The 59210-nt window shown below is 47.3% G+C and overlaps 2 protein-coding genes across 18 annotated transcripts; both read right to left on the bottom strand.

Annotated features, from left to right (window-relative positions):
• Positions 1-797: 797 nt before the first annotated feature.
• AMHR2 (anti-Mullerian hormone receptor type 2) lies at positions 798-9447 on the bottom strand. Of its 12 annotated transcripts, none has more exons than XM_065524272.2 (11): positions 9319-9447; positions 8831-9013; positions 8402-8593; positions 8061-8138; positions 7615-7848; positions 7384-7484; positions 3949-4063; positions 3006-3178; positions 2655-2802; positions 2350-2486; positions 798-1152 (listed from the first exon to the last, which is right to left on the bottom strand). In XM_065524272.2, exons 1-11 carry the CDS (start codon positions 9365-9367, stop codon positions 859-861), a joined length of 1704 nt encoding a protein of 567 aa, XP_065380344.1. In that variant the 5' UTR covers positions 9368-9447; the 3' UTR covers positions 798-858. The 12 variants fall into 12 exon arrangements, with proteins under 12 accessions (XP_065380344.1, XP_005571070.1, XP_005571073.1 ...); XM_005571013.5 differs by having other exon boundaries at positions 7384-7614; positions 7730-7848; XM_005571016.5 differs by having other exon boundaries at positions 2350-2482; positions 7384-7614; positions 7730-7848.
• A 9006-nt stretch (positions 9448-18453) lies between these two features.
• SP1 (Sp1 transcription factor) lies at positions 18454-54868 on the bottom strand. 6 transcript variants are annotated; one of them, XM_005571005.5, is made up of 6 exons: positions 54760-54868; positions 53263-53420; positions 51455-52967; positions 26825-26993; positions 24992-25191; positions 18454-23936 (listed from the first exon to the last, which is right to left on the bottom strand). In XM_005571005.5, exons 1-6 carry the CDS (start codon positions 54764-54766, stop codon positions 23623-23625), a joined length of 2361 nt encoding a protein of 786 aa, XP_005571062.1. In that variant the 5' UTR covers positions 54767-54868; the 3' UTR covers positions 18454-23622. The 6 variants fall into 6 exon arrangements, with proteins under 6 accessions (XP_005571062.1, XP_005571066.1, XP_065380342.1 ...); XM_005571009.5 differs by having other exon boundaries at positions 51455-52823; XM_065524270.2 differs by lacking the exon at positions 54760-54868 and adding an exon at positions 54390-54508.
• Between the last annotated feature and the right edge of the window lie 4342 nt (positions 54869-59210).

Here is a 59210-nt window from a genome sequence, read left to right as displayed (position 1 = left end):
GAGGTGGGCGAATCACGAGGTCGGGAGATCAAGACCATCCTGGCTAACACAGTGAAAACCCGTCTCTAGGCCAGGCGCGGTGGCTCAAGCCTGTAATCCCAGCACTTTGGGAGGCCGAGACGGGCGGATCACGAGGTCAGGAGATGGAGACCATCCTGGCTAACACAGTGAAAACCCGTCTCTACTAAAAAAAAAAATACAGAAAACAAACAAACAAACAAAACAAAAACCCGTCTCTACTAAAAATACAAAAAATTAGCCAGGCATGGTGGCGGGTGCCTGTAGTCCCAGCTACTCGGGAGGCTGAGGCAGGAGAATGGCATGAACCCGGGAGGCAGAGCTTGCAGTGAGCAGAGACTGTGCCACTGCACTCCGGCCTGGGTGACAGAGCGAGACTCTGTCTCAAAAAAGAAAAAATAGCTGGGTATGGTGGTCCATGCCTGTGGTCCCACCTATTCGGGAGGCTGGGGTAGGAGGATCACAAGAGCCCAGGGAGGACAAGGCTGCAGTGAGCCATGATCGTGTCATTGCACTCATGCCTGGACAGAGACTCTGTCTCCAAAAAAAGAAATCAGATAAATAAATAAAAATAAATGTTAGTGGAAGAGAAGAGAGACAAGAGGGTTCCTGGATTACAGGAATAGAGGAAGGCCCAAGGATATGCGTCAGGAAAGCTGACTTTATTCTGTTTCCTGCACACCTACACCGAGTCACTGGTCAGAACTGCTGTGGACTGGATGCCCGCAGAAGAATCCAAGGATTCGGCAGGTGGGAAAGGCAGTGATGAGGCAGACAAGACAGCTATGCAATCGCCATGTTTAGGTTGGCATGTACATTGATTACACATAAACTGCATATTTACATAGGAGAAAGGGTACAGGCAGGCTGAGGATTCCTGGAACAAGGGCCTTGCTGAACATTGAAGTGGCAGGCACTCCGCTGAGGCCTACAGGGCAGGATGGTAGGGGCAGGAGTTGAAGTACAGTCTTCTGGGCAGAGAGGTGTGCAGCCACGTGGACAGCTCTCCGGAAAGGGGCTCTCCTGAGGATGGGCCAGGGCAGCCAGGCGCTGCTGTACACACTCAGCCGTCAGCCGTGCTTCTGGGTCTGCATCCCAACAGTCTTCTAGGAGCTCCCTCAGCCCATCAGGATCCTGGGAGGAATGACAGGGAGGGAGGGTTGACTCTAGGATCTTGAGTGGGCCCCAGGGTTAAAAGGCATCTTCAGTGTCCATCACTCTGCTTTCAATACCCACTTCTGATCTTTCCTGGAGCCTCCCTCCTTTCCCTCTTGCTGAATTCCAGCCTTCTGAATCTTGTTCCCTATGAAACAGGCTCTGCGGGGGCCTTCTGTACAGCCCACTGTTTCCTCTGAGGAGCTAATATAGGTTGAAAGCTTAATATGCTAATGGGAAATTACTCTCTTTCCTCTCAGAGAGCCAGAGTCTTCTGCAAGTAATGCCCAGTTTCCGTTAGCTAACTTAACACTTGTGCCGTGGAAATTTCAGATCAGGTAGCAGAAGGCACATTCTGTTAAAAAAGTATTTGTGGCCAGGCGCGATGGCTCACGCCTGTAATCCCAGCACTTTGGGAGGCCGAGACGGGCGGATCACGAGGTCAGGAGATCGAGACCATCCTGGCTAACATGGTGACACCCCGTCTCTACTAAAAATACAAAAAATTAGCTGGGCACGTTGGCGGGCACCTGTAGTCCCAGCTACTCGGGAGGCTGAGGTAGGAGAATGGCGTGAACCCAGGAGGCAGAGCTTGCAGTGAGCCGAGATCGCACCACTGCACTCCAACCTGGGTGACAGAGCGAAACTCTGTCTCAAAAAAAAAAAAAACAGTATTTGTGCAAAGCCCTGAACTTTCACTGTGAGGCCACTGCTTTCACCCTTTATACCCAGAACTGCCTTTTATTGGGTCACAGCAGAAACATCATCAATGTATGACAGAATGGGGACTTACTGAACTGATTTTTGGGCTTTACTGTATTAGGAGAGCAGATGGGGCAGAGCTCAGGACAAGAGCAAAGCCAAGGAGGGCATCCTGGAGAAGGGGACTGAGGAACAGGGCTAACTGATGGTAGAGAGGAGAGACAGGCTGGGCAAGGCTGAGCAGGAGGAAGGTGTGTGTCTCAGGTAGATGGAATGGACTGTGTGAGACTTAGGGTGGAAGAGGATGAACTGAGGGGGAGAGCAGGCTTGCCCAGTTCCAGCTGAGCATGAACCAAGGAGTGATGGGAGATGAGAGGAGATAGGAGTAGACAGATGCCCTGGCAGAGATGTCCTTGAAGCCCATGCCCAGCCCCCACTCTCCAGGTTCCCAGCCCAACAGCCTAGGCCTCTTACTGTAGCAAAGCAGCGCCAGGTGGATGGGATGTAGGGACGCCTCCTCTCTTGCACTGCCAAGGCCCATAGCTCATCAGAGGTAGGGGTATTGCCCAGTTCTGCCTCATAGGCCAGTTGGAAGGGTGGTGGACTGCTGTCTGGAGGGAGGTAGAGGGGCTGGGTGTCAGTTAGTCCTAGGGGTGCCTACCATATAGAAAAGGCAAGACAGGGAAAAGCAGAGCTTTCTCAGGACCAGGTCAGGTTGGGGTGAACCTAGAATGGGTGAGGGGGAGCCCAGGGGAAGGGACTGTACCACTTATCCTTACCAGGCCTCAAATCTGGGCAGCGGCTCAGTATCTCCCACAGGAGCAGAGCCAAAGAGTAAATATCAGCTCGTCGGAGGGCCATGCCCCAATCTTGTAGGTCCAGAGTCTTGTCCAAGAGCTCTGGTGCCATGTACCTCTGGGTGCCAGCCTGGAGAGCAAGGCACGAAGGGCCAAGAATCATCTCTGTGGCAACCCTCATTGCAGCAATGGTCCATGCAATATCCCCAAACACAGACTCAGCAATGTCCCAAATGCTATAGGTATTGCTACAACTGTTGACACACAATGGCTGCATTGCCATCAGCAGCACCACCATCATCCTGGGCCTCACCAGTTAGCCAGAGAACTCACTTCCATGATGGCAGCTGGGCCTTGTGGTTGAGTAGGGGTCCAGGCAGGGGGCTGAGTGAGGCCAGGGAGCACCAAGGCAAGGCCCAGGTCTCCAATGGCACACGATCCATCTTCCCGAATGAGCACATTCTGGCTGCTCAGATCTCGGTGGGCAATACCTGGTTTATATTGGCCTGTGGGGGAATCAAGGTCGAAGGAACATGGATGTTCTTCCTCCCTCTTTTTTTTTTTTTTTTTTTTGAGACAGAGTCTTGCTCAGTCGCCCGGGCTGGAGGGCTGGAGTGCAGTGGCCGGATCTCAGCTCACTGCAAGCTCCGCCTCCCGGGTTTACGCCATTCTCCTGCCTCAGCCTCCCGAGTAGCTGGGACTACAGGCGCCCGCCGCCTCGCCTGGCTAGTTTTTTTTGGATTTTTTGTAGAGACGGGGTTTCACCGGGTTAGGCAGGATGGTCTCGATCTCCTGACCTCGTGATCCGCCCGTCTCGGCCTCCCAAAGTGCTGGGATTACAGGCTTGAGCCACCGCGCCCAGCCTTTTTTTTTTTTTTTTTTTTTTTTTTTTTTGAGTCGGCATCTCGCTCTGTTGCTCAGGCTGGAGTGCAGTGTCGCAATCTCCGCTCACTGCAACCTCCACCTCCCGGGTTCAAGCGATTCTCCTGCCTCTCAGCCTCCCGAGTAGCTGGGACTACAGGCACGTGTCACCACGCCTGGCTAATATTTTGTATTTTTAACAGAGACGGGGTTTCACCGTGTTAGCCGGGATGGCCTCGATCTCCTGACCTCATGATCCGCCTGCCTCGGTCTCCCAAAGTGTTGGATTAAAGGTGTGAGCCACCGCGCCCGGCTCTTCCTCCCCCTTTTGACCCAATCCTTCCCCTCCAAACTAAGGGAGAATCAGAAACTTAGCAGTGTGGCTGCCTTGACTTCCTATGCCCAGCTCACCCACCATTCTGCCAGCGCTCCTCATGGAGAAATGCCAGGCCCTGGGCCAGGGACAGTGCCATCCGCAGGGAACTTCCCCAGTCACTGGTGTGCTGGGTCAAGTAGTGGTACAGGGAGCCCTGGGAAAAAAACAGAGAGAAAAGGACAGTACACAAAGCTGGAGGTGGCTGATCCATCCCAGAGAGCAGAGATCAATTGACAGTCTTCTCCCTGCATCTCCCCAGCAGATAGACACACCGACGGATGCTGGCCAAGACAATAGGTAGAAGGAGTAAGACTGTGCATCAATTGACATGAAAAATAGTAACTCGAGATCAAGGTTACTAGGCACTTACTGTGGTCCAGGCCCAGTGGATGTGGCCTCCTGTAATCCTTGTAACAACCCTAGGAGGTAGGTCTTCCTGTCACACCCCCATTTAACAGATGAAGAGCTTTTCCTCAGAGAACTAAGGAAACTCGCTTGAAGTCAGTCGGTGAGGCAGGAGTGGAGCTTGAGTCCAAGCAGTCTGACTCAAGATCACTTACTAATAACCACCAGCTTATACTGACTCAGAAAATGTGGGGCAAAGACAGTAACAGAGGAGGCAGGGTAAGCTAGTCAGGGGCATCCCTCATGAGCCACCTTGTCTGAGGTGTCAGGCATGTGTACACATAGACAGGCAGAGCCAGTAGATAACAGAGTAGCAGGTGGAGGGCAAGTGGGAATTGGAGGGAAGGGAGCAATAGAACCCCTCATTCGACAAGTGTCATCGAGCACCTTCAGTGGCCATGAGTTGTGTGCAGGCACCAAGATGGCTCAGATGAGAAGGTAAGAGATAAAGAATGCAGTAAACCCCAAGATGGGAAAATTAACCGAGTGCCAAGGGGCATAAAGCAAGAATGACTAACACTGCCTGGAGAAGTCAGAGAAATTTAAACAAACAAACAAACAAAAAAACAGTGATTTTTGAGCTGGGCCAGGAGGTATGTGGTCAAAGAGGGGATTTTCCATCATTCAAGATTTCGGAGGTGCAGAAGCTATAGGGGCTGAAAAAGTCCAGGGAAGAGCCACTGCATTTGGGCACTGAAACAGGTGGTGGAGGTTGAACTACTTACAATAGGGCAAAGTGAGTTGTGGGGAGCTCTTCTACGTGGACAGAGACACACACAGTCCTGGTGGAGGGGTAAACAGGAGGCAACAGACATGATGATGAGGAGCCAGCTCTAGAGTCACATAGATTCTGGGCAAATGACTTTCCTTTTCTGAGCCCCATGTGGATAATCATTCCTACCTCATAATGTGTTTGCAAAGGGTGTGTTTGGAAATGTTTAAAGTGTGTAGCATGGCTGGGCGGGGTGGCTCACACCTGTAATCCCAGCACTTTGGGAGGCCGAGGCAGGCGGATCACTTGAGGTCAGGAGTTTGAGACCAGCCTGGCCAACATGGTGAAATCCCATATCTACTAAAAATACAAAAATTAGCCAGGAGTAAGTAGTGGCGGCACGCCTGTAATCCCAGCTACTCGGGTGGCTGAGGCAGAATTGCTTGAACCCAGGAGGCAGAGGCTGCAGTGAGCTGAGATCATGCCACTGCATTCTAGCCTGGGCAACTGAATGAGACTCTGTCAAAAAAAAAAAAAAAAAAAAAAAAGTGGGTAGTGTAATGCCTAGCAGGAAGCAGATGGGAAATGGTATGAAAGCTTTAAAAGTCCCAAATCTTTAGCAGGCCCATAGGGCCTGGTGTGGCTGGCCTCTGCCTACCTTTTCTTCTTCTTTTTGCTCATTGCTCTCCCCTTCAAGTCACATCTTATTATTCTTATAATTCAGTGGCCCTCTCTTCTAGCACTTAGCACACTTGACATTTGACACTTGTGTTTACTTGATCCATTTCTGTCTCCCCTGCTAGTCTATAAAATCTGTAAAGGCAGGGATTGTGTTTTTTCTGGCCTCTAGCAGAGTGTCTGACATATAGTTTATAATTATTTGTTGAATGAATATATGAATAAGTTTGGAGGGTTGTGCCTGAAGGTATTTCTTTAACATTGTTTTTTTTTTTTGAGATGGAGTCTTGCTTTGTCACCCAGGCTGGAGTGCAGTGGCGCGATCTCCACTCACTGCAAGCTCTGCTTCACGGGTTCACACCATTCTCCTGCCTCAGCCTCCCGTGTAGCTGAGACTACAGGCGCCCGCCACCACGCCCGGCTAATTTTCTTAAATGTATTTTTAGTAGAGATGGGGTTTCACCGTGTTAGCCAGGATGGTCTCGATCTCCTGACCTCGTGATCTGCCTGTCTCGGCCTCCCAAAGTGCTGGGATTACAAGCGTGAGCCACCGTGCCCGGCCAACATTGTTTTTTTTTTTTTTTTTGGCTGGGCACAGTGGCTCATGCCTGTAATCCCAGCACTTCGTGGGGCTGAGATGGGTGGATCACTTGAGTTCAGGAGTTCGAAACCAGCCTGGCCAACATGGTGAAACTCCGTCTCTACTAAAAATGCAAAAATTAGCCAGGCGTGGTGGCAGGCACCTGTAATCCCAGCTACTGGTGAGGCTTAGGGAGGAGAATTGCTTGAACCCAGGAGGCAGAGGTTGCAGTGAGCCAAGCTATGCCACTGCACTCCAGTCTGGGCAACAGAGCAAGGCTCTGCCCCCCTCACAAAATAAAATAAAATAAAATAAAATAAAATAAAATAAAATAAATATATAAACATGTATTGTTTATGTAATAAAAAATAAAAATAAATAAAAATTATTATTATTTTGAGACAGGGGCTTACTCTGTCACCTAGGCTGGAGTGCAGTGGCACAATCTTGGCCCACTGCCAGTCTTGACCTTCCCAGGCTCAGGTACTCCTTCCACCTCAGCCTCCCAAGTAGATGGGACCGCAGGCACATGCCATCACACCCAGCCAATTTTTTCTTTTTTGTAGAGGTGGGGTTTCACAGTGTTGCCCAGACTGTTCTTGAATCCCTGAATTCCTGGGTTCAAGCAATCCTCCCAAGTTGGCCTCCCAAAGTGCTGGGATTACAGGCGTGTGCCACCGTGCCCAGCTTGTTACTATTTTTTGAGATGGTCTCACTCTGTCTCCCAGGCTGGAGTGCAGTGGGATGCTCACGGCTCACTGCAGCCTCAACCTCCTATGCTCAAGCGATCTTTCCACCTCAGCCCCCTGAGTAGCTGGGACTATAGGTGTGCACTGCCATGCTGAGCTAATTTTGCAGTGATAGGGTTTCCTCATGTTGCCTAGGCTAGTCTTGAGCTCCTGGGCTTAGGCGATCCACCCACCTTGGCCTCTCAAAGTCCTGGGATAACAGGCGTGGGCCACCTCACCTGGCCATTTTTAATGTCTTAGAAAAGAGAAAATCGAAAGCAGAAGCATCAACAAGGCCCAGCTACCATGTAGCCCCCACCTCCATACATACACACAGGCACACACACACATATATACTCCTTGGTGCTCACCTTGGGATGCAGTTCCAGTACCAGCAGGGGCCCAGAGAGCATGGGGCCAGGGCCCCCCCAGCTGGCGGTGATAAATCGGACAATGTGGTCGTGCTGTAGGCCTGGAAGTTCGTACAATGCTCTCTCAGCTTGGAACTGAGCCACAGACCTCGGTGGAAAGGCCTTGATGGCAACCAGTTTGCCTTGCAGCTGCCCGGCCCAAACCACTGCATGACCTCCTTCCCGGATTACCTGGTAGGGACACTGTGCTGAGTGTGGGCCTCTGAGCTATAATAGGGCCAGGCTTCCTCCCCAGCACAACCTCCAGGAGTGCCCAGAGGATCCCTTCTCTCCCTCCCTGGGGCACCTGGGAGAAGCACAGCTCGGGCAGCTCCTGCAGCTCCACACTCCAGTCCCTGCCCAAGTCTGGCCCTGGCTTTGGCACTGGTTCACTTCGCACTCTGTAGTTCTTTCGCTGTAGCAGGGCTGGAACAGAGAAGAGCCTTAGGTTCAGGGTGCACATGCATGGGGACAGGAAAAGGGACTCTATGGAAAGGGAGCTTTGTGAGAGGTCATGGGAGTCTGGGAATCAGGCTATGGAGATCCCAAGACCATGGGGTCAGGGGTGCCTGGAGAGGGATCAGAGCTCTGGGGACAATGTCTTGGGGTCACAAGGGAGGGATGGGGTGGATTAGTACCCAAGATGATGCTGCCCAGCAGCAGCAGGAGGAGGAGGAACAGCCCCAGCAGCACCAGTGCCATCCAGATGGACTCACCTGGACATCAAGGCAAGAATGCAGGCTGGCAAGCACTGACCCAAACCTGCTCTCCGCTGTTCCCCTCCTGAGAGCTTGCTTCTCAACCCACCCCCACCCTGGTCACAAGACCCCTTATCTCCCAGTCACCAGGGCAACCAACTTCCCAAGGCCAGGAGGAGGAAAGTGTGGGGTGGGAGTAGGGTGAGAACTGGCCCTGGTTCCATCTCTCATCCTAACCTGGGCCCAGCCCCCACCAGCCTTCAGTACCCTTGGGTGGCTACCTGGGGCAGCCTGGGGACCCTGGGAGCCAGGAGTCCCAGGGCTCCCTGGAGGAGGCAGATGGCTGTAATTGGCATTGCAGAAGTCAGTGCCACAGGAGCAGGTGAAGAGAGTGGAGCCAGGGCTGGGGTGGGCTCGGGGACTTGGGTCACAGTGGAGGGACTCACAGCCTGGCTCATCACTGTCTCGGCATCCTGATGGGGTGGGATTAGGGGAAGAGGAGAGAAAGGGGGAAAAGGGAGAAAGCACAATGGCATGTGGAAACAGAGGATAAATCCCTTCTCTATCAGAGGCATCCCTTCCATCTCTCATGGGCTTTTCTTTCCCACCACATGTTCTATTTCTCCCCTTCCCCCTTGGTTGCCACCCACACCCCAGGATGTGTCTGTCTCCCACCCTAGCTATCACCTGCCATATACTTTGCCATTCACCTTGCATTTCCACCTGTGCCCGGTCTTGGGTCAGGTTCCAGATCCCAAAGCAGCAGCGGCTGTAGAGGCAGCGGATAGCTCTAGGGAGCTCTGGGCCTGTATCTAGCAGCTCTCCCAGTGTCTTTGTGCTTCCCTGCACTCCAGGGGCCTCAAAGAACACACAAGTTCGCCTGTTTGGGGGTGCTGAGGCCCAGGGTGGGGAAAGGAAAGGATTCGAGATAGGAGTGAATGCAGAGGCAAAAAAGTGGCCAAAAGAACAGACAAAAACATGTTCCACATCCCAGCGTCAGTATGGTAAAGCCACAGGAGGAAGCAGGGTCAGCAGAGGGCTGGAACCTGAGCCCCGCCATGGGGACACATGGCTCTGTCCTTCACCCTCACTCACCCAGCCCACTCACCACTCTTCCAAAGGGGTGGCTCTTGCTTCAAGCGCCCCTTTCCCTCACGGGATGGATGGAAAGACCCTTCCCCTCCCTGTAGACGCTTACCTTCCACAGCTGTGGGAAGTAATGCCCAAAGCCCCAGAGACCCTAGCATCTTGCTGGAGGATGGCAGCAGCAGAAGGAGGAGAGCATGAGCCAGCACAGCTGCCCCTGGCCAAAGCTTTCTTCAGATACAGGGCATCCTGGGGCTTCTGATCCCTCAGTCCCCAACTCCGCCCCCCTCATTCTATCCCAGCCTCTGTGGGGGAGAAGGCTGCTGTGGGGGAGAGGGTGGGTGTGGGGAAAGCAGGGAAAGAAAGGGAGGAGCAGAGAACCAATCTCATATCCTCTTCTCTTCTGCAACCTCCTCTTTGCTCTGCATAGTGGGAGGAGGGGACCTTGCAGGCCCAGCTGAGAACCCAGTGATGCCTAATTTCAAATCTTTGCCCTTTTCTGACCTTGGAAGAAGATGCTGGACTCTGTTGACTCTTCTCAGGAGGAAACTAAGGTGAGGTCAAATGCTTAGAGCCATTCAGCTCTGCCCAAGATCCCTTCTAGCCTAAGATCCCTTTATATTCAGGGTTCATATCTGCAGCTGCTTGGGCAGAGGAAGGCCTCACAGCCCATATTAGAGGTTACCTTGTTTTCCAACTTAAGAATCAGAAAGTACATAAAACTGACCTGAATTAAAAAAAAAAAACACATTGAAAACAGTAACAATGGTAAATTTTGCTGTGTGGATTTCACTTAAAAAAAAATCACATTGGTTCACAGGCTGAACAAATAACCATTATTAAGGAGGTGACAAAGTTCTTATCAAGCACCTACTATATTCTGGGTCACAGCTAGGGCTATGCATTTTACAATCGTCTCATCTAATTCTCCCCTGAAATATTTATTATTATTATTATTATTTTATTTATTTTTTGAGACTGAGTCTTGCTCTGTCACCAGGCAGGAGTGCAGTGGTGCCATCTTGGCTCACTGAAACCTCCCACTCCCTGGTTCAAGCGATTCTCCTGCCTGGGCCTCCCCAGTAGCTGGGACTACAGGCACACGCCACCATGCCCAGCTAATGTTTGTATTTTTAGTAGAGACAGGGTTTCACCATGTTGGCCAGGATAGTCTCAATCTTGTGACCTCGTGATCTGCCCGCCTCGGCCTCCCAAAGTGCTGGGATTACAGGTGTGAGCCACTGTGCCTGGCCTATTATTTTTATTATTTCCACTTTATAGGTAAGAAAATTGAGCTTAGGTAAGTCGCCCGAAGTCATTCAGCTAGGAAATAGCAGAGCTGGAATTTGAACTTAGGCAGGTCTGACTCCAAAGTCCAGGTTCTATTTTTTTTTTTTTTTTTTTTTTGAGACGGAGTCTCGCTGTCACCCAGGCTGGAGTGCAGTGGCCGGATCTCAGCTCACTGCAAGCTCCGCCTCCCAGGTTCACGCCATTCTCCTGCCTCAGCCTCCCGAGTAGCTGGGACTACAGGCGTCCGCCACCTCGCCCGGCTAGTTTTTTGTATTTTTTTTTTAGTAGAGACGGGGTTTCACCATGTTAACCAGGATGGTCTCGATCTCCTGACCTCGTGATCCGCCCGTCTCGGCCTTCCAAAGTGCTGGGATTACAGGCTTGAGCCACCGCGCCCGGCCTTTTTTTTTTTTTTTTTTGAGACGGAGTCTTGCTCTGTCACCCAGGCTGGGGTGCAGTGGCAGGATCTCTGCTCACTGCAAGCTCCGCCTCCCAGGTTCATGCCATTCTCCTGCCTCAGCCTCCTGAGTAGCTGGGACTACAGGCGCCCGCCACCTCGCCCGGCTAGTTTTTTTGTATTTTTTTAGTAGAGACGGGGTTTCACCGCGTTAGCCAGGATGGTCTCGATCTCCTGACCTCGTGATCCGCCCGTCTCGGCCTCCCAAAGTGCGGGGATTACAGGCTTGAGCCACCGCGCCTGGCCTATTCTTTTTTTAAAATTATTATTTTTGTACTTTTAGCAGAGACAGGGTTTCACCATGTCACCATGTTGGCCAGGATAGGGTCCATGTTGGCCAGAATGGGGTCGATCTTTTTTTTTTTTTTTTTTTTTTTTTTTTTTTTAGACGGAGTCTCGTTCTGTCGCCCAGGCTGGAGTGCAGTGGCGCGATCTCGGCTTACTGTAAGCTCCACCTCCGAGGTTCACGCCATTCTCCTGCCTCAGCCTCCCGAGTAGCTGTGACTACAGGTGCCCACCACCACACCAGGCTAATTTTTTGTATTTTTGGTAGAGACGGGGTTTCTCCGTGTTAGCCAGGATGATGTCAATCTCCTGACCTCGTGATCCACCCGCCTGGGCACCAAAGTTCTGGGATTACAGGCGTGAGCCACCGCTCCCAGCCTATGGGGTCGATCTCAACCTCGTGATCCCTCCGGCTTGGCCTCCCAAAGTGCTGGGATTGCAGGCGTTAGCCACCCCACCAGGCCGGCTGTATTCTTTGTATTACACCATACTGCCTGAAAGACGTACAAAATTCAACAATGAAAAAAAATAATGACTTAGTACTATACTTGGACATTTGAATTTAAATTGAGAAAATATGCATCATTACCTGCCAACATGCTACCAACTAAAAAGGGAGAATACAGTTCAAACTATCACCACCAGAGGTCAGCAGAGGAGAAATTCCCTGCTGCGGTGAGAGGGCAGAAAGTACCTCCTCTGATGACTAATACATATAGTACACCTCCTACATTTACTAAGCTGCAGGAACTATAAAATGTAAAGGGCGGGCACAGGATGTGAAGAATTTCAGCATGGAGGTGGGAGAGGGCTATGGCTTGTTCTGCAATAGAGGCAGAGGAGTCCAACTCCACCAGACTCTTTCCCAGAGTAATAACAGAAATAGGTAATCACTTCCACCCTTGTGAGCCACTGGCTCATTGAGAATTAGAGTCAGAGGGGACTTGTTCTCTGTTTCCCTAGCTTTCTGTCGCCCTAGTGGCTGCCTGGAAACCCTTTCTTGGAATGATGGGGCTTAGACCAAGGATGATAGTCCCGAGTACTGACTTTTTTTTTTTTTGAGACGAAGCTTCACTCTGTCACCCAGGCTGGAGTGCAGTGGTGCGATCTCGGCTCACTGCAACCTCTGCCTCCCGGGTTCAAGCGATTCTCCTGCCTCAGCCTCCTGAGTGCTGGGACTACAGGCGCCCACCACCACGCCCGGCTAATTTTTGTATTTTTAGTAGGGACGGGGTTTTACCATGTTGGCCAGGCTGGTCTCAAACTCCTGACCTCAGGTAATCCACCTGCCTGGGCCTCCCAAAGTGCTGGGATTACAGGCAGGAGCCACTGCGCCCAGCTTGAGTACTGACTTTTTGATTCTGGGGTCTTTCTTCTGGGGAACCTGCATGAAAGGAAGAGATAGTAAAAGTTCCAGTAGTCGTGTAACAGCAGCGGGAGGAATGACCAGGGATAGAGATAGCTGCCCATCCTTCCTTGGGCCCTTCCAGGAGTCTGCAGGACCTTGCCAGTGAGGTGGAATGTTGTGCTTCCAGCTACTTTTCTTCACTGGCTCCCAGATCAGATAAGTCTGGGGTGGTGCGTGTGGTGGGGGGTGAGGGGAGATTTGAAGGTGAAATAGCTTCCTGTGTCTGGAATGTCTCAGGAGACTATCTCCTCCAGAGTGGGAGCAGGGTAAGGATCAGGCAGAAAGGCAGTCTCCTCACCCAAAGCTTTGGATAACTAATTCTTTCCAAGACAGAAACATTCCAGTCAGGTTTATGGGAACTATACCTGCTCTGGGTTGTTAGGTTTTAGAGTTAAGATGGTGATAGAGGCTGGGCGCTGTGGTTCATGTCTGTAATCCCAGTACTTTGGGAGGACAGAAGTTTGAAACTAGCCTGGGCAACATGGTGAGGCCCCCATCTATATTATTAAAGAAAAAAAAAAAAAGCATTTCCTTTTTTTTGAGATGGAGCCTCACTCTGTCACTCAGGCTGGAGTAGTGGTGCAATCTCCGCTTACTGCAACCTCCGCCTCCTGGGTTCAAGCAATTCTCCTGCCTCAGCCTCCCAAGTAGCTAGGATTACAGATGCCTTCCACCACGTCTGGCTAATTTTTTTTTTTTTTTGAGACGGAGTCTCGCTCTGTAGCCCAGGCTGGAGTGCAGTGGCCGGATCTCAGCTCACTGCAAGCTCCGCCTCCCGGGTTCACGCCATTCTCTGGCCTCAGCCTCCCCAGTAGCTGGGACTACAGGCACCCACCACCTCGCCCGGCTAGTTTTTTGTATTTCTTAGTAGAGACGGGTTTTCACCGTGTTAGCCAGGATGGTCTCGATCTCCTGACCTCGTGATCCACCCGTCTCGGCCTCCCAAAGTGCTGGGATTACAGGCTTGAGCCACCGCGCCCGGCCCTATTTTTTATATTTTTAGTAGAGATGGGGTTTCACCATGTTAGCCAGGCTGGTTTCAAACTCCCGATCTCAGGTCATCCACCGCCTAGGCCTTCCAGAGTGCTGGGATTACAGGCGTGAGCCACTCCACCAGGCCAAAAAAAACGTATTTCATTAAGTGCTGGGCCTACAAAGATAGAGATGTGATTACTGCCCTCTGGGAACTCATAGTGTAGAAATGCAGGCAGATATATGGACAAGCAACCAGAAAACTGTGTTTCCTACTAGGGGCATGAGCAAAGAGCTATACAAATAGATCAAGTAAGCTAATTCTGCCTAGGGCATAGAAGAAAGGTGCCCAGAGAGTTTCACAGGAGAAGGGGATATTTAAATAGTCCCAAAGGTAAACACAATGGTAAGAGAACAGTTGTTCTAAGCAAAGGGAATGGCAAGAGTAAAGGCACAGAGAAGTAAACACAAAGCCTTGTGTGTTAGAGGTGGAAGGAGTGAGGAGGAAGCAATATGAGATATGAGACAGAAAATCACCTCAGAGAGAGATGGACCAAATTGGAAAGGTTTTCAATTCTGTATCAAGGAGCTTAGACTTTCCCAAAAAGCAAAATATTTTAGGCAGGGGCCTGGTGGCAATTGGAAGATGGATGACTACTGGGGTTTGGAGAGATCAGTTGCAAGACCTAAGCAGTAAACAAAGTGAGTACTGAGACAGTGGAAATGAAAATAAAAGAGGAGGCCGGGTGCGGTGGCTCACACCTGTAATCCCAGCACTTTGGGAGGTCAAGACGGGCAGATCTCAAGGTCAAGAGATCAAGCCCATCCTGGCCAACATGCTGAAACCCCGTCTCTACTAAAAATACAAAAATTAACCGGGCGTGGTGGCACGTGCCTGTAATCCCAGCCACTCAGGAGGCTGAGGCAGGACAATCGCTTGAATCCAGGAGGCAGAGGTTGCAGTGAGCCAAGATCACGCCACTGCACTTCAGCCTGGAGACAGAGCGAGACTCCATCTCAAAAAAAAAAAAGAGGAAAAATTTGATATATATTGTATAGGTAATGTTGACGGGATTGGTAATCAAATGAATATTAGTAGGTGAAAGGGAGAACTAAAAGATGATTCTGAGGTTTCAAGTGTGAGTGATCAAGGAGCGGTGAAAGACAAAGAATTATTTCCCCTTCTACCATGTTGAATTTATCTGGAGGACATCCAGATGAAAATGTCTAGCAAGCAGACTTCCAGGTCAAGAGAAAAGTTAGGGCTTATGATTTGGGAGTCATCAACGTGGACATAATCTAATGTTAGAGTGGATGGGACTTGTTTAAGGGGGAAAAAGGTAGAGAAAGGAAAGGACACAAGACAGGGAACACAAATACTAAAGAGACACAGGAAGAAGTGGCTATGAGGGAGACTAAAAAATACAGAAATGTGCCGCGCACGGCGGCTCACACCTGTAATCCCAGCACTTTGGGATGCTGAGGCAGGCAGATCACCTGAGGTCAGGAGTTTGAGACCAGCCTGGCCAACACGATGAAACCTTGTCTCTACTAAAAATACAAAAATTAGCTGGGCATGGCGGCGGGTGCCTGTAATCCCAGCTACTCAGGAGGCTGAGTTCAAGCAAGTTCATCCTTGCTTGAACCCAGGAGACAGAGGTTGCAGTGAGCCAAGATCATGCCACTGCACTCCAGCCTGGGTGACAGAGTGAGACTCTGGCTCAAAAAAAAAAAAAAAAAAAAAGTTGAAGGAGAACCAAGAGTGTATCAGTGTCACATTCTATGGGAAGAAAGCTCCAAGATATAGTAGTCAAAAGTAGCACATTGAAGCAGTGAGGTCTAAGAAGTTAATGACTGAAAGATCACCAGAGCTGGCATCCAGATGGTTGACGCTACTGGGAAATTTTCTGGTAAATGATGGATGTTGAACAAAGTAGCCTGGGCCAGGTACAGTGGTTCATGCCTGTAATCCTAGCACTTTGGAAGGCCGAGGCAGATGTGAATCACTTGAGCTCATGAGTTCCAGACCAGCCTGGGCAACATGGCGAAACTCTGTCTCTACAAAAAATACAAAAATTAGTCGGGTGTAGGCCGGGCGCGGTGGCTCACGCCTGTAATCCCAGCACTTTGGCAGGCCGAGGCGGGCGGATCACGAGGTCAGGAGATCGAGACCATCCTGGCTAACATGGTGAAACCCCGTCTCTACTAAAAATACAAAAAATTAGCCGGGCATGGTGGTGGGCGCCTGTAGTCCCAGCTACTCGGGTGGCTGAGGCAGGAGAATGGCATGAACCCGGGAGGCGGAGCTTGCAGTGAGCCGAGATCCCGCCACTGCACTCCAGCCTGGGCGACAGAGTGAGGTTCCATCTCAAAAAAAAAGAGAGGCCGGGCGCGGTGGCTCAAGCCTGTAATCCCAGCACTTTGGGAGGCCGAGACGGGCGGATCACGAGGTCAGGAGATTGAGACCATCCTGGCTAACACGGTGAAACCCCGTCTCTAATAAAAAATACAAAAAAAAAAAACAACTAGCCGGGCGAGGTGGCGGGTGCCTGTAGTCCCAGCTACTCGGGAGGCTGAGGCAGGAGAATGGCGTGAACCCGGGAGGCGGAGCTTGCAGTGAGCCGAGATCTGGCCATTGCACTCCAGCCTGGGTGACACAGCAAGACTCCGTCTCAAAAAAAAAAAAAAAAAGAGAAAAAAATTAGTCGGGTGTGATGGTGCGCACCTGTAGTCCCAAGTACTTGGGAGGCTGAGGTGGGAGGATAGCTTGAGCTTAGGGGATGGAGGTTGCAGTGAGGCAAGATGAGTGATGCCACTGCACTCCAGCCTGGGTGATAGAACTAGACCTTGTCTCGGAAAAAAAAAAAAAAAAAAAGAACAAACAAACAAATAAAACAGGCCAGGCACAGTGGCTAACGCCTGTAATCCCTGCACTTTGGGAGGCCGAGGCAGGCAGATCACCTGAGGTCAGGAGTTCAAGACCAGCCTGGCCAACATTGTGAAACCCCATTTCTATTAAAAATACAAAAATTAGCCAGGCATGGTGGCGTGTGCCTGTAATTCCAGCTACTCGGAAGGCGGAAACAGGAGAATTGCTTGAACCCGGGAGGTGGAGGTTGCAGTGAGCTGAGATCGTGCCACTGCACTCCAGCCTGAGTGACAGAGCAAGACTCCATCCCAAAAAACAAAAACAAAAAAACAAAAGCAAACCCACAAAGTAGCCTGAGGATTGAATAAAGGAAGAGAAAAATGAGTGTAAACTACTTTCACTAACTTTGGAAATGGAAAAAACTAATCAGTAGCTTGAAGAGGAAGCTGAAGTTTTTCAAAATGGGGGAAGGGGGAATACTTGAACATGTTTTTTTTTTTTTTTGAGACAGCTCTGTTGCCCAGGCAATGTGTAATGGCGCGATCTCGGCTCACTGCAACCTTGATCTCCCGGTTCAAGCAATTCTTCTCCCTCAGCCTCCAAGTAGCTGTGATTACAGGTGCCAGCTCCCACGCCCTGCTACGTTTTTGTATTTTTAATAGAGACAGTGTTTCGCCATGTTGGCCAGCCTAGTCTCAAACTCCTGACATCAGGTAATCCACCCAGCTCAGCCTCCCAAAGTGCTGGGATCACAGGGGTGAGCCACCGCGCCCGGCCAGAACATGCTAATAGGCTGACAAAAGGTAACAATGGCTGTAGCTGGGAAAATTTGAGCAACAAAATAGTATTGGATTATAATCTATGTATAAAATACACATTAACACATACTAATATAAATTGACTAAACGAGGGAGAAGAGACAAACCTCCCTTTCTTATAGAATTCCACCATAAGCTTGGGAAGCTGGGAGGAAAAAAAATCCAGATAATAGATGTAGATATCACCCTCTAGGAGGTAAGGTCGTGTTAACAATGGGGAAAACACCAGACAAACCCAGATTGGGGGATATTCTACAGGATATCTGGCCAATACTCCCGAAGACTGTCAAGGTCATGAAAAAAAGGGAAAGACTGAGAAACTCTGAGCCGACTGGGGAGACATGACGAGTAAATGCTATGTGGTACCCTGGGATGGAGCCTGGAACAGAAAGAACACATCAATGGAAAAACTAATGAAACCCATAGTCTGGAGTTTAGCTAATGTAATGTACCAATGTCAGTTTCTCTTTTTTTTTTGAGACGGAGTCTTGCTCTGTCGCCCAGGCTGGAGTGCAGTGGCTGGATCTCAGCTCACTGCAAGCTCTGCCTCCTGGGTTCACACCATTCTCCTGCCTCTGCCTCCCGAGTAGCTGCAACTACAGACGCCCGCCACCGCGCCCGGCTAATTTTTTGTATTTTTAGTAGAGACGGGGTTTCACCATGTTAGCCAGGATGGTCTCCATCTCTTGAGCTTGTGATCTGCCCACCTCGGCCTCCCAAAGTGCAGGGATTACAGGCGTGAGCCACAGCGCCAGCCCCAATGTCGGTTTGTTTCTTAATTTTGACAATGTACCACGGTAATATGTTAACAATGAGGGAAACAGGGTAAGGATTATACGGAAACTGTGTTCTAGCTTTGCAACTTTTCTGTAAATCTAAAATTATTCCAAAATAAAAAAGCATATGGGAAAAAAAATAAAGTTAGTGCTGCCTGTTTGTCTTGGTCCTCCACATTTCCATGCAGTTGTGGCACACTGATCTGATCATGAAAACATTTACCCAGGAGTTAAGTGTAGGGCAACTGCACTGATTAACATGTATGGAGCACAACACAGTATAGCTGTAAACCTTTGTTAGATTCAGAGTATGAAGTTATAAACATACACTCTCCCCATTCCCAACCCTCCTCAATACACCAGAGACATGGCTTTTTATTAAAAAACTTTTTAATTGGTTTACAAAGGAGGCTACAGACTACATTGAAACTAACCTTTGTACAAAAGGCCAAAAAAAAAAAAAAAAAAAAAAAGTCCCAAAACACCAAGAGACAAAAGGTAGGAGGAAAAACAAGAAAGATACAAAAGGAGCAGGAAGAAACTTACTTAGGGACAAGATTAGCATCATACACACCTAAGAGTAGGGGGTGAGGGGGAAGAGCAAGATGAGAGAGCATTTAAAAGCATTTACCCACACAGCCCTGGTGATAATTGGATTGGAATCAACAACAAACACAGCATGAGATTATTAAGAGGTTTTAAAAGGCAACAGTGGTGTGGACTGGTTATTGCCAGTGTTGAGAAATAAACTTGGGTTTTTAGGCACCAGAGACTGGAGCACCACCCCTCCCTTCCAGAGGATGACAGACTTAGGAAGAGGAAGCAGGCCCTGGGGCAGCTGCCACTGGTGTGTGTAGATGTCTCCCCAGGTCAATCTCAGCGTATCTTCCCCAAAGTCTTTGTGCCCTAGACTCTAGGTAAGGGCTATGGGATTTCACTGGGAGTAAGGGATGATCAGAAATATGAAGACCTGCCCTTGTCCACAATGGTCAAGAGCAGTTACCGGGAAACTGGAGCACTGAGTAGACAGAGCCCATATCCCTGGGGAAAAGGCACAGTGTAATTCCTGAAGGCAAGATATGGGAAAGCACACATCCCAGTAGAGGTATCAACAAACTCCTCACTACTTGCAGCCCTAGTCTAATCCCATTTGTTAGGTTTTTTTGTTTTTTTTTTTTTTCCCTGATAATTTAGCTAGGACTTAAGGCAGTTGAGGCGCAGATCATCATACCTCTACTCTCTTAGCAGAAACAAGGAAGACTGGGGCTGTTTGATAATAAGGAAAGGGAAAATGGGACAAAATACTCCCCTTTTCAAATGAACACTGTGGAGAAAATCTTTCTGGGTTTGGGGAAGTCAGAGTGAAGACTTAGGGGAGTAATAAAGCCAGGGATCCCCCTTCTTTTCCTTTCCCTGCCTTGGATCTAAGGCAAGTGAGCCAAATTTGGAAGAGGGAGTAGGAATTTAAGCTTAAGACTGCTTAATGTCTTCCTGGGGGCTGGTGTTTTGGGAAGGCAGACAAAGAGAAACAGGTCAACCTCAAAGCTGGTCTGCTCATCCTCCTAGAAGAGGTCTGGTATCTATGGAGTAGAGCCAAGAGAGGCACCACAGAGAGCACAGTCTCCCAAACAGAAGTAATAACCGGCTCATATTTTATCAGCAGTTTTCAAAAGCAATGTTTTCCGGGGTTGGAGAAGTGCCATATCTTCCTCCCTTTCCCCAAAGCTACTGCTGTGACCTTTCATCCTTTTACGTAAGTTACTGGCTCTCTTCTAAGGGAGATAAATTCCAAGATTTCACATTTTCCCTCTCAACCCCAAGAGGCTACCCAGCTTCAGTGAGGGGGAAGGAGAGCTATGCAAAGGGCCCCTCATTTGAGGCAGCTAGACTGTCCCTATTTCCTTGGTACTTGATCTCCGAAATTCTTGATCTGATCCCAAGGTCCAAAAGGCATCAGGGTACTTACAACTGAAAACTTCAAGCAAGTAGCACCAGGGCTCCCCCTAAGCATAATAGGGGCCTGATTAGCACCCCCAGAAGAACCCCTCAAAAAGTATATAAATTTATTGCGTCCTAGCAAAGATCTGCAGCTTCCAGTATTCACAAAACGTGAAGATATCAACAATACAAAATATACTTTGAAAGTCAAACACCTGCAGTTCATAGTGCTTTTTTAGATTTGTTAAAAAAAAATACAATGCTTAGTTTCCTATAAAGGATACACAAAAGCAAAAAATATATATGTATATAGCAGAAATAAATCAGCCATAGTAATTTACAGCTTTTGTCTCCAAACCTCCCCTAATCATAATCTATCCCACACTTCAATATATACTTTCTGGAATCAAAGGTTCAATTTATTCTGAACCAGGCTGAGAAATATCCATTAAATTGCATTCTGTGTAGCACCCACAGAGTGCCAGTTGGGAAGTTCCTGAAGGAAGATGGTGTGGGTTGTTACTGTTCTGGGTAAAAAGTGAGACAGTCAAATGATATGCAAATGAATATAAATGGGCAACCTGAAAACCTGAAAGGATGAGGGAATAAGTGTTGTACTATCTCACCACTCTTCTGGGCATCCCCTGCCCTGCAAGATTGGTCATCTAAAAAATTAATTTAAAAAACTCATTCAAAAAAAATGAAAAAAAACTTACGAAAAAATTTCAGAATCAATATGCATGTCAGTTACATTAATTTTTGTTAGCCAAAAGTTCAGGGAAACGGGGTTTTTCTGTAATGAGCTCCTGACTCAAGGAATGTAGGCTCCTAACTTCCTGTGGAAAAGACTGAGTGGCTCACTACTGCTGGGAGACAAAAGAAGCTGCTTCTGTTTTGAGGCCAAACAAGATAGTGGATCTGGAGCTTCCTTGGTGAGGGCAAGTGGAAATAATTAGATATAAATTCACTCATGGTAATGCTAATGAAGAGGGTTGAGGGTAAACCAGCAGCTTTCTATTCAAGAGAGAAATACCATCAAATTACCTTCTAAAAGCTTATATCCTCACTCTCATTACACTAGTTTATATCTAGTAATTTCATACTGGAGAAGATTCCATTCCTTGAAATGCACTAGCAAAATACTGTGCACTTCAGTGAGTTATCCTGCCCCTTTCCTCCAAAAGATGCCAAAGTACATGATTACAGACATAAAATAACAGGTTCTGAGTTCTGCCTTTCAGTGAGAATAAAGGGTATGATAGTGGCTGTGCATGGATGACTTGTATCTCAGCATTAATAGAATTTGATCTGGGGAAAGTTTCTTGTCATAGTTCCTGAGTTGAAAACAGAATTACATCTGTGGAGAAAGGACCAAATGGAATGAACTATTGTTTAGAGTATTAAGTTATTATATTTCAGGTTAAACAACACACTTACCCAAAACTTAATTTGGATGGATTTTATATAAAATATATAATAGAATCATACCATCATCTATTTGTAGCCAAAGTAAAAAGATTTATGAAAAGAATAAGGACTCTGCTATAGATCTGCATGTTGGTTTCACTTTCAAACACAAAAATAATTTCTTTTTAAAAAAGTACAGTAGAATATCCTCCATTCATAATTGTAATTAATTTAGCATAAGCAAAGAAATGACCTTAGGAACATACCCAGGTTTTAAGATAGATTTCTAGGTAAGGGGCCTGAAAGATATTTTGATCTGAATTTATTTTCCAACAATTTCAAATATAATTTGTCATCTGTGTGTAGACACATACAGGCATGAACACACATTCACCACACATACAAAAACACTTGCTTTCTATCAGATCAGGGTAATTTTTTATTGCAGGTCTCTTTTAATATTGGCTAGCAGAAAACCTATCCCCAACCTAACAGATTACACACACACACACACACACACACAGCCATTTTTCCACACTTCCTCACAGTGAAAAGCTCTCTAACAAGATACCAGAAGGTCGAGAGAGGCAATGCTTTTATGGCTGGGCCTTGAGGACAATTCTGGTTGCATTTACATCTCAGTGCCAAATGCACTAGGTTCCCTGCCGTTATAATTTTTGGATCAGTCTCTTCTGAAATCAGGTCACAGAGAAAACAGGATTTCTCCCAATCTCTCCTATAAACCACCGTGGTAAGACAAGATTTCTTTTTGTTCTGGGCTAGCATTCCCATGATCATGTGCTTCCTTTTCCCTTAGGAACCACCCAAGAACATTCAAGGAAAAGTTAAGGGAAAAGATCCTAAGAACCACTGTCTTGCCACTAGTACATGTTCTAGAGGAGTTCTGCAGAATGGAAACCTGAAACAGATTCATTGGCTGATGCTCCTTATTGACAATGGAAAAGAACCTAGTGGGGATGTTCAAAAGTATATTTACTTTCAGAATGTAAACTCAGAAGCCCACACATCAAAACTTAGAGCTACCCTGGAAGACAGTGGTACCAAAGTCCAAATACTCTAACTTCTGAACCTGACTACAAGTCATCTCCTCTCTGAGCACATGATTTTCCTAGTGAAAGCCCCCTACCTATTATTTGAAAATTTGACAGTTTATACAAACTGAGTCAAGATTATAATCTTCAAAGGGACTCTTGTACAATTCCACCCAAAGACTTCTAATTTTCGATGCTTAGAGCAGCTAATGAAGGGAGATGACTTTGACTCTCCAGCGCCAAGAAGGTGCCTGCGTCAGCAGTATTTTGAACACTCCCTCCACAGCTACTTCAAGCATCAGCCTGGGCTTCAAAGATTTTTCCATTCTGCTGCTGGAACTAAGGTCTTGAAAAAATTGACAGAAGTGCCTCATCCAGGCAGTAACAAAAACAAAACATGAGAGAAGGTGAGACGGCAACAGTTGAGTTAGGAAAGGAGTGCAAGAAGCTGATCCCAAATAAAAAGACAAAATTAAGAAAGGAAAAACATTATGGATGTATATATGAACTAAAAGCAGAGCGTATGAATGCTTAATCTGGTGGGAAGCCAAGACAACATCTATAGAAAAGCTTGATGTGTCACAACAAGGCTCAGCCATAGGGAAATAAGGCAATATAAAAAAAAAATGACCAAGGTATTTTGGTCACAGAATGGTCTTCTTCCTCCTCCCAGCCAACCCCTGTGAATGCATCTCTATATATCTTTATATATATATATATATATAAAATAATATAGAATCTGTTTCTTGTTAAAAAGTATTTCAATGATCATATATATTTATCAAGGCATGATGGCTTTAGGAAAGGGGGGGGAATCCATCATGGAAGAGCTGAGAAGAGAAATGCAGGAAGGGTAGGCTGGGGTAAGAAGTGTAAGAAGAAACTGGGGTCAAACAAATGCTCATCAAAGGGTGGCACCAACAGAATTTTCACTAATGTTTCCCACCTTCTAAGAGGCACTGATGATACAGATGGGTGCCAGGACCCCATCTCTTCTCTTGTATCCCTCTCCTGATTCTTCTCACCACCATGCATTTTAATGCTTCATGGCTCTCTCTTCCCACATGTCTCTTGGACCCATGCTACCTTGCATCCCGGGGTTGATGGGTATGGCCCATATGTCTCTGGCCCCGGGTGCCTGATCTCAGAAGCCATTGCCACTGATATTAATGGACTGCAGATCCGCCACCTGCATGACGTTGATGCCACTGTTGGCAAGACGGGCAATGCCCTCTGGACAGATGGCCTCCATGGCTACCATATTGGTGGTAATAAGGGCTGAAGGAGTGGCAGTGCCGCTGCCTTCTGAACCTGCCCCACTGTCCAGGGGCAAAGTGCCCACACTCAGAGCTACACCTGGGCCTCCCTTCTTATTCTGGTGGGTCTTGATATGTTTTGACAGGTGGTCACTCCTCATGAAGCGCTTAGGACACTCAGGGCAGGCAAATTTCTTCTCACCTAGGTAAAGGAAGGAAAGATAAGAAGCTGACATGTTAGGAAGTGAGGTTATCTTACCCAGTTCAGTAATTACTCTACTAAGCTGAGTAAGACCAGTATGAGAAGATGATTAAAAACAAGAAAAATCTTCAAGTATCTTTTCCTTTGGTGGGGGCGTGGGGAAGAAAAGTAGATAAAGGTTGGGGAGTACTCAGTAAGGAGGGTAGAACTTAGCAGAAAAGTAAGGCAGGGCAGAGACTAAGAGTAATGGTTTCAACGCTTTGCCTTCAAAACATCCCACTCAAAATCTAGTTCCTTCCTTTTTTTTTTTTTTGAGACAGTCTTGCTCTGTCGCCTAGGCTGGAGTGCAGTGGCACAATCTCAGCTCACTGTAACCTCCACCTCCTGGGTTCAAGCAATTCTCCTCCCTCAGCCTCCCGAGTAGCTGTGATTACGGGTGTGCGCCAGCACGCTTGACTTTTGTAATTTTAGTAGAGACAAGGTTTCCCCATATTGGTCAGGCTGGTCTCAAACTCCTGACCTCAAGAAATCCAACCACCTCGGCCTCCCAAAGTGCTGGGATTACAGGCGTGAGCCACCGCACCCAACTCCTTCCTTTTTTTTTTTTTTTGAGACGGAGTCTCACTCTGTCGCCCAGGCTGGAGTGCAGTGGCACAATCTTGGCTCACTGCAAGCTCCGCCTCCCAGGTTCCTGCCATTCTCCTGCCTCAGCCTCCCGAGTAGCTGGGACTACAGGAGCCTGCCACCATGCCCGGCTAATTTTTTTGTATTTTTAGAGATGGGGTTTCACCGTGTTAGCCAGGATGGTCTTGATCTCCTGACCTCATGATCCGCCCACCTTGGGCTCCCAAAGTGCTGGGATTACAGGTGTGAGCCACTGTGCGCAGCTCCTCCTTCCTTCTTAAAAGGTTTCCAGATTAACTCCAATTCCATTTGTGACCCATATATTTAGTTTCAAATTAAGTTGTTCAGAAATTTTAGTTATTTTGTAGGTATATTTTGTGTTTTTCATTCTAGGCTATTACTCTATTTTTCTCCCATAGGCTCTTGCTCACCTGTGTGTGTACGTTTGTGCCTCTGTAGCTCATCTGAACGTGTGAAGCGTTTCCCACAGTATGACCAGGTACACATAAATGGCCTCTCGCCTGTATGCCAGCGCAAGTGTGCCCGCAGGTGTGAAGTCTTGCCATACACTTTCCCACAGCCTTGGATGTGGCAAATATGTTGTTTCTTTTTGCCAGGATCCCCCGAGCCCCTGAAAGTGAGGATACAACTATTTATCATTCATTCTAGAGACAGAAACTAAAGAACCACAAAGTATCAACAACAGTCACCCAACCTACACCAAACTAACCCAAACTTTTATTTTTTGAAAAAGCCTTCTTTTTTGTTTTGTTTTTTTGAGACAGAGTCTCACTCTGTCGTCCAGGCTGGAGTACAACGGCATGATCACGGCTCACACCTCCTAGGTTCAAATGATTCTCCTGCCTCAGCCTCCCGAGTAGCTAGGATGCACGCCACTATGTCCAGTGCACCAACAGGTGCACGCCACCATGTCCAGTTGAATTGTGTATTTTTAGTACAGATGAGGTTTCGCCATGTTGGCCAGGCTGGTCTCGAATCCCTAACCTCAGGTGATGGATCTGCCTGCCTCCACCTCCCAAAGTGCTGGGATTACAGGCGTGAGCCACCGCGATGGACCAAGGCTTCCTTTTAAAAAGCCTTCTAGGGGCTGGGCGCGGTGGCTCACGCCTGTAATCCCAGCACTTTGGGAGGCGGAGGCAGGCGGATCACAGGGTCAGGAGATTGAAACCATCCTGGCTAACACGGTGAAACCCTGTCTCTACTAAAAATACAAAAAAAATTAGCCAGGCGTGGTGGCGGGCACCTGTAGTCCCTGCTACTCGGGAGGCTGAGACAGGAGAATGGCGTGAACCTGGGAGGCAGAGCTTGCAGTGAGCCGAGACTGCGCCACTGCATTCCAGCCTGGGCGACAGAGCGAGACTCAGTCTCAAAAAAAATTAAATTAAATTAAATTTTTAAAAAGGCTTCTAGGCTGGGTGCAGTGGCTAACGCCTGTAATCCCAACAATTTGTGGGGCTAAGGCAGGAGGACTGCTTAAGCCCAGGAGTTTGAGACCAGCCTGGGCAACACAGGGAAATCCCATCTCTATAAAAAATTTAAAAGTTAAGCTGGGCACAGTGGCTCACAACTGTAATCTCAGCACTTTGGGAGGCCAAGGAGGGTGCATCACAAGGTCAAGAGATTGAGACCACCCTGGCCAACGTGGTGAAACCCCATTTCTACTAAAAACACAAAAATTAGCTGGACATGGTGGTGCATGCCTGTAGTCCTAGCTACTCAGGAGGCTGAGGCAGAAGAATCACTTGAACCCGGGAGGCAGAGGTTGCAGTGAACCAAGATCGCACACCACTGCACTCCAGCCTGGCCACAGAGCAAGACTCTGTCTCAAAAAAAAAAAAACAAAAAAACAAAAAACAAACAAACAAAAAAACCCAAGGCCAGGCACGGTGGGTCATGCTTGTAATCCCAGCACTTTGGGAGCCCAAGGTGGGCAGATCACCTGAGGTCAGGAGTTCACTGACCAACCTGGTGAAACCCCATCTCTACTAAAAATACAAAATTAGCCAGGTGTGGATTACATGCTTGTAATCCCAGTGACTTGGGAGGCTAAAGCAGGGGGAATTGCTTAAACCCGGGAGGCAGAGGTTGCAGTAAGCCGAGATGGCGCCACTGCACTCCAGCCTGGGAGACAGAGTAAGACTCGGTCTCAAAAAAAAAAAAAAAAAAATTAACCTTCTTCCTCTTTCCTCCAAATCCTATTATTTTTTCTTCATATTTGTAAGAAACTTGCTGGGTCAACTCACCTTCCTTCACTGTCTTTACAGTAGGGGCAGGTGCATGCTTCCCGCCGGGTCCTCCGACCGGCTTGGGGTTGGGCATCTGGGCTGTTTTCTCCTTCCTCTCCACCTGCTGTGTCATCATGTATTCCATCACCACCAGCCCCATGGAGACCAAGCTGAGCTCCATGATCACCTATAATTAAGAGAGAAAAGAGTCAACATGTGACACGGGCAGGTTATCACTGGCATCTCAGTGATACCCTACAGTCACGGCATCATTTCTTTTGAACTGACATCCTACGTTCACAGTATCACAAGTTTTGAAGCCTTTTTAAAATGTTCAGCCATTCCATTCACTGACACCTGAAGACTCACTGAAATCTCAAGAATCATCATTGAAAATACAAAGAGTGGGCCGGGCGCGGTGGCTCAAGCCTGTAATCCCAGCACTTTGGGAGGCCGAGACGGGCGGACCACGAGGTCAGGAGATCGAGACCATCCTGGCTGACACGGTGAAACCCCGTCTCTACTAAAAAATACAAAAAACTAGCCGGGCGCAGTGGCGGGTGCCTGTAGTCCCAGCTACTCGGGAGGCTGAGGCAGGAGAATGGTGTAAACCCGGGAGGCGGAGCTTGCAGTGAGCTGAGATCCGGCCACTGCACTCCAGCCTGGGTGACAGAGCGAGACTCCGTCTCAAAAAAAAAAAAAAAAAAAAAAAGATAATACAAAGAGTGACTGGGCACAGTGGCTCACACCTGTAATTCCATCACTTTGGGAGGCCGAGGTGGGCAGATCACCTAAGGTCGGGAGTTCAGGACCAGCCTGACCAACATGGAGAAATCCCGTCTCTACTAAAAATACAAAATTAGCTGGGCGTGGTACGAATGCCTGTAATCCCAGCTCCTCAGGAGGCTGAGGCAGGAGAATTGCTTGAACCCGGGAGGTGGAGGTTGCAGTGAGCTGAGACTGCGCCACTGTACTCCAGTCTGGGTGACAGAGCAAGACTCTGTCAAAAAAAAAAAAAGGAAGATAAGAAGAAGAGTAGAAGGAAAGAAGGAAAGAAAGGAAAGAAAGAGAGAAAGAAAATACCAAGAGCCAATAAATACGTAAAAATCTGATCAAATTTCAGTCATAGTTTTTAAAATGCAACTCCACTTATAACGCATTTGTAATTTTTCACCTATCAGATTACCAAAAGTTGAAACTCTAATAATATACAGCATTGGTAAGGGTACAGGGAAACAGACCCTCCCTCTCTCTCTTCCTTCCCTCCCTCCCTCCTTCCCTCTCTCTTCTTTCTTTTCTTTTTTTGAGACAGAGTCTCCCTGGCTCTGGAGTGCAGTGGCACAATCTGGGCTCACCGCAACCTCCATCTCCTGGGTTCAAGTGATTCTCCTGCCTCAGCCTCTCAAGCAGCTGGGACTATAGGCATATGCCACCAAGACTGACTAATATTTTTGTATTTTTAGTAGAGACGGGGTTTCACCATGTTGGTCAGGCTGTTCTCAAACTCCTGACCTTAGGTGATCCACCTGCCTTGGCCTCCCAAAGTGCTGGGATTACAGGCATGAGCCACCACGCCCGGCAGGAAACAGACATTTTCATACACAGATAGTGATAAATTGGTACAACCTTTCTGAAGGCTAGTTTGAAAACATTTAAATGTACATCTACTTTGGTTTTTTTTTTTGTTGTTGTTGTTGTTTTTTTTGAGACGGAGTCTCGCTCTGTCACCCAGGCTGGAGTGCAGTGGCCGGATCTCAGCTCGCTGCAAGCTCCGCCTCCCGGGTTTACGCCATTCTCCTGCCTCAGCCTCCCGAGTAGCTGGGACTACAGGCGCCCGCCACCTCGCCCGGCTAGTTTTTTTTTTTTATTTCTTTTAGTAGAGACGGGGTTTCACCGTGTTAGCCAGGATGGTCTCGATCTCCTGACCTCGTGATCCGCCCATCTCGGCCTCCCAAAGTGCTGGGATTACAGGCTTGAGCCACCGCGCCCGGCCTGTACATCTACTTTGAACCAGCAAAGTCTACACACTTACACACTTACATGTGGTTCTGCCTGTAACCTCAGCACTTTGGGAGGCTGAGGCAGGAGAATTGTTTGAGATTAGGAATTCCAGACCAGCCTGGACAACATAGAGACACTCTGTCAAAATAAATAATAGACTGGGCACGGTAGCTCACGCCTGTAATCCCAGCACTTTGGGAGGCCAAGGTGGTTGGATCGCTTGAGGTCAGGAGTTCCATACCAGCCTGGCCAACATGGTAAAACCCCCACCTCTACTAAAAATACAAAAACAAAACAAAACAAAACATCAGCGGGGTATGGTGGAGCACACCTGTAATCCTAGCTACTCGGGAGGCTGAGACAGGAGAACTGCTTGAACCCGGGAGGCAGAGGTTGCAGTGAGCCAAGACTGCCACTGCACTCCAGCCTGGTCGATAGAGCAAGACTTCGTCGCCAAATAATAATAATTAGCTGGGCATGGTGGCATGCGCCTATGGTCCCAGCTACTCAGGAGGCTAAGGTGGGAGGAGGATTGCTTGAGCCAAGGTGTTCAAGGCTGCAGTGAGCTATGGTCACATCACTGTACTCCAGCCTGGTCAATAGAACAAGATTCCAACTCAAAATAAATAAATAAATAAATAAATAAACAGGCCTGGCGCAGTGGCTCATGCCTGTAATCCCAGCACTTTGGGAGGCCGAGGCGGGCAGATCATGAGGTTGGGAGATTGAGACCATCCTGGCTAACACAGTGAAACCCCGTTTCTACTAAAAATACAAAAAATTAGCCGGGCGTGGTGGCGGGCGCCTGTAGTCCCAGCTACTTGGGAGGCTGAGGCAGGAGAATAGCGTGAACCTGGGAGGCGGAGTTTGCAGTGAGCCGAGATCGCGCCACTGCACTCCAGCCTGGGCGACAGAGCGAGACTCCGTCTCAAAAAAAAATAAAAATAAAAAAGAAATAAACACTGTATGCTAAAATGTTTTAGACTCTCATCATGACTTGGTCACATCTGACATTTTCACCATGTTAGCCAGGATGGTCTCGACCTCCTGGCCTCGTGATCCGCCTGCCTCGGCCTCCCAAAGTGCTGGGATTACAGGCGTGAGCAACCACGCCCGGCCATTTCTTCCCTTTTTTTTTTTTTTTTTTTTTTTTTTTTGAGACAGAGTCTCGCTTTGTCGCCCAGGCTGGAATGCAGTGGTGCGATCTCGGCTCACTGCAAGCTCCGCCTCCCGAGTTCACGCCATTCTCCTGCCTCAGCCTCCTGAGTAGCTGGGACTACAGGCGCCCACCACCTCATCCAGCTAATTTTTTGTATTTTTAGTAGAGACGGGGTTTCACCACGTTAGCCAGGATGGTCTCGATCTCCCGACCTCGTGATCCACCCGCCTCGGCCTCCCAAAGTGCTGGGATTACAGGCGTGAGCCACCGCGCCCGGCCCATTTCTTCCCTTTTTTAAGGAGACTGGGTCTTGCCATGTTGTCAGGCTGATCTCGAGCTCCTGGGCTCAAGTGATCCTCCCACCTCAGCCCCCCAAAATGTTCTGTTGTGATTACAGGCGTTAGCCACTGCTGCCTAGCCTTTTTCAAATTTTCAAAGCATTTACTATAAATAAGTATTAGTCTATAATGGCACCTTGTAAATAAGTTAGCAAGTCTATCCATATATTTAAGGTGTCTGGGCAGGCACGGTGGCTCACTCCTGTAATTCCAGCACCTTGGGAGGCCAAGGCAGGAGGACTGCTTGAGCCCAGGAGTTTGAGATTGGTCTGGGCAACATAGTAAGACCTCATCTCTACAAAAAAAAAAAAAAAGAAAAAGAAATTAGCTGGGCATGGTGGCGTGTTCCTGGAGTCCCAACTACTTGGGAGGATGAAGCAGGATAATCAGTTGAGCCTGAGGGGTGGAGGCAGCAGTGAGCCGTGATTGTACAACTGCATTCCAGCCTGGGTGACAGACTAAGAGCCCATCTCAAAAAAACAAAAAACCAAAAAAGATTTCTATAAACACAAGGTGTTAACTTTGCCTGCTTTGTTTTATCTATTTTATAAGGAAAGAAAGTAACTAAATGAGGTAGGACAGACTTAACATCTAGAAATCCAGGTTCTTGATTTTACTTCTGTACGTAATCTCTAATCTTTTCAGCTCTTCGACATAATTTTGAGTTACTATGCCTAATAAACCTCTCCTTGTGCTTTCCTTCTCACTCTTTTTTTCTTTCTTAAGACGGGGTGGGAGTGCAGTAGCAGAATCTTGGCTCACTGCAACCTCCGCCTCCCGGGTAGCTGTGATTACAGGTAGAGGCTACTGCCACCATGCCTGGCTAATTTCTGTGTGTTTCTTTTTTTTTTTTTTTTTTTTTTTGAGACGGAGTCTCTCTCTGTCCCCCAGGCTGGAGTGCAGTGGCGCAATCTCGACTCACTGCAACCTCTGCCTCCCGGGTTCCAGCAACTCTCCTGCCACAGCTTTCTAAGTAACTGGGACTACAGGCTACAGGCGTGCACCACCATGCTCGGTTAATTTTTCACTCTTTATTAGTAGAGACGAGGTTTCACCAGTTTGGCCAGGCTGGTCTCAAACTCCTGACCTTAGGTGATCTGCCCTCCTTGGCCTCCCAAAGTGCTGGGATTACCAGCATGAGCCACCTTGCCCTGCCTCCTTCTCATTCAATCACTTTTAAGGTGCAGCCTATAGCACTAAAATAACTTTAATCAGAATGTCTGAGATTTTCATGATATTGGCAGAGCTAAAACTAGGAAGATGTACTGGAGTACAAGGTTAAGAACAGGTTTTTGGAGTAAGAGAAAATTACATGAGAGTCCTTTCACAACCATTTAATTAAGTTTCTGACAATGAGCAAAAACTTTTCTGGTTGTCAGTTTCTCCATCAGTAAAACTGTGATGAATTATCAACTTCATAAAATTACTGTGAAAAACTAATGAAGCAGGCTCATACCTATAATCCCAACACTTTGCAAGGCCGAGGTAGGCAGGAGTTCCAGACCAGCCTGGCCAATATGATGAAACGCCATCTTTGCTAAAAATACAAAAATTAGCTGGGTGTGGTGGTGGGCGCCTGTAATCCTAGCTACTTGGGAGGCTGAGGCAGGAGAATCGCTTGAACCCGGGAGATGGAGGTTGCAGGGACCCAAGATCGCACATTGTAGCTAACAATATTAGGAAAATATCTTAAGGAGTGGCAAAACCATAGTAAGTAATCATGAAATAAGATATATACAATATTTTATTTAATCAACACTGAGCACGGCCCAAAATCATGTTTTCTTAAAATAAGTAATGATTATGATGAACATATCAAAATTTTCTTGACTGGGCAAAATTTTCTTGACATCTCAATATGCCTTGCCAGTATCATTATTTGTTGTGTGCATGAAATAGATAAGAGCATTCAGTGCTTTTATTTATTTATTTTTATGAGATGGAGTCTTGCTCTTGTCGCCTAGGCTGGAATGCAATGGCACAATCTTGGCTCAATGCAACCTCCACCTCCTGGGTTCAAGTGATTCTCCTGCCTCAGTCTCCTGAATAGCTGGGATTACAGGCGCCTGCCACCATGCCTGGCTAATTTTTATACTTTTAGTAGAGACAGGGTTTCGCCATGTTGGTCGGGCTGGTCTCGAACTCCTGACCACAGGTGATCTGCCCACCTCGGCCTCCCAAGGTGCTGGGATTACAGGTGCGTGCCACCACGCCAGGCCAGAAAAACTTAGTATTTCTAGGACATAAGTAAAATAGTAAGACTGCCAAGGATAGTAACAAAATCTAGCAACCAATATGTTTAAGATCAAGATATAGACTCACCCAGGCAAGGTGGCTCATGCCTGTAACCCCAGCACTTTGGGAGCCTGAGGCAGACGGATCACCTGCGGTCAGGGGCTCAAGACCAGCCTGGCCAACATGGCGAAACCCTGTCTCTACTAAAAATACAAAAATTAGCCAGGCATGGTGGCAGGCACCTGTAGTACCAGCTACTCAGGAGGCTGAGGCAGGAGAATGGCGTGAACCTGGGAGGTGAAGCTTGTGAACTGAGATCGCGCCACTGCACTCCAGCCTGGGTGACAGAGCGAGACTCCGTCTCAACAAAAAAAAAAAAGAAAAAAAAAGAAAAACATCCGGGCGCAGTGGCTCATGCCTGTAATCCCAGCACTTTGGGAGGCCGAGGCGAGTGGATCACGAGGTCAGGAGATCGAGACCATCCTGGCTAACACAGTGAAACCGCATCTCTACTAAAGATACAAAAAAAATTAGCCAGGTGTGGTGGCAGGCACCTGTAGTACCAGCTACTTGGGAGGCTGAGGCAGGAGAATGGCAAGAACCCGGGAGGCAGAGCTTGCAATGAGCTGAGATCATGTCACTGCACTCCAGCCTGGGCGACAGAGGGAGACTCCATCTCAAAAAAAAAAAAAAAAAATTAGCCCAGTGTGGTGGTGCACACCTATAATCCCAGCTACTCCGGAGGCTGAGACAGGAATTACTTGAACCTGGGAGGTGGAGGTTGCAATGAGCCTAGAGCATACCACTCCAGCCTGAGTGATGGAGCAAGGCTGTCTCAAACAAACCCAAAAAACAAAAGAAACAAAACAAAGGTACACACTCGAACTCATCACAACTGAATCTAACCCAGTAACTCCACTCCTAAGTATATTACCAAGAGAAATTAAAACATATGTTCACATAAAAACTTATACACAAATATTCATAGCAGCATTATGCATGATAGCTAAAACACAGAAATAACCCAAATGTCCACCAACTGATGAATGAATAAACAAAATGTGGTATATATACACAAAATGAAATATTTAGCAATAAAAAAAATAGAGTACTAATACATGCTACAACATGGATGAACCTTGAAAACATTATGCTAAGTGAAAGAAGCCAAGGCCGGGCGCGGTGGCTCAAGCCTGTAATCCCAGCACTTTGGGAGGCCGAGGCGGGCGGATCACGAGGCCAGGAGATCGAGACCATCCTGGCTAACACGGTGAAACCCCGTCTCTACTAAAAATACAAAAAGAAATTAGCCGGGCGTGGTGGCGGGCGCCTGTAGTCCCAGCTACTCCGGAGGCTGAGGCAGGAGAATGGCGTGAACCCGGGAGGCGGAGCTTGCAGTGAGCCGAGATCGCGCCACTGCACTCCAGTCTGGGCGACAGAGCGAGACTCCGTCTCAAAAAAAAAAAAAAAAAAAAAAAGAAAAGAAGCCAGTCATAAAAGAGCACATACTCTACGATTCTATTTATGTGAAATATCTAGAATAGTCAATTCTATAGAGGTGAAAAGTACATACGTTACTTGGGGCTGGAAGTGAACGTGAGAATGGGGCATGGCTGCCAATGGGCAAGAGGTGTTTCTTTGTTGGGTGATGAAAATGTTCGTAGGTTGTGGTGATGGTTGCACAATCCTGTGAATATACTAAAAATGAGCCAGGACCGGTGACTCACGCCTGTAATCCCAGCACTTTGGGAGGCCCAGGCAGGCGGATCACGAGGTCAGGAGATCGAAACCATCCTGGCCAACATGACGAAATCCCATCTCTAATAAAAATACAAAAATTAGCCGGGCGTGGTAGTGCACACCTGTAGTCCCAGCTACTCAGGAGGCTAAGGCTCAAAAAAACAAAAAACAGACCAGGCACGGTGGCTCATGCCTGTAATCGCAGCACTTTGGGAGGCCGAGGCGGGCGGATCACAAGGTCAAGAGATCGAGACCATTCTGGCAAACATGGTGAAACCCCGTTTCTACTAAAAATACAAAAAATTAGCTGAGCATGGTGGCAGGCGCCTGTAGTCCCAGCTACTCGAGAGGCTGAGGCAGGAGAATGGTGTGAACCCTGGAGGCGGAGGTTGCAGTGAGCCGAGATCGTGCCACTGCACTCCAGCCTGGGCAACAGAGCCAGACTTTGTCTCAAAAAAAAAAAAAAGAAAAATCAAATATTGGATAAGGATGTTCATCACAGTATTGCTTATAACACTGAAATTTTGGAAACAAATGTACATCAATAAGGTTAAATAAATTCTAGTAATTCTACTACAAATACCCTACGGAATCACCATAAAATCATTTTAAATGATGAAGACTTTACATTTACTTACATATAAAAGATGTTCATAACACACTGGTCAGTGAAAATAGGTTACAAAGCACTGTGGATAGTATGATCATAATTAAGTGCCTATTGACAAAACTACACATAGATAATTGTACAGAAATGTACAAAAAGATGGCTGGAAGGATATTCACCAAATTGTCAACAGTGAATCCATTTGGACAAATTTCAGTAAATTTTACTTTCTCTTATTAATTTTGCATTGTTTGACTATTTTTAATCAATTTTATATAGATAATTGTTACTTATTTTTCCCATCCTCAAAAAAAGTTTGCAAATTTAAGTTCTACAGATCTTTATCAAGTAAATGCTTTGAATTTTCCCATTACCCACACTGAAACTGTAATTTACATCAGCAGTCCTTTGTGCACAACCACTGTTCTCCTTCATGTCGTATTTATTCCGTACCCAAATGTTTATGGCAGCAAACACATTTTGTATTATTAAAAAATAAAAATAGGCCGGGCGCGGTGGCTCAAGCCTGTAATCCCAGCACTTTGGGAGGCCGAGACGGGCAGATCACGAGGTCAGGAGATCGAGACCATCCTGGCTAACACGGTGAAACCCTGTCTCTACTAAAAATACAAAAAAACGGCCGGGCACGGTGGCTCAAGCCTGTAATCCCAGCACTTTGGGAGGCCGAGATGGGTGGATCGCGACGTCAGGAGATCGAGACCATCCTGGCTAACACGGTGAAACCCCGTCTCTACTAAAAAATACAGAAAACTAGCCGGGCGCAGTGGCGGGCGCCTGTAGTCCCAACTACTCGGGAGGCTGAGGCAGGAGAATGGCGTGAACCCGGGAGGCGGAGCTTGCAGTGAGCTGAGATCTGGCCACTGCACTCCAGCCTGGGCGACAGAGCGAGACTCCGTCTCAAAAAAAAAAAAAAAAAAAAAAACTAGCCGGGCAAGGTGGCGGGCGCCTGTAGTCCCAGCTACTCGAGAGGCTGAGGCAGGAGAATGGCGTAAACCCAGGAGGTGGAGCTTGCAGTGAGCTGAGATCCGGCCACTGCACTCCAGCCTGGGCGACAGAGCGAGACTCCGTCTCAAACAAACAAACAAACAAAATAAATAAATAAATAAATAAAAATTTTAAAAATAAAAAGGCCAGGTTTGGTGGCTCATGTCTAATCCCAGTACTTTGGGAGGCCAAGGAGGGTGAATCACTTGAGGTCAAAAGTTTGAGACAAGCCTGGCCAACATGGTGAAATCCTGTCTCTACTGAAAATACAAAAATTAACTGGGCGTGGTGGTGCACATCTGTAATCCCAGCTACTCAGGAGGCTGAGGCAGGAGAATCGCTTGAACTCTGGAGGCAGAGGTTGCAATGAGCCAAGATCATGCCACTGCACTCTAGCCTGGGAGATAGAGGAAGACTCTGTCTCAAACCAAAAAACAAAAACAAAAACAGAGGTGGTTCCTGCCCTATAGGCAGTTAAGATCTAAAACACTGACATATCTGAAGTGGTTCAAGAGGTACAAAGAATAGTTAATACACATGAACTTAATTTGTTCATATGTATTTGTATATCTATAAATCTACATCACAATAAATTCAGTAGTTATAATCATCCTACTTCTAAAAGCAGAAGTCAAGAAATTCCACTAAATTAACAGTCAGTTCAGACCAAGATAGTTTAATTTTCTACTTTCATTTTAAACTAGAAGATTAAAGTAAGGAAGTTCATCTACACACACAACCATATCATTGATAAAACCAAAGGTTCAGTAGCAATGTTAAAAAGTGTTAACAAAGGGTGCTTTTATGGGCTTTACCAGTATTTGTAACGTATTGCTTCATGAACTTGGATACAGGTAAAAGATCATCTATGGTCGGGTGCAGTGGCTCACGCCTGTAATCCCAGCACTTTGGGAGGCCGAGGCGGACGATCACCTGAGGTCAGGGGTTTGAGACCAGCCGGGCCAACATGGTGAAACCCTGTCTCTACTGAAAATATAAAAATTACCTGCGCATGTTGGCAGGCGCCTGTAATCCCAGCTATTCAGGAGGCAGAGGTTGCAGTGAGCCGAGATCACGCCGCCACATGCCACTGCACTCCAGCCTGGGAGAAGAGCAAGACTCCATCTCAAAAAAAAAAAAAGAAGAGTCGCTTGAACCCAGGAGGTGGAGGTTGCAGTGAGCCAAGATTGCACCACTGCATTCCAGCCTGGGTAAGAGAGCGGGACTCCATCTCAAAAAAAGAAAAAAAAAAAAAAAGATTACTATATTATCGTATATATTGCTTAGATGTCTTGAATTACCTCATAAACATTTTTGAAGTGTTGGGGTTTTTGAGGGGAGGATGAGATGGGTGACAGGAATTAGCTGACAGTAAGAAAAGTAAAACAGTGCTTTTAATAAAACCAGAGTCTAAGGCCAGGCACAGTGGCTCACATTTGTAATCTCAGCATTCTGGGAGGCTGAGGCGAGTGGATCACTTGAGGTCAGGAGTTTGAGATCTTCCTGGCCAAAAAAGTGAAATCCCGTCTCTACTAAAATACAAAAATTAGCTGGGCGTGGTGGCAGGCGCCTGTACTCTCAGTTACTTGGGAAGCTGAGGCAGGAGAATTGCTTGAACTCAGGAAGTGGAGGTCGCAGTGAGCCGAGATTGCACCACTGCACTCTAACTTGGGCGACAGAGCAAGACTCCCTCTCAAAACAAAAAACAAAACGGGGTCTAGAAAGGTAGGGAAAAAAAATGTTTTTTTTAATTTATAGAAAACAGAACAACTCTCAAGAAAATAGGAGAGGCCGGGTGTGGTGGCTCACAACTGTAATCCCAACACTTTGAGAGACTAAAGTTGGAGGATCACTTGAGCCCAGGAGTTTGAGGCTGCAGTGAGCCATGTACACACTCTTAAAAAAAAAATGTATTTTAATAAATAATCTAATAACATCTAACACAGTACCCACAAGACTATAATATAAATCAAAATATTTATGGCCCTATTACTTCATACATTTGTCTGCAACTCTCAGGAATAGGTGAGTGAAAACTGGTCTCCTCTGAAGTGCACTAAGTAAAGCTATAGCATAAAAGCAACTGGAGCAGAGGAGCACACTAAGAAGGCAGCAATTGGCCGGGCGCGGTGGCTCAAGCCTGTAATCCCAGCACTTTGGGAGGCCGAGGCGGGCGGATCATGAGGTCACGAGATCGAGACCATCCTGGCTAACATGGTGAAACCCCGTCTCTACTAAAAAAAAAAAATACAAAAAAACTAGCCGGGCGTGGTAGCGGGCGCCTGTAGTCCCAGCTACTCGGGAGGCTGAGGCAGGAGAATGGCGTGAACCCAGAAGGCTGAGAGCCGGCCACTGCACTCCAGCCTGGGTGACAAAGTGAGACTCCGTCTCAAAAAAAAAAAAAAAAAAAGAAGGCAGCAATCTTATCTGTTTTTGTTTTTGTTTTTTTGAGACAGAGTCTCGCTCTGTCACCCAAGCTGGAGTACAGTGGCGTGATCTCGGCTCACTGCCAGTTCCGTCTCCCAGGTTCAAGCGTTTCTCTTTCCTCAGTCTCCTGAGTAGCTGGGATTACAGGCGCACACCACCATGCCTGGCTAATTTTTGTATTTTTAGTAGAGATGGGGTTTCACCATGTTGGCCAGGATGGTCTCGATCTCCTGACCTGTGATCCACCCATCTCGGCCTCCCCAAGTGCTGGGATTACAGACGTGAGCCACAGTACACGGCTCTTTTTTTTTTTTTTTTTTTTTGAGACAAAGTCTGTCACCCAGGCTGGAGTGCAGTGGCGCAATCTTGGCTCACTGCAAGCCCTGCCTCCCAGGTTCACGTCATTCTCCTGCCTCAGCCTCCCGAGTAGCTGGGACTACAGGCACCCACCACCACACTGGGCTAATTTTTTGTATTTTTAGTAGAGACGGGGTTTCACCATGTTAGCCAGATGGTCTCGATCTCCTGATCTTGTGTTCCACCTGCCTCGGCCTCCCAAAGTACTGGATTACAGGTGTGAGTCACCACGCCCAGCTTTTTTTTTTTTTTTGAGACAGAGTCTTACTGTGTTGCCCAGGCTGGAGTGCAGTGGCGCGATCTGGGCTCACTGCAACCTCCACTTCCCAGGTTCAGGTGATTCTCCCGCCTCAGCCTCCGGAGTAGCAGGGACTACAGCCGTGAGCCAGCACACCCAGCTAATATTTGTATTTTTAGTAGAGACAGGGTTTCACTATGTTAGCCAGGCTGGTCTCGAACTCCTGACCTTGTGATCCGCCACCCTCGGTCTCCCAAAGTGCAGGGATTATAGATGTGAGCCACCGCGCCCAGCTACACCTGGCTTTTTTTTTTTTTTTTTTTTTTTTGTAGTTTTAGTAGAGATGGGGTTTCACCGTGTTAGCTAGGATGGTCTTGATCTCCTGACCTTGTGATCTGCCCGCCTCGGCCTCCCAGAGTGCTGGGATTACAGGCGTGAGCCACTGCACCCAGCCTAGCAGCAGCCTTACCTGTTTCAAAGGCTCCAAGAAGCTAGGGCATTGGCACATAATAAATGTTCAATAAATTTTGCTAAATCTGTCTAAGAATGAAGTACCAAAAATTGGAACTCATTTTTACTTTTACACTTTTCTCATTCTTGAGCCTGCTGGGAGTAATTATATTACTAAGTATACTGGTGTTCAGCAAATGCCTATGTAAATTAACTGAACCATAATGTAACTGAATTTCTTAAAGAGCACTTAAGAAAGCTAGATAAGAAGCCTTAAAATGTGATAACACCAGATACTCTTTTATGTTTTTTAATATGACAAGACAGAAGATACAAATATTCTTTTGTTTTCTGAGATGGAGTTTTGGTCTATCGCCTAGGCTGGAGTACAGTGGTGTTGTCTCAACTCACTGCAAATTCCACCTCGCAGGTTCAAGCGATTCTCCTGTCTCAGCCTTGGGAGTAGCTGGGATTAAAGGTGCGCACCACCAAGTCCATCTACTTTTGTATTTTCAGTTGAGACGTGGTTTCATCATGTTGGCCAGGCTGGTCTCGAACTCCTGGTCTCAAGTGATTTACCCACCTCAGCCTCCCAAAGCGCTGGGATTACAGGCATGAACCACTGCGCCTGGCCAGAAAATACAGATATTCTTTCAAAGGGACACCACACCAAAGAACCTTGTGCCCATAATCCCAGTTACTGGGGAGGCTGAGTTGGAGGATTGCTTGAGCCCAGGAGTTCAAGACTACTCTAAGCCACATAGAAAGACCTTATCTCCTGCCAGGCGCAGTGGCTCATGCCTGGCTCGACCTTCTTGCTTTCAAAGGCTAATTAAAGGCTGGGCGCGGTGGCTCACACCTGTAAATCCCAGCACTGAGAGACCAAGGCGGGAGGATCACTTGAGGTCAGGAGTTTGAGACTAGCCTGGCCAACATGATGAAACCCCGTCTCTACTAAAAATACAAAAATTAGCTGGGCGTGGTAGCCCACACCTGTAATCCCAGCTATTTGGGAAGCTGAGGCAAGCTAATCGCTTGAACCTGGAAGGTGGATGTTGCAGTGAACCAAGATCGCACCACTGTACTCCAGTCTGGGCAACAAGAGGAAAACTCTGTCTCAAAATTGAAAAAAAAAAAAAGGAAATGCAGTCCGGGTGCGGTGGCTCACTCCTTTAATCCCACCACTTTGGGAGGCTAAGGCTAATAGATCACCTGAGGTCAGGAGTTCGAGACCAGCCTGAAAAACAGGAGACACTCCGTCCTACTAAAAATATAAAATTATCCAGGTGTGCTGGCACACGCCTATAATCCCAGCTACTCGGGAGGCTGAGACAGGAGAATGGCGTAAACCCGGGAGGCAGAGCTTGCAGTGAGCTGAGATCCGGCCACTGCACTCCAGCCTGGGCAACAGAGCGAGACTCCGTCTCAACAACAACAACAACAAAAAGCAAGACTCCATCTCAAAAAAGAGAAAAAATAAGAAAGAAAAGAAAAAAGAAAATTTAAATAGAGATGGGGGTTTCACTACGTTGCCAAGGTTGGTTTTGAACTTCTGGGCTAAACCAGTCTTTATACCTCGACCTCTGAAAGTGTTGGGATTACAGACTTGAGCCACTACCTGTCTAAGTCTTTGTCTTGATCTAGGTATTTTATATTTTAAAACTCCTTCTAAGCCAGGCGCGGTGGCTCACGCCTGTAATCCCAGCACTTTGGGAGGTTGAGACGGGCGGATCACGAGGTCAGGAGTTCAAGACCTGCCTGATCAACATGGTGAAACCCCGTCTCTACTAAAAATACAAAAATTAGCCGGGCATGATGGCAGGCAATTGTAATCCTGACTACTCAGGAGGCTGAGGCAGGAGAATCACTTGAACCCAGGAGGCAGAGGTTGCAGTGAGCTGAGATGGTGCCACTGCATTCTAGCCTGGGCGACAGAGAGGCTTTGTCTCAAAAACAAACAAAAAAACCTCCTTCTAGCCCAGGCATGGTGGCTCACGCCTGTAAATCCCAGCACTTTGAGAGGCTGAGGTGGGCAGATCACCTTAGGTCAGGAGTTCGAGACCAGCCTGGCCAGCGTGGTGAAACCCCATCTCTACTAAAAATACAAAAAAATTAGCCAGGCGTGGTTGTGGGCACCTGTAATCCCAGCTACTTAGGACGGTGAGGCAGGAGAATTGCTTGAACTCGGGAGGCAGAGGTTGCAGTGAGCTGAGATCGTGCCACTGCACTCCAGCCTCTGTGACAAGAGCATGGCTCCATCTCAAAAAAACAAACAAAAAACTCCTTCTTCCAAGTGGTTAAATTATTATTTATTTTGTATATAGGTGAGAAGGAGAATTCATAGAAAATTAGATATGCACATCCAAACTTGTCAAACAAGTCATACTGCCCAATTTTCACAAGCCAGAGTCCCAAAAACACTAGAACAAAAGGACAAATCCAAATTACAGCATAGATTTGCAACCAACTCAAAGATACACTTAGAAAGTTTCTACAGAAACGTTTTTCAGGATAGCCATAAAAAAGAATGAAATCATATATTTTGCATCCATGTCTGGATGCAGCTGGAAGCCATTATCGTAAGTGAATAAATGGAGGAACAGAAAACAAAATACCGCATGTTCTCACTTGTAAGTGGGAGCTAAACACTGAGTATTCATGGACATAAAGATGGCAACAACAGACACTGGGGACTACTAGATAGGGGAGGGTTGAGGGTAAGGTTGGAAAAACTAACTGTTGGGTGCTATGCTCACGACCGGATCCGGGGAACAAGATCATCTGTATCCCAAACCTCAGGATCATGTAACAAACAAAATAAAAGTTGAAATTACTTTTAAAAAGGCCAGGCACAGTGGTTCACGTCTGTAATTCCAGCACTTTGGGAGTCTGAGGCTGGTGGATCATGAGGTTAAGAGATTGAGACCATCCTGGCCAACATGGTGAAACCCTGTTCTGCTAAAAATACAAAAATTAGCTGGGCCTGGTGGCGCCTGCGCCTGTAGTCCCAGCTACTCAGGAGGCTGAGGGAGAATCACTTAAACCCAGGAGGTGGAGACTACACTACAGCCTGGCAACAGAGCGAGACTCCATCTCAAAGAAAAAAAAAAGAAAGAAATTACTTTTAAAAAGTTTCTCAGTCTTCTAAGGGAAATAATTCTTACTTAAAGTCTAGCACAGTATTGACAATACAGTCATATCATGGTGTGGGCAAATACATTTTAAAGTAATCCTTTAGCATACCAGGCCCTGTATATTGCTAAATGTTAAAGAAAATGACAATACTGGCCGGGCGCGGTGGCTCAAGCCTGTAATCCCAGCACTTTGGGAGGCCGAGACGGGCGGATCATGAGGTCAGGAGATCGAGACCATCCTGGCTAACAAGGTGAAACCCCATCTCTACTAAAAATACAAAAAATTAGCCGGGTGTGGTGGCAGGCGCCTGTAGTCCCAGCTACTCAGGAGGCTGAGGCAGGAGAATGGCGTGAACCCGGGAGCTGGAGCTTGCAGTGAGCTGAGATCGCACCACTGCACTCCAGCCTGGGCCACAGAGCCAGACTCCGTCTCAAAAAAAAAAAAAAAAAGAAAATGACAATACTATTGTAACACTTTCTGTAGGAAATATGAAAAATAATGTGCTTGTTTTTCAATTAAATAGTAAAACAAAAAAACTCAACTATTATCCACTAATGTTGACAGACACCCAATAAGTAATTTAAAAAGCATTACATAATAAAGTTTTTCTACAGATGTTCATCTTACATTTTAAAACATTTTCAAAGCAAGTAATGAGCAGAACTAAATTATTAGCTGCACGTTTACTTTACAAAATGAAACAAAGGGAAAGGGAGATACAACAGATACTAAACTTTTCTGAAACAGAAGGCACTCTTGTTATTTAATTAAGAACTAAAATGGCCCCATTACACAAGGCAACGTGATTTAACAATGACGTCATTCATAAAGAGAAAGCCACTGGAATGAATAAATAGGAGCCATGGAAAAGGTCTGAAGACTGTCTTCTCATATTCCACTGATTTTCAAATCAATCAAAGCACTTAGTTTTGTTTTTTTTTTTTTTTTGAGACGGAATTTAGCTTTATTGCCCAGGCTGGAGTGCAGTGGTGCGATCTCAGCTCACGGCAACCTCCGCCTCCCAGGTTCAAGAAATTCTCCTGCCTCAGCCTCCCGACTAGCTGGGACTACAGGCGCATACTGACATGCCCGGCTAATTTTTTGTATTTTAGTAGAGATGGGGTTTCACCGTGTTGCCCAAGCTGGTCACGAACTCCTGAGCTCAGACAATTCGCCTGCCTTGGACTCCAAAATTGCTGGGATTATAAGCGTGAGCCACCTCGCCCGGCCCCCTCAAAGCACTTAGATTTTAAATGAGATCTTTCCTACTTAAACTGAAATAACCATTTAAAAAGCACCAAACGGGCCGGGCGCGGTGGCTCAAGCCTGTAATCCCAGCACTTTGGGAGGCCGAGACGGGTGGATCACGAGGTCAGGAGATCGAGACCATCCTGGCTAACACGGTAAACCCCGTCTCTACTAAGAAATACAAAAAACTAGCCGGGCGAGGTGGCGGGCGCCTGTAGTCCCAGCTACTGGGGAGGATGAGGCCGGAGAATGGCGTGAACCCGGGAGGCGGAGCTTGCAGTGAGCTGAGATCCGGCCACTGCACTCCAGCCTGGGCTACAGAGCGAGACTCCGTCTCAAAAAAAAAAAAAGCACCAAACACCCTAAGAACCAAGTATATCTTTCTGTGCTGATATCTGTAGAAAATAAAATTTTTGGCCGTGCGCGGTGGCTCACGCCTGTAATCCCAGCACATTGGGAGGCCGAGGCGGGCAGATCACAAGGTCAGGAAATCGAGACCATCCTGGCGAACACGGTGAAACCCCGTCTCTACTAAAAATACAAAAAATTAGTCGGGCGTGGTGGAGGGCGCCTGTAGTCCCAGCTGCTCGGGAGGCGGAGGCAGGAGAATGGCGTGAGCCCGGAAGGCGGAGGTTGCAGTGAGCCAAGATCGCGCCACTGCACTCCAGCCTGGGCGACAGAGCGAGACTCCGTCTCAAAGAAAAACAAAAAAAAAAAAAAAGAAAGAAAGAAAGAAAATAAAAATTTTAAATTAAAAAGAGAAACAAGTATAATACTAGGTAAAGACAAAAATACAGAAACATTCAATATTATATTTGATAAAATATCTTAAAATAGAAAATTATCTCATATGACCTTTTGCACAAAAATGATAACTGGTAAGACATTTAAATCATCTAAACCTACTTTTCATTAATGTCCAAATTTACTGGTCTAAAACACAACTTTTTAACAAATGAGATCTCAGCAATCTGACCCCAAGTTTAGTAACACCCTTGGCAAACCAACCCTGGTATCACATTCAACTTAACTTCTAAGAGAAGACATTTTCCTGACCCCAATAAAACCCAGCAGATGTGAAATCGTTATTTTCAGTACCTGAAATTTGGTTCGTGAGTGAATTATACCCATCAAGGAAATATGTTCTATTCTCCTGCCAAAGCCCAGTCCTGCACACTTTATTAGACACAACTCACAAGTAGTCATCCAAACTTAATCTTTAAAAGTCAACTCCCCCTCAACCTGTGGCAAGAGTTTCAGGATTCAGCAGTGGCTAAGAAAAACATCTGAGGCTTTAAATAAAAAATAAAATAAAATAGGCCGGGCATGGTGGCTCACGCCTGTAATCTCAGCACTTTGGGAGGTTGAGGTGGGTGGATCACTTGAGGTCAGGAGTTCAAGACCAGCCTAACCAATGTGGTGAAACCCTGTCTCTACTAAAAATACAAAAATTAGCCAGGCGTGGTGGCGCATGTCTGTAATCCCAGCTACTCGGGAGGCTGAGGCAGGAGAACTGCATGAACCCAGGAGATGGAGGCTGCAGTGAGCCAAGACCGCACCACTGCACTCCAACCTGGGTGACAAAGCAAGACTCCATCTTAAAATAAATAAATAAATAAAATAAAATAAAACAAAGCTCTGGGAGAATATGACTACAAAATGAAAGGAAAAGCTGCTGATAAAGAAAGAGGGGTGTCAAGAAAAAAAAAAAGCTCGGCCGGGCGCGGTGGCTCAAGCCTGTAATCCCAGCACTTTGGGAGGCCGAGATGGGTGGATCATGAGGTCAGGAGATCGAGACCATCCTGGCTAACACGGTGAAACCCCGTCTCTACTAAAAAAATACAAAAAAATAGCCGGGCGAGGTGGTGGGCGCCTGTAGTCCCAGCTACTCGGGAGGCTGAGGCAGGAGAATGGCGTGAACCCGGGAGGCGGAGCTTGCAGTGAGCTGAGATCCAGCCACTGCACTCCAGCCTGGGCGACAGAGCGAGACTCCGTCTCAAAAAAAAAAAAAAAAAAAAAAACCTCATACCTGTAATCCCAGCATTTTGGGAGGCCAGGAGATCAAGACCATCCTGGCCAACATGGTGAAACCCAGTCTCTACTAAAAATACAAAAATCAGCAGCTGGGCACAGAGGCTCACGCCTATAATCCCAGCACTTTGGGAGGCCGAGGCAGGCAGATCACCTGAGGTCAGGAGTTCAAGACCAGCCTGGCCAACATGGTACAACTCTACTAAAAATACAAAAATTAGCCAGGTGTGGTGGTGAGCGTTACTCGGGAGGCTGAGGCAGGAGAATCGCTTGAACCCAGGAGGCAGAGGTTGCAGTGAGCTGAGACCACGCCATGGGACTCCACCCTGGGCAATAAGAACAAAACTCCATCTCCAAAAAAAAAAAAGAAAAAAATCATTAAAAAAATAATAATAAATATAAACAGACTAAGTAAACACCATGGAAGCTGCAATCTCCCACAGTCATGTAATATATCTCATTTTGTACAGTGATATATACACATATCATATAACATTTCACATCCAATGTTCTTTCTACATCATACCATTAAGAAGTTGAACATATTGCAAAAAGGTTAAATTTTACAGTAAAATAACTATCAGAGAAGGGGGTAAAATGAGACACTTTTTTTTTTTTTTTTTTTTGCCAGGGACTCACCCTACCGCCCAAGCTGGAGTGCTGTGGCGTGATCATGGCTCACTGTGTCCACAATGTCCCAGGCTCAGGCGATCCTCCTACCTCAGCCTCCCAAGTAGCTGGGACTATAGGTGTGTGCTACCATGCTCAGGTAATTTTCGTATCTTTTGTAGAGATGGGGGAATCCCTATGTTGCCCAGGCTGGTCTTGAACTCCTGGGCTCAAAAGATCTGCCCGCCTTGGCCTTCCAAAATGCTGGGATTACAGGCATGAGCCACCATGCCTGGCCAAAACAAGATACTTTATAGCAGGAAGGCAAAAGCTGAAAAAGCAGTGAGCTTCTGGGAAGTAATTTTTTTATCTTTCATGAAGGATAAAGTCGTATAAACTAAAGGGGAAATACTACACAATTATTATTAGCCAGAAAGGAGGAAATTTGGATCTTCAAAAACCCCTATTAATGAAGCGAACAATCTCAGCTCTCACAAAACAGCCTGTCAATGCCTCATTATCTCATTAGTGAATGTCAAGCTCCTGTTACCTTACAGAAACACATGCATTTTCTTCAGCTCAAAGACCATCAGTAACTAGGTAGCACTAGCCTATGACATATTAAATGGTAGACTTCCCCAGAGCATGATTTATCTATGAGAACGCAACACATCTTTTCTCTAAAGCCTAAGTTATAAGCCTTTAAGAATTGCAAGGATCCAAATTATTAACAGGAATAATCCATTTTGCTTTGAAGAAAAGCAAAAGTGGGTACTTCAATCTAAGAGCAAATAGAAAACAAACATGAGGCCCGGCGCAGTGGCTCACGCCTGTAATCCCAGCACTTTGGGAGGCCGAGGTGGGCAGATCATGAGGTCAGGAGATCGAGACCATCCTGGCGAACACAGTGAAATCCCGTGTCTACTAAAAATACAAAAAATTAGCCGGGCATGGTGGTGCGCACCTGTAGTCCCAGCTACTTGGAGGCTGAGGCAGGAGAATGGCGTGAACCCAGGAGGCGGAGCTTGCAGTGAGCCGAGATTGCACCACTGCACTCCAGCCTGGGCAACAAAGCCAGACTCCGTCTCAAAAAAAAAAAAAAAAAAAAAAAAAAAAAAAGAAAACAAACATGATGGTGTAGGTTGCCCAGAAGTGTCTAATTTTCTATGCTGTAGAGCTCAGTTTTTATAAAACTTTTCCCATTTCTACTCCCATAAATGTTTAGTTTATAAAACACCTGTCAGTTCTAGAGCATTAAATCGTAAAGCAAAAACATCTTTTCGAACACATTTTTAACAATCTAAAGAATTTTTCAAGTCCCTAGTTAAAACAGGTTACACCCTAGACTAGTAGAACTAGCCCCAGCTCTGTCTGTTATCTCATTAAGTGATTCTCTGTACCTCAATTTCCTCGTCTAGAAAATAAGGCAGTTGTACTGGATAAATTCAGTCCCTTCCAGCTCTAACTTTCAATTCTAAGATTTCAATTAACTAAGAAAATTACTGTCTTGTTAAAGCTCAACACGTAGTATTTCTTTTTTTTTTTTATTTTTTTATTTTTTTATTTTTTGAGACGGAGTCTCGCTCTGTCGCCCAGGCTGGAGTGCAGTGGCCGGATCTCAGCTCACTGCAAGCTCCACCTCCCGGGTTTACGCCATTCTCCTCCCTCAGTCTCCCGAGTAGCTGGGACTACAGGTGCCCGCCACCTCGCCTGGCTAGTTTTTGTATTTTTTAGTAGAGACGGGGTTTCACCGTGTTAGCCAGGATGGTCTCGATCTTTTGACCTCGTGATCCGCCCGTCTCAGCCTCCCAAAGTGCTGGGATTACAGGCTTGAGCCACCGCGCCCGGCCAACACGTAGTATTTCTAAACTCACCACAGAAATGTAAGAAAATCAGGGAACTCAAGCAGACTTTCCCCCCAGATTTACCAAAACTGCAAGAGGCAGGAAATATGGTTGCCTATTTGTTACCCTCACTTATGTAAGAATCAGTCTAAATGGAATGAGAACTTGGTAACAAAAGTAAACAATTTATAAACCCACATATATATGCCAAAAGAACCAGAAGTGGCCAGGTGCGGTGGCTCACGCCTGTAATCCCAGCACTTTGGGAAGCCAAGGCAGGTGGATCACGAAGTCAGGAGTTCGGGACCAGCCTGGCCAACATGATGAAACCCCACCTCTACTAAAAAAAATACAAAAAATTAGTAGGCATGGTGGCGTGCGCCTGTAACCCCAGCTACTCGGGAGGCTGAGGCAGGAGAATTGCTTGAACCCGGGAGGCAGAGGTTGCAGTGAGCCAAGATCATACCACTGCACTCCAGCCTGGGAGACAGGCAAGACTCAATCCCAAAAAAGAAAACGAAAAAAAAAAAAAAAGAACTAGAAGTTGCGTGATATTATTTGGTGACATTGAACTATTTTCCATATTTGTATAACTGTGCCAGAATATAAAAATGTGTGTATATCCTTTTACTGTGCTTTATTAAAGATCAGCTCCATACAACGGAATTTAAAATGTTACAGTCAGGCAGGTCGTGGTGGCTCACACCTATAATCCCAGCACTTTGGGAGGCCGAGGCGGGCAGATCACTTGAGGTCAGGAGTTCAAGACCAGACTGGCCAACACAGTGAAACCCCGTCTCTACTAAACATACAAAAATTAGGCAGGCATGGTGGCTCGCGCCTGTAATCCCAGCTACTTGGGAGGCTGAGGCAGCAGAATCACTGGAACCCACGACGCGGAGGTTGCAGTGAGCAGAGATTGCACCACTCCACTACAGCCTGGGCAACAGAGCAAGACTCAGTCTCAAAAACGAAAAAAAAAAAAAGACACGGTCTACATAGACTTACACCTGCTTACTGTTTTAATTTCAAATTAATAGTGAAACATTTAGTTCAAAATGAAAGACCCTGAACACCATGGTCAACCGATTCAATATTCTTCCCAGATTATTTTTCCCTTCAATGCTCTCCTCATTCCTAACTCTTCTCAATCCCACATCCCCCACTCCATTCCAGACCCCAACTTACCCCACTCCCTTTCTCTCTCCTCCCTTCCTAACCATACACAGTACTTTCAAAGCAGACTAGGAAGTTAGACTGCTACCTAGGAAATACCAGAATCACCTAGGACACTCATATGTTAGTGTGAAGGGAAGCTATGGGATTTTGTTTTTAAGATAACTAGGAGTTAAAAAAAATTCAACCCTGATTAACCAGCATGCTCAGTGTGGGATATTCTGGTTAATACTAACCAGGGAACTTATTTTGTTGAAAAGCAACCCATTAGATCATTTTTCCTTCAATTAGGAGTTACAGTTCACAAGAAATATCTGATGATAATCTGTGTTCTACAAACGGGCAAAATTCATAATCAATTTTTTTTTTTTTTTTTGGAGATGGAGTCTTGCTCTGTCGCTCAGGCTGGAGTGCAGTGGCACGATCTTGGCTTACTGCAACCTCTGCCTCCCAGGTTGGAGAGATTCTCCTGCCTCAGCCTCCCGAGTAGCTGGGACTACAGGTTTGTGCCACCACGTCTGGCTAATTTTTGTATTTTTAGTAGAGACGGGGTTCACCATATTGGTCAGGCTGGTCTTGAACTCCTGACTTCATGATCCGTCCACCTCGGCCTCCCAAAGTGCTGGGACTATAGGTATGAGCCACCGCACCCAGCTCATAATCAAATTTTTTTTTTTTATTTTCTGAGACAGGGTCTTGCTCTGTCAACCAGGCTGGAGTGCAATGATGTGATTTCAGCTCACTGTAGCCTCTGCCTCCCAGGTTCAAGTAATTCTTGGCCTCAGCTTCCTGAGTGACCGGGACTACAGGTGCGCATCACCATGCCCGGCTAATTGTTTGTATTTTTAGTAGAGAAGGGGTTTTGCCATGTTGGCCATGCTGGTCATGAACTCCTGACCTCAGGTGATCGACCCATCTCGGCCTCTCAAAGTGCTGGGATTACAGGCATGAGCCACCATGCTCAGCCGCCCGACTACATTTTGGTTTTTTTTTTTTCAGAGTCTTACTCGGTAGCCCAGGCTGGAGTGCAGTGGTGCAATTTTGGCTCACTGCAACCTCTGCCTCCCGGATTCAAGCGATTCTCATGCCTTAGCCTCCCGAGTAGCTGGGACCATAGGCATGTACCACCATGCCTGGCCAATTTTTGTATTTTTTGTTGGACAGGGTTTCGCCATGTTGCCCAGTCTGGTCTTGAACTCCTGAACTCTACCCATCCACCTGCCTCGTCTTCCCAAAGTGCCTGAATTACAGGAGTGAGCCACCGTGCCCGGCCCATAATCAATTTTTATCCTATGGAGGAGTTGGCCTACAGGCCAAAGAAGGCCTTAGAGCTAAAAATGGTTTTACATTTTTAAAAGGGTGCGGAAAAAAACATACAAAAAAGAAAATGTGGCTAGGCGCAGGGGCTCGTACCTGTAATCCCAGCACTTTGGGAGGCTGAGGCAGGTGGATCACCTGAGGTCAGGAGTTTGAGACCAGCCTGGCCAACACAGCAAAACCTCGTCTCTACTACAAATACAAAAATTAGCTGGGCATGGTGGCGTTTGTCTGCAATCCCAGCTACTCAAGAAGCTGAGGCAGGAGAATCGCTTGAACCCGAGAGGCAGAGGTTGCAGTGAGCCGAGACTGCATCACTGCACTCCAGCCTGGGTAACAGAGCAAGCCTCTATCTCAAAAAAAAAAAAAAAGAAAACAGAAAAGAAAACGTGACCACATGAGGCCCACAAAGCCTAAAATATTTACTATCTGGCCCTTTACAGAAAAAGTTTGTCAACCCTTATTCTGCAGCACCAAAAACACTGAGTAGTACACAGACTCCAAAATATTGCCCAGAAGTGCTCCTTTCTCATCAAACTAACTGGAGAAGTTTCCTTTACTTCAGTTCCAAATTACTTAAACAGAATCTCTATTTCTCAAATTTATTTGCCTATATGACTAGCCCTCAAGAAAGTGTTATCTCAAAAAGCTCTATTCCCTTATTTAGACTCAAGTTTCAGCTAAGATGCTAGGGTTGGTTCCCAATAAATGCAAAAGATCGGAAAGCTTACCTGGAGCATTTGCTATAGCCAACGGCAGGCCTTGAATTGGGTGCACCTGGATTCCTGAAGTACCCAATGCACTGAGGTTAATGGTCTGGAGGCCTGGCATGGAGGAGAGTTGAGCAGCATTCACAGTGACTGTGCCAGCAGGAATGGAAGCAGCTGAGGCAATGGGTGTAAGAGTGGTGCTGCTGCTGCTGGTCTGTCCCAAAGAAACACCCTGCATTGGGGCTAAGGTGATTGTCTGGGCTTGTGGGTTCTGAACTTGGAGGTTCTGCAGCTGTAGAGTCTGCCAACTGACCTGTCCGTTGGGCCCCACTGTTGGTGTCCGGATGATGATGGGACCAGAGTTTGGAACAGCCTGAAGCTGGAGGTTCTGGAGGGTTTCTTGGGAGATAGCTTGAGTTGTAAAGGTCTGCCCTGACAATGGTGCTGCTTGGAGGGCCTGGAGGGCCTGTCCCCCTTGAACTAGCTGAGGCTGGATAAGAATTTGTTGCTGCTGTGTCTGCTGGTTTTGCTCTCCTTCTTTTTGCTGACCTGCTTGCAGTGAGCCTCCAGATGTCTGGTTTTGCTGGATGTTCAGAGCATCAGACCCCTGTAGCCCACTGACCCTCTGGGGTGTCTGGCCTTGAGAGTTGGTCCCTGATGATCCACTGGTAGTAAAGTTCATAATTCCCATGTTGCTGGTGGTAGTAGTAGTTGAGTAGCTATTGGCATTGGTAAAAAAGGAGCTGGAACTGGCTTGTGATGACACCAAGCTGGCAGAACTGATGGTAGTCCCTGAGGTGACAGGCTGTGAGCCACTCTCCTGGGACCCAGAGCTGCTGATGGTGACTGCCTGAGAGCTGGGAGTCAAGGTAGCTGCAGAAACGCTGTTGACAGGTAGCAAGGTGATGTTCCCATTCAGGGCCACTGGTACATTGGTCACATACTGAGTCTGTCCTGAGAGTACATTATTAGCCAGGCCTTGGAGGGGGACAGCCTGCTGGAGTAGATTTGGCATAGCAGCAATGATGTTGCCTCCACTTCCTCGATTTGTGATAATCTGTTGGTTTGCACCTGGTATGATCTGTATTTGACCAGAACCATCCTGCTGCACTTGGGCCCCAGTGGCAGCAAACTGCAGCTGTTGCCCATCAACGGTCTGGAACTGTGGGATTACTTGATACTGAATATTAGGCATCACTCCAGGTAGTCCTGTCAGAACTTGCTGGTTCTGTAAGTTGGGAGTGGCAGCCACAACATACTGCCCACCAGAGACTGTGCGATTCTTGGAAGACTCACTGCCATTGCTGCCATTGGTACTGCTGCCACTCTGTTCCTTTGAGGTAGGGGTAGCCCCAGAGGAGGAAGAGATGATCTGCCAGCCATTGGCACCCTGTGAAAGTTGTGTGGCTGTGAGGTCAAGCTCACCTGTTCCCCCTGACTGACTCGGGCCCTGGGAGTTGTTGCTGTTCTCATTGGGTGACTCAATTCTGCTGCAAGTTGCTGCCAGCAGAGCCAAAGGGGATGGCTGGGACTCCTGGCCAAAAATAAGGGAGAGGAAAGGAGTTAGTGACACCCAGCTGCCAGCCTAGGGGGCAGTATACAACAAATAAACAGCAACGTAGTGCAGACAAGGAGCAAAAAACAGAAACAAAAAGCTGACCTATCTGTATTGCTGAAACTCCTGTCTTTGGGGATCTCCATACTCTTACTTCTTATCTATAAAATGGTTTTGATAAGCTCCCTAAAAAGCTTTCTATGAAGAGTAAGGCAATTATCTAAGAATATTTACATCCTCTCAACATCTTCCCCACTCTATTATTATCACTTACCTGCCCTCCTCCTCCTCCACTGCTGCTGCTACTGCCTGTGCTGCTACTTCGAGCCTGTGAAAAGGCACCACCACCATTACCACTGCCCCCATTATTGCCACCAACTCCTTTTTCAATCTTCACCACAGCTGTCATTTCATCCATGGAGTGATCTTGGTCTAAAACAATTAAAAAACAAACAACTTAAACTTGAGGGAAGAAAAGAGATGAAGTAGGAAGGATAAAAGGAGGCTATGATGAAATAGCAATGACTAACAGGAAGGCGAAAGGCGCCAGTATAAAGAAAATGGATTGGAGGGCAGAGGGGAGCTGCAGGGCATGCAGGACATGAACTAGGCTCAATGGTGCCAAAAGTGGGCCTCAATTCTCCCTTACACAAAATTAACTAAGAAAACATTCAAAAAGTGCTTTGGGGATAGGAAATGTGAAGGATGGTAGTCATGCTGAAAGAGTTTCAAAATAAGAAAAAGTATCCTAAGGGAAAAAAGGACAAGTAAGGCAAAAAACAATATGTGGGCGGATGGAAAGCTTGCTAAAATTAAGGTTAAAAGAGATGGAGAGGCCAGGCGCGGTGGTCATGCCTGTAATCCCAGTACTTTGAGACGCTGAGGCAGGAGGATCACCTGGGGTCAGGAGTTTGAGACCAGCCTGACCAACAAGGAGAAACCCCGTCCCCACTAAAAATACAAAATTAGCCGTGTGTGGTGGCGCATGCCTGTAATCCCAGCTACTCCCGGAGGCTGAGGCAGGAGAATCGCTTGAATCCGGGAGGTAGCAGTGAGCCGAGATCGCACCATTGCACTCCAGCCTGGGCGACAAGAGCGAAACTCCCTCTCAAAAAAAAAGAGAGAGATAAACAAAAACCCAAGTATTAAAAGTAACAAGAGGAGAAGGGAAAAAGAAATAAAAAGTTTTAGTAGGAAAACATTTGTGAATACTACTAAGGAACTAAAGGGGTGTACTGGTTAGTAGTCAGGAGGTTTCGGGGCGGAGGGCGGGCCCTGAGGGAAAGGGCGGTTTCGGGGTGAGGGGCGTGGAAAGGGCGGGACGGTGGGGCGGGGGGAAGGGAAATCTACGGAAAGTGGGGGGAGGAGGGCGCCGGAGCAGGCGGCGACCAGAGGACGGACCAGACAAGCGGTTGGCCCGGGCGGGGCCTTCACTGCTCGGGCCGCCCCCGCGGCTCCAGCCCCCGGCGGGAGGAGCCTCAGGCGGGCGGCCGAGTAGTGGGGGGTAAGGCCCGTCCCCCGTGGCCGGGGCGGGCAGGGGGCGGGCGAGGCCACGCTGCCCCCTCCCCCGGGGCGGGCGGCCCATCCCCCTCCTCCTCGGAGGCCCAGCCACTGCCCCGTCTCCCTCCCTTCCCTCCGCCCCGGGCGGGACCTAGGCCGCCGCCGCCGCCTCCCGCCCGCCCCCCCTCACGGCGGGGATCGCCCGGTCGGCCCTCGCGCGCGCCCCCTCACTCGCCTCCCACCCCTAAGCCTGGAGTGGACTCATCCTTACCGCTCATGGTGGCAGCTGAGGGACAAGCTCAAGGGGGTCCTGTCCGGGGGGGTTGGGGGGGGCCGGGAAAAACGCGGACGCTGACGAGGCAAGCGAACCCGGACCGGACAGGGAGGGGGGGGTGAGGAGGAGGGAGCAGCGCGCCACCAGCCCAACCTATGCCCCGCCCCTTCTCTGCTGCCCCGCCCAATGAGGGAGGGGGAAAGGTGGGACTTGCAGAAGAAAGACGGTGAGGTTTTCCAATGGCAAGACTCGCTTGCTCTCTAAGGCGTGTAAGACTAAGTTGCGTGCCTGGTGTCCGCCCAAAAAGACAGCCCTCTCAGTGTTAAAAGCCAATGAAGGATGCAGGAAGTGAAGATGGGCGGGAGCTGGGGATTATTGGCTTGGAAGGAAACCAGTCAACCGGCAGGCGGGCTCCCTGAGACATTGGGATAGGGAAAGCTTTGATAGGAATGACAGAACAACGGCCAACTAGAATCCGGGATATGCTTGGGCAAAATCCTAGTGGGAGGAGAGGTAAGAAGTAGACAGGAATAGGATAGGCTGAAGCTGATTAAAACCAATCAGAAATCAGGCGGGCAGCCAGGAAAGTTATGATTGGATTAAGACTGAAAAAAGACAGGAAAGGACGCATATTGACGTGAATTAAAAGCCAATTAAACGCCAGATTAACTCTGAGGGCGGAAACTTGGAGTGGCAGAGGAGAATTGGCGGCTCCCTCAGTTATTCAATCCAATGAGGGAACGAAGTAAGCCTGGCACCGCCTCCTAGTTGGCCAATGGGCGTTACCGGAGCCGCCCATCATGAGGGAGGGAAGAGGGCTGTGCCAAGAGGAGACCGTCGCCATATTGGCCCACCTCAGGGGACGTTGTTACAGTCATTAGGTGGGACGCTTTAGTGGAGTCTTGCAGCTCAACAGGTGTCAGAGCCAAGGCATTCGGCGCGCAGTTCCGCATCAACACTAGGATTTGTTTGAGTCTTCATTTAACTGCCCCTATAAAGTACCTCTCAAATCTTACCCGTTTCCCGGGTGGGCGGACAGGCGGGCAGATACCTCAATGTCGCTGCAAGCCCTGCGAGTGCAGCCGGAACGGGATTTGGGGACAGCGCTCACCAAATAAGTTAATACTGAGCTGACCAATATGCAGAGTCTCCGTAAGATTCCAGAAAACGCCATTTTGTTAAGTTCCGCCAGACAAAGGCGCTAACCACTTACGACTGGTTAACTTTTCAAGCTTTGAGGCTAAAGTGCGGATAAGTCACTTCCATTTTTCGGAGTTAATAGTAAATACCGCCTATGCATAAAGCAAGATAGTTGAGCTCCTGCTTTTTGCAATCACGAAGGTTAAACTTTACTGCAGGCACCTGGATTTCTGGCCTCCTCTTTATCCGTGTTTTGGTGGAGCCGGCCTTGATAGCTTGTCAATGACACGATAAGGTCATGTCCTTCAGTATTTGTATCTTAAATGTTGTCGCTTGCTTGTATGTTCTTATGTTTTAAAATCTGAATTCTCCTATACTATTTTAAGCCCTTTGGAGTTAAGAACTGAGGCCTTGGCCGGGCGTGGTGGCTCAAGCCTGTAATCCCAGCACTTTGGGAGGCCGAGACGGGCGGATCACGAGGTCAGGAGTTCGAGACCATCCTGGCTAACACGGTGAAACCCCGTCTCTACTAAAAAATACAAAAAAAAACTAGCCGGGCGAGGTGGCGGGCGCCTGTAGTCCCGGCTACTCGGGAGGCTGAGGCAGGAGAATGGCGTAAAAACCCGGGAGGCAGAGCTTGCTGAGATCCGTCCACTGCACTCCAGCCTGGGCGACACAGCGAGACTCCGTCTCAAAAAAAAAAAAAAAAAAAAAAGAACTGAGGCCTCTGATGCTTTAGACAGGTAAAAAGGTGAAGTAATTGCTGACTGCCTACAGTGTTAGGTGCCTAAGTCAGGGAGGCAGTTGGTATTTCGTGTCATCCTTATCAGGAAGATGTTATTAAGTATTAGCTATATTATGTATTTTATAAGTGAAGACATTCAGGCTGAGAAGTGACTTACCCAAGGTCACAAAGCAAATGAGTCGTAAGTGTTAGATTCCAACCCAGAATAGTTCCACAAAAAGTTTTCTGTAGATTCTTCAGTGAATTAATGCTGCCAGGCGCAGTAGCTCAGGCCTGTAATCCCAGCACTATGAGAGGCCGAGGCGAGCGGGTTGCTTGAGCCCGGGGGTTCAAGACCAGTCATGGGCAACATGGTGAAACCCCGTCTCCACAAAAAAATAACAAAAATTAGCTAGACATGGTCATGTACGCCAGTAGTCCCAGCTACTCAGGAGCCTGGGGTGGAAGGATCGCTTGAGCCCAGGAGGTTGAGGCTGCAGTGAGCCCAAATCCTGCCACTGCGCTCCAGGCAGGAAAACAGAGAGAGACCTTGTCCCCAAAGTAAGTAAATATATAAATGCTTTTTAATTTTTACTGTCTAGCTCCTGAAAAAAAAAAAAAAAATCCTACCCCTACTTCCAGGTCAGCTCAAATGGCGTCATCCTCTTATATACCTTTGTTATGAAATTTATCAGAAAGGGCCGGGCGTAGTGGCTCAAGCCTGTAATCCCAGCACTTTGGGAGGCCGAGATGGGCGGATCATGAGGTCAGGAGATAGAGACCATCCGGGCTAACACAGTGAAACCCCGTCTCTACTAAAAAATACGAAAAACTAGCCGGGCGAGGTGGCCGGCGCCTGTAGTCCCAGCTACTCGGGAGGCTGAGGCAGGAGAATGGCGTGAACCTGGGAGGCGGAGCTTGCAGTGAGCCGAGATCGCGCCACTGCACTCCAGCCTGGGCGACAGAGCAAGACTCCGTCTCAAAAAAAAAAAAAAAATTATCAGATTATATGACAAATAATTGCATCTCTCACTATATCAAGATTTCTCAAAACGAAATGTCACACACTCTCAGAATCCTCTGGGTTCTTTTTCAAAAAAGGCAGATTCCTAGACTTCCACCTTAAACGTATTTTTAAGTAGCTCTTTCAAGTGATTAGTCCCTAAACCCAGTTTAAAACACACCAAGAAGGCTGGGCGCGGTGGCTCACGCCTGTAATCCCAGCACATTGGGAGGCAGAGGCAAGCAGATACTTGAGGTCAGGAGTTTGAGACCAGCCTGGCCAACATGGTGAAACACTGTCTCTACGAAAAATACAAAAATTAGTCGGGCGTGGTGGCGCATGCCTCAGCTACTCACAAGGCTGAAGCAGGAAAATCGCTTGAACCCGGGAGGTGGAGGTTGCAGTAACCGGGGATCATGCCACTGTACTCCAGCCTGAGCAACAGAGCAAGATTCAGTTTCAAAGAAAATAAAAACACCAAGAGAAGAAACTGGGGAAAAGAAACTTCCAGAAAGGGAGAAATTTCCTGGAAGGAAGAAACTGCATTACTCATCTTTGTAAATCAAGCTCTGAAGATTCTAATAGCTGTTTAGTGCATTCAGCAACTGTCTATACCTAAACTTGCTTGGGGATGGAGGTAGGGAGAGAAACTAACACCGTGGAGGAGTATTCTAAACATTTCACATATTTATCTAATTTAATTATTCCTACCAATTTAAGAGATAGTTGTCCCCTTTTACAGATGAGAAAACTGAGGCTCAAATATTTTGGTTAAATTATAACTGTCCTGTTTAGTTCTAAAGCCTGTGTTTTTTCCATAGCCCTAGTCTACATCTGAATTGGGAATTAGATTCCCAATTTTGGGAATCTTTTGGGAAAAAGACCTAGATTCAGAAATTCAAAAGCCATCATCCTTTTCACAATCCTTTTGCCTCTGCTCCTCCAGAAGAAGATAATTCAGCATGTGGCTAGTGAGGAATACCCTAGAGGTATACTAGTTTATTGATAGTCCCTGAGAGCAAATGAATGACATGCTCCATCTTCTCCAATTGCTCTGTAAAAACCTGAACAAATTTTCTTTAGACTGAAAAAAAACACAAAAAACCCAAACTTATATCAAGGCTATTCAGATCCCTCACGTGCACACACGCAGTGTCTTTTTTTTTTTTTTTTTTTTCTGAGACTCTCACCCTGTCTCCAAGTCTGGAGTGCAGTGGTGCAATCTTAGCTCACTGCAACCCCTGCCTCCCAGGTTCAAGTGATTCTCCTGCCTCAGCCTCCCGAGTAGCTGGGATTACAGGCGCGTACCACCATGCCCGGCTAATTTTTGTATTTTAGTAGAGATGAGGTTTCATCATGTCGGCCAGGCTGATCTCAAACTCACTCCTGACCTCAGGTGATCCTCTGCCCACCTCGACCTCCCAAAGTGCTGGGATTACAGGCGTGAGCCACTGTGCCCAGCAATTTTTTTTTTTTTTTCTAAGACACAGTCTTGCCCTGTTTCCCAGGCTGGAGTGCAGTGGCATGATTTTGGCTCACTGCAACCTCTGCCACTCAGATTCAAGCAATTTTTTCTGCCTC

This window comes from Macaca fascicularis, chromosome 11 (genome assembly GCF_037993035.2).
Source record: "Macaca fascicularis isolate 582-1 chromosome 11, T2T-MFA8v1.1".
NCBI classification, from domain to species: Eukaryota; Metazoa; Chordata; class Mammalia; order Primates; family Cercopithecidae; genus Macaca; species Macaca fascicularis.
This window is presented reverse-complemented; position numbering and strand designations above follow the sequence as displayed.

Excerpts from the sequence above, each read along its gene's own strand:
- AMHR2 (XM_005571013.5), bottom strand. The coding sequence starts at position 9,367 with ATGCTAGGGTCTCTGGGGCTTTGGGCATTACTTCCCACAGCTGTGGAA. Across the intron at positions 7,849-8,060 it reads GCTGGGCAGCATCATCTTGG|CCCTGCTACAGCGAAAGAAC; the intron begins GTACTAATCCAC and ends TCTCTGTTCCAG. Across the intron at positions 4,064-7,383 it reads TACTGGAACTGCATCCCAAG|GGCTCCCTGTACCACTACTT; the intron begins GTGAGCACCAAG and ends TTTTTTTCCCAG.
- SP1 (XM_005571005.5), bottom strand. Across the intron at positions 26,994-51,454 it reads GGCTATAGCAAATGCTCCAG|GTGATCATGGAGCTCAGCTT; the intron begins GTAAGCTTTCCG and ends TCTTAATTATAG. Across the intron at positions 23,937-24,991 it reads GCACAAACGTACACACACAG|GTGAGAAGAAATTTGCCTGC; the intron begins GTGAGCAAGAGC and ends TCCTTTACCTAG.